This window comes from Ranitomeya variabilis, chromosome 4 (assembly GCF_051348905.1).
Source record: "Ranitomeya variabilis isolate aRanVar5 chromosome 4, aRanVar5.hap1, whole genome shotgun sequence".
NCBI lineage: Eukaryota > Metazoa > Chordata > Amphibia > Anura > Dendrobatidae > Ranitomeya > Ranitomeya variabilis.
Window position 1 is genome coordinate 331,843,337 of NC_135235.1, and position 55,778 is coordinate 331,899,114.

Consider the following 55,778-nt stretch of genomic DNA (forward strand, 5'->3'; position numbering starts at 1 on the left):
CTCAGGCTTTCAAGGAGACATACATCTACAACATGTCTTGGCTTCACCCTTAAATAAGGGCCACCTGATTCAATCCTGTTCCTTCACAGAATCATTGACCTCACTAATTGAACTCCACACTGCTATTATTGTGATCACCCTCTTTCAATTAATTATTCTAATGCACAGACTCAAAATCCTGCAGATCAGCTGATGCAGGTCGTGACCACTCCCACCATCCTTTAAAAGGTCAACTGATGCATCAGTTAACGGTTGGTGATACAGTTTCCTTCTGGAGACCAGCCTATTAGGAACAGCTATCTGGTGTCAGCCATGTCTGGTGATTGGAGTCCAGTTGCTGTTGTTTTCTGCAGTGTGGAGCTTAGCAGCGGTGTTCATAAGCTAAGTGTGGTGTTTTTTTACCTTGTCCCTTTGTTTTTGTCACTTTCCCCTGTGTATTATCTACAGAGGTGAGGCTAGTGCTCCTTGCCATCCAGTGCACAAGCCAGGACAGTAATAGGTGACTAATAGGGATAAGGTATCCTGACGGTGGTGGGGGGAAGGACCCGCATAAGGCGTTAGGTGAGTGCAGGGACAGGCTCAGGATTGAGCTCAGGTGGTGACCATCCCCCATTCCCTACAGGTAGGGCCTTCATCCCATCTTTTCCATCCGTTGTTTGTGAGTTGTGCCATCCGTTGACTGACCATCCATTGGGTCGGGTCACACCGTGACACTTACACTGAAGCTACAGAAGCTAAGACTGGGGGAAACTATATGCAGATGGGTAAGGAATTGGCTAAATGACAGGAAACAATGAGTTGTCATAAATGGTACGTTCTTTAAATGCGATATAGTCAGCAGTGGGGACCGCAGGGAACTGTACTGGGAGCAGTGGGGACCACAAGGTCTGTATTGGGAGTAGTGGGGACTGCAGTGAACTGTACTGGGAGTAGTGGGGACTGCAGGGATCTGTACTGGGAGCAATGGGGACCGCATTGATCTGTACAGGATGCAATGGGGACTGCAGGGATCTGTACAAGAAGCAGTGGGGACCACAGCGATCCGTACTGGGAGCAGTGGGGGGACTGCAGCGATCTGTGCTAGGACCGATTTCTTTTAATCTCTTTATTAATGACCTTGTGGATGGGATTGAGAATAAAGTGTCAGTCTTTGCTGACATTGATTAAAGGAAGGATAGGCGTATATCAGGCACCAATAGTCCAAAGTAAAACAATATAAGCTAGGATGTCAAAAAAATGAAAAAGATACTTTATTGATACCAAAACATACACAAGAATGAGTATTAAAAGCAAAACAGACAAGAAAGTAGGGGAATACATTTTTGCAACAAAGCACAATCACCATGTCATAATAAGCAAGGTAAAAAAGACTGACTTCCAAAATAGCAATAGTGCATGCAAAAATGTTACTACAATAAACAAGTGTTCCCCAAAGGCCCAGATAAGGAATATTTGTTTTCCTTTCTTGGTTTGCTCCTCATCAATTGTTTCTAATTTTTATTTTCCCTATCACATTCTGGGCTGGATTTTATATGTTCCCCCTTCCCATTGCTGCACTTCCTGTTATGATCTGGTGGCCTAGGAGCGGCATGAGACGTACTCTGGAGAATGTGGTAACTGTACTGACCGCAGACCCTGAACTTAACACCGCAACTAGAAGCAGCCGTGGGATGTACCTACCAATCCTAGACACCTCGACACAGCCGGAGGACTAATTAACCCTATAGATAGAAAAGGGAAAACTATCTTGCCTCAGAGAAAATTCCCAAAGGATAGGCAGCCCCCCACAAATATTGACTGTGAGAGGAGAGGAAAAAACATACACAGGCTGAAAACAGAATTTAGCAAAGGAGGCCAATCTAGCTAGATAGAAAAGATAGGACAGAGAACTATGCGGTCAGTATTAAAATACTATGAAATGTCCACCACAGATAATACAAAAAAACCCTCCACATCTAACTAAAGACATGGAGGGTAAATCTGCCTCTCCAGAGATTCCAGCTTGGCTGCATAAATCCTTACACAGATAAAGCTGGACAAGAAAAAACATGCAATGCACTGAACAATGAGGCCCACAACATGTGGGCAGAAAAACAAGCAGAACTTATCTTGTAGAAATGAACTGCAAGCAGGAGCGACCAGGAAGGGATGTGAATCCTCCAGAAACAATGAACTGGCACTCACTAAAGGGTGAAGCCAGACTAAATAGCCCCGTCCGAAGTGGACGCACCTGATGACTGCTGTGAAGGACAAACAGCAGCACTACCACTTATAACCACCGGAGGGAGCCCAAGAGCAGAACCCACAACAGAATTCACAACAGTACCCCCCCCTTGAGGAGGGGTCACCGAACCCTCACCAGAGCCCCCAGGCCGATCAGGACGAGCCAAATGGAAGGCACGAACCAAATCGTCAGCATGAACATCGGAGGCAAAAACCCAAGAATTATCCTCCTGGCCATAACCCTTCCACTTGACAAGATACTGAAGCCTCCGTCTTGAAAAACAAGAATCCAAGATCTTCTCCACAACATACTCCAACTCCCCATCAATCAACACCGGGGCAGGAGGATCAACAGAGGGAACCACGGGCACCACATATTTCCGCAACAAAGATCTATGAAAAACATTATGGATGGAAAAAGAGGCTGGAAGGGCCAAACGAAAAGACACTGGATTGATAATCTCAGAAATCCTATAAGGACCAATAAACCGAGGCTTGAACTTCAGGAAGAAACCTTCATAGGAACATGACGAGAAGACAACCAGACCAAATCCCCAACCCGAAGCCGGGAACCCACACGCCGACGACGGTTGGCAAAATGCTGAGCCTCCTCCTGAGACAACACCAAATTGTCCACAACATGAGCCCAAATTTGCTGCAACCTGTCAACCACAGAGTCCACCCCAGGACAATCAGAAGACACAACCTGCCCTGAAGAATAACGAGGATGAAACCCAGAATTACAAAAGAATGGTGAAACCAAGGTAGCAGAACTAGCCCGATTATTAAGGGCAAACTCGGCCAATGACAAGAAAGCCGCCCAATCATCCTGATCGGCAGACACAAAGCATCTCAAATAAGTTTCCAAAGTCTGGATAGTTCGCTCGGTTTGGCCGTTTGTCTGAGGATGAAATGCGGAAGAAAAAGACAAATCAATGCCCAGCTTAGCACAAAAGGACCGCCAAAACCTAGAAACAAACTGGGAACCTCTATCGGACACAATATTCTCCGGAATGCCATGCAAATGAACCACATGCTGAAAAAACAACGGAACCAACTCAGAAGAGGAAGGCAATTTAGGCAAAGGTACCAAATGAACCATCTTAGAAAACCGGTCACAGACCACCCAGATAACCGACATCCTCTGGGAAACAGGAAGATCCGAAATAAAATCCATAGAAATATGCATCCAAGGCCTCTCAGGGAGCGGCAAAGGCAAAAGCAACCCACTGGCGCGGGAGCAGCAAGGTTTGGCCCACGCACAAGTCCCACAGGACTGCACAAAAGAACGCACATCCCGTGACAAAGAAGGCCACCAAAAGGACCTACTAACCAAATCTCTGGTACCAAAAATCCCAGGATGGCCAACCAACACAGAACAGTAAACCTCAGAAATCACTTTACTAGTCCATCTGTCAGGAACAAACAGTTTCCCCGCTGGACAGCGATCAGGTTTATCAGCCTGAAACTCCTGAAGAACCCGTCGCAAATCAGGGGAGAAGGCAGAAAGAATCACCCCCTCCTTCAGAATACCAACCGGCTCAAGAACCCCAGGGGAATCAGGCAAAAATCTCCTAGAGAGGGCATCAGCCTTAACATTCTTAGAAGCCGGAAGATACGAGACAACAAAATCAAAGCGGGAGAAAAACAGGGACCATCGGGCCTGTCTAGGATTCAGCCGTTTGGCAGACTCGAGGTAAATCAGATTCTTATGATCGGTCAAGACCACAATACGGTGCTTGGCCCCTCAAGCCAATGTCGCCACTCCTCAAATGCCCACTTCATAGCCAACAACTCATGACTGCCGACATCATAATTGCGTTCCGCAGGCGAAAACTTTCGAAAAAAGAAGGCACACGGTTTCATCAAGGAACCATCAGAATTCCTCTGAGACAAAAGGCCCCTGCCCCAATCTCAGAAGCATCAACCTCAACCTGAAAAGGAAGAGAAACATCCGGCTGACGCAACACAGGGGCAGAAGTAAATCGGCGCTTAAGCTCCTGAAAGGCAGAAACAGCCTCAGAGGACCAATTCGTTACATCAGCGCCCTTCCTCGTCAAATCGGTCAGGGGTTTAACCACACTGGAGAAGTTGGCAATGAAACGGCGATAAAAATTAGCAAAGCCCAAAAATTTCTGAAGGCTCTTCACGGATGTGGGCTGGATCCAATCATGAATGGCCTGAACCTTAACCGGATCCATTTCTATAGATGATGGAGAAAAAATGAAGCCCAAAAAAGAAACCTTCTGTACTCCAAAGAGACACTTAGACCCCTTCACAAACAAGGCATTATCACGAAGGATCTGAAATACCATCCTGACTTGTTTCACATGAGACTCTCAATCATCTGAAAAAATCAAAATATCATCCAAATATACAATCATGAATTTATCAAGATAATTCCGAAAAATATCATGCATGAAGGACTGAAACACAGATGGGGCATTAGAGAGTCCGAATGGCATCACAAGATATTCAAAATGGCCCTCGGGCGTATTAAACGCAGTTTTCCATTCGTCACCCTGCTTAATACGAACAAGATTATACGCCCCTCGAAGGTCAATCTTAGTAAACCAACTAGCCCCCTTAATCCTGGCAAACAAATCAGAAGGCAAAGGGTATTGGAATTTGACCGTGATATTATTCAAGAGGCGATAATCAATACAGGGTCTCAAGGAGCCATCCTTCTTGGCAACAAAAAAAAAAACCTGCTCCCAATGGAGAAGAAGATGGCCGAATATGCCCCTTCTCCAAAGACTCCTTAACATAACTCCGCATGGCGGCATGTTCAGGCACAGACAGGTTGAAAAGTCGGCCCTTAGGGAACTTACAGCCTGGAATCAAATCAATAGCACAATCACAGTCCCTATGCGGTGGAAGGGAACTGGACTTGGGCTCATCGAAAACATCCTGGAAATCTGACAGAAACTCAGGAATTTCAGAAGATGGGGAGGAGGAAATTGACATCAGAGGAACGTCATCATGAACCCCCTGACAACCCCAACTAGTCACAGACATAGATTTCCAATCCAACACCGGATTATGCACCTGTAACCATGGAAACCCCAGCACAATAGCATCATGCAAATTATGCAACACCAGGAAACGACAATCTTCCTGATGGGCTGGCGCCATGCACATGGTTAACTGTGTCCAAAACGGAGTTTTATTTTTAGCCAATGGTGTAGCATCAATGCCCCTCAAAGGGATAGGACTCCGCAAAGGCTGTAAGGGAAAACCACAACGTCTGGCAAATTCTAAGTCCATCAAATTTAAAGCGGCGCCTGAATCCACAAATGCCATGACAGAAAATGACGATAATGAGCAGATCAGGGTCACAGATAACAGAAATTTAGGTTGTACAGTACTGATGGTAACAGAATTAGCGATTCTCTTGGCACGCTTAGGGCAATCAGAAATAACATGAGCAGAATCGCCGCAGTAAAAGCACAACCTATTCTGACGTCTGAATCCTTGGCGTTCAGCTCTAGACACAATCCTATCACACTGCATAGGCTCAGGACTCCGCTCGGAAGACAACGCCATAGTGTGCACAACTCTGCGCTCACGCAAGCGCCGATCAATTTGAATGGCCAGAGACATAGAATCACTCAGACCTGCAGGCGTGGGGAACCCCACCATAACATCTTTAACAGATTCAGAAAGACCCTTTCTGAAAATTGCCACCAAAGCATCCTCATTCCACTTAGCTTACTAAGCACAGACCATTTTCTAAATTTCTGGCAATATGATTCTGCCGCTTCTTGACCCTGACACAGGGCCAACAAGGTTTTCTCAGCATGATCCACAGAATTAGGTTCATCATACAATAACCCAAGCGCCTGAAAAAAGGTGTCTACATTAAGCAAGGCCGGATTCCCAGATTCCAGGGAAAATGCCCAATCCTGAGGGTCGCCACGCAACAGAGATATGACAATTTTTACCTGCTGGATGGGATCACCAGAGGAACGGGGCTTCAGAGCAAAAAACAGTTTACAGTTATTTTTAAAGCTCAGAAATTTGGACCTGTCCCCAAAAAACAGATCGGGGGTAGGAATTCTAGGCTCTAAAACAGAAGTCTGCACAATGTAATCAGTAATACCCTGTACTCTAGCAGCAAGTTGATCCACACGAGAAGCAAGTCCCTGAACATCCATGCCAGCGCCTAACTCTTGAGCCACCGAGAGGTGAAGAGGGAAAAAAAACACAACAGAGTACAGAAAAAAAAATGGCTCAGCACTTTCTTTCCCTTCTTTTGAGATGCGGTTAACTCATTGTTGGCCAGTTGTACTGTTATGATCTGGTGGCCTAGGAGCGGCATGAGACGTACTCTGGAGAATGTGGTAACTGTACTGACCGCAGACCCTGAACTTAACACCGCAACTAGAAGCAGCTGTGGGATGTACCTACCAATCCTAGACACCTCGACACAGCCGGAGGACTAATTAACCCTATAGATAGAAAAGGGAAAACTATGTTGCCTCAGAGAAAATTCCCAAAGGATAGGCAGCCCCCCACAAATATTGACTGTGAGAGGAGAGGAAAAAACATACACAGACTGAAAACAGAATTTAGCAAAGGAGGCCAATCTAGCTAGATAGAAAAGATAGGACAGAGAACTATGCGGTCAGTATTAAAATACTATGAAATGTCCACCACAGATAATACAAAAAAAAAACTCCACATCTAACTAAAGACATGGAGGGTAAATCTGCCTCTCCAGAGATTCCAGCTTGGCTGCATAAATCCTTACACAGATAAAGCTGGACAAGAAAAAACATGCAATGCACTGAACAATGAGGCCCACAACATGTGGGCAGAAAAACAAGCAGAACTTATCTTGTAGAAATGAACTGCAAGCAGGAGCGACCAGGAAGGGATGTGAATCCTCCAGAAACAATGAACAACTGGCACTCACTAAAGGGTGAAGCCAGACTAAATAGCTCCGTCCGAAGTGGACGCACGTGATGACTGCTGTGAAGGACAAACAGCAGCACTACCACTTATAACCACCGGAGGGAGCCCAAGAGCAGAACCCACAACAGAATTCACAACAACTTCCTTGCTGGCTATACCTTTTGCTGAATGTATTTTTAGGAGTTCCAGGCCTTCAGCTAAGGGTAAAGGCTAAGGCCTTGCTTGGTAAATCCAGTTGTATTCTTGCAGTGAGTCTGTTTGTTTTCCCTCCAGTACTTTTTTCTTCTAGCACTCTTTAGTTTTCCTACTTTGCCCTATATGAATGTGTTTTAGCATCTCATCCAGGGTTTTCGTATCTTACTTCACACTTTCCTTTCCCCTTGTTGACAGCATGTTGCTGCTTCCTCAGGAGGTATGAGAAACCCCTCAACAACCTATTAGGGAGTTAGGCCAGAGGTGGTATTTTAGTTGTGCAGCTAAGGCATTTCTAGTTTGTACAGAGACCAGTTGAGTAGTTGTGGCGTTCTCCCATGTGTGGGTTCTCCGGTGGCTATCAAGATGCGATTTCTGGTTAAAACATTTCCCACATTCTGAACATGAAAAAGGCCCTGTGTGAAGTCTTTGCTGTCTTAATAAGGTGTGATTTCAGTGCAAAACATTTTCCATTCTGAACATGAAAAGGGTTTCTCCACTGTGTGAGTTCTCTGATGTGTATTAAAATGTGATTTCTGTACAAAACATTTCCCACAATCTGAACATGAAAAAGGCTTCTCCCCTGTGTGCATTCTCTGATGTGTATTAAGATGTGATTTCTGTTTAAAACTTTTTCCACATTCTAAACATGAAAAAGGTTTCTCCCCTGTGTGAGTTCTCTGATGTGTGATAAGCTGTGATTTCTTTGTAAAACATTTCCCACATTCGGAACATAAAAATGGCTTCTCCCCTGTGTGGGTTCTTTGGTGTATAACAACATCTGATTTCTGGCTAAAACATTTCCCACATTCTGAACATGAAAAAGGCTTCTCCCCTGTGTGAGTTCTCTGATGTACGATAAGATTATTTTTGTCTGTAAAACATTTCCCACATTCTGAACATGAAAAAGGCTTCTCTCCTCTGTGGGTTCTCTGGTGGCTATCAAGAATCGTTTTCCATTTAAAACATTTTCCACATTCTGAACATGAAAAAGGCTTCTCCCCTGTGTGAGTTATTTGGTGCATAACAAGATTGCATTTCTGTTTAAAATATTTCCCACATTCTAAACAGGAAAAAGGCTTCTCACCTGTGTGGCATCTCTGGTGACTAAGAAGAGATATATTCTTGACAAAACATTTTCCACATTCTGAACATGAAAATGGCTTCTCCCCTGTGTGTGTTCTTTGATGTATAACAACATCTGATTTCTGGTTAAAACGTTTTCCACATTCTGAACATGAAAAAGGTCTCTCCCCTGTGTGAGATCGCTGATGTCTGATAAGACTTGATTTCTCTGTAAAACATTTCCCACAATCTGAACATGAAAATGGCTTCTCCCCTGAGTGAATTCTCTGGTGACTAACAAGATCTGATTTCTGGCTAAAACATTTCCCACACTTGGAACAAAAAAATCTATTTTCTGCTGTACACATTTTTTGATGTTTTAGAAAATATTTTTCGAAGGGAAAACTGTTTCCACATTCTGAATGTGAAAATGGCTTCTTTATTTTAGGATCAATTTGTTTTTTAATGCTTATTTTGTGACTTTGATTTTCTTTAGTAGTCGGTAATGAATCAGAACACAGTAACTGTTTCAATGGATCAAATGGTAGATCTTCGCTGTTAAGGAATGATGATATATCTGGAGTAATGGCATTCACTTCAATTGTATCCTGGGGGATCTCAAGATCATCTAATTTAAAAATTGAAGATATCATTTGTCCCTCTGATCTCCAGTTACAGTCATCTGCCAAGAATAAAAAAAAAAGTTACTAAAATATCATTGAAATTTATATTTCTGAACATTTCTACTTAAACTGTTCGTAAAAATGGCAAGTTATTTAAAAAATACTGAATTATTCACCAAGACAATGACCTTCACAATCTAGTACAAAACTTTATAGGATGAACCAGTAAAGGATGGTGATCAACTGTTTGTTCAATCTGCCTTCCAAATCTGGAATGCAAAACCAACAAACAGTGTAAGGGTACCGTCACACATTGAAATTTCCATCGCTACGACGTTACGATTCGTGACGTTCTAGCGATATCGTTACGATATCGCTGTGTCTGACACGCTACTGCGATCAGACACCCTGCTGAGAATCGTACGTCGTAGCAGATCGTTTGGAACTTTCTTTCGTCGCTTGATCACCCGCTGACATCGCTGGATCGTTGTGTGTGACAGCGATCCAGCGATGTCTTCGCTTGTAACCAGGGTAAACATCGGGTAACTAAGCGCAGGGCCGCGCTTAGTAACCCGATGTTTACCCTGGTTACCAGCGTAAACGTAAAAAAACAAACAGTACATACTCACCCGTCGGTGTCCTTCAGGTCCCTTGCCGTCTGCTTCCTGCTCTGAATGCCGGCCAGAAAGTGAGAGCAGAGCGCAGCGGTGTACTGTTTGGATGAAGGATAATGTTGTGGTGTACAGGCATAATGGTGATCACACGATTGCGATATGGCCAGACTATACCACCGAAAAAGCAGTCACAGCCAGTGATTGAGAAGAATCTGTGACTTCTCAGCATTTAGTGGTCACTACTCACCTGGGTAGTCATATGTAGGAATCTCCCCTTTACATCGCTCATCACCCCTCACATATGTTTCTGTAGTATTAAAATAGGTCAGATCTTCACCCTGAAACAAATATTGTAAAAGTCACAGACAGATGGAGAAGTTACATCTATGGTCAGCTCTATTCCTGCCATCTCATTACAGAAGTGTAAAACATATAATACTGAGCACAAGACCTTCACAGCTGTCTATACATCAAAGGGTGGATCTCACGACACATTCTCTCCATCTACCTGATGATCCAGAGGAACATTGGTATCTTCTTGTTTACAGTCCTGCGGAAGAAGAGAGCGGGCACATCTCTCTGGAGTTGTCCTCTCACTGAATAGATCTGGAGGAAACACATACAAGGACTGAATTAATTCTTTACATGCAGATAACATATAGGCCCTGTGTATTTAGTCTTGTCTATTACCTGGTGATGTGAGGGGCTGGGGAACCTCTATCATGACGTCCTTGTACAGATCTTTGTGTCCTTGTAAATACTCACATTCCTCCATGGAGAAATAGACAGCGACATCCTGACACCTTATAGGAACCTGACACATACAATGACACCATCAGCCCACTGGTCCCTTCATAGCATTACTGTATAATGTCCTAGCATTCCCAGTAGTGTCACCTCTCCAGTCAGCAGCTCAATCATCTTGTAGGTGAGTTCTAGGATCTTCTGGTCATTGATGTCCTCATGTATCAGGTTGTGAGGTGGAGGCCCCGTGATTGGGCTTAGGGGTCTTACCCATCCCTCAGATACGGGGTCCAGACCGAGCACACTAGAGGTCTTCTTCACTACTGTGTAATCCTGGTTATTGAGAGACACATTAATAAATCTCACTACAGACACTTCCAGAGTCCTCACCTCTCCAGTTCTGTCCATCTGTTATTCCAATAGATAAGAATGATGTAATGTGATGTCATCAGAATCTCTCACCTCTCCAGTAAGCCGGAAGAGGATCTCTAGGGTGAGGTGTAATATTTTCTCTGCTATCTGGTCTCTGTCCATATCCATATTTGATGCGAAAATCAGGAAAATGATCTGATATAGAAGATTAAAAGGATCCGATATTGTAGGGACCTGAATGAAAAGATGATGAGCCGATATAATATCATAAATATCCTGTGTAATAATACAATTACTGGAGATAATAAGGGAAACATATGAGTAGATTTATTATTTTACAATATTTAGTTTTCTTCTTTACATCTACTAACAAAACCTATATATTTTAGGCCACAGACAACAAGCAGATTGTTCCTCGGAGACCGAAGCTGAATATGTTTCTCATAGACTCATCTTCCATAACGCTAATTCTCATCTCATTTACACACACTGGAATCGGCCTTAGCAATACTGCAGTAGACATTCATTACACGTGACATGGGAAATAACTACTTCATGATGAGGACGACATCTTCATGTACGGCTCTAGAAACATATTTGGCCAGAGTCCATCACTGACTACATCACCACCGGATCTTTCAGATTTCCGTGCTGTCGCTGAGCAACATTGAGTTTCAGCTCCTTCCAAATATTTTATATTACTTTCATGTCTGGAGATTGGCTAGGCCACACCAGGATCTTGAAATGCTTCTTACAGAGCAACTCTTTAGTAGACTAGCAAGTAGCTTCTTGCATTTTACAGAGCCACTCCTTAGTAGACTAGCCCTGGCAATGTGTTTCGGGTCATTGTCATGCTGGAATACCCAGTCAAGACCTATCTTCAATTCTGTTACTGAGGGAAGAAGGTTGTTGGTCAAAATCGTGTGATACATGAGTATCAAGGCAAACTACCAGGAGAAATCACCAGGTGGCACTTCCCAGCGGTTTATGCTGCCTTGACAGTGAGAACCCGGAGCCTCAGACAACCTGTGACAGCTGTACACACAGCGCCCAAGCTGGGCAAGAAAACACGAATACAGCACAGCTGGAGAGAGCAGAACGCCAGATGGCGAGTGTACTGACAAGACCTGTGGTCAGGTGACAGCAGGGGGCGGGGCTTAGTGTCCTGTGGCTGGAGTATGCAGGACACTACAGGGACAGAGGAGAAGGGAAAGGGAGTAACCGGACACCAGAAAAAGGATGGGGCAACAGAGGGAGACGCAATCCAAGACAAGCCGAGGTCAGTAAACGAGAGAGGTAATGTGGTACACAAGGAGCAAGGTAATCAAGAACAGTCAGGGACGTGGCAGGAGTCAGAAAACCGGAGAAGCAGATACACAGTACAGAATCAAAAAGGCAAAATCACACCGGGGAACAGAGCGGAGTCAGAACCATACAAACAAGCTAGATTGCAGGCACAAGACACAAGGACATAGGGGTCAACACACTGAGCCAATACCAAAAGTATAACTGACAGAGATTGGAGCTTCCCAGGGCTATAAGAAGCTCCCCCGAACCAAAGAGAGGCCAATAATAAGCCCCAGGTGTGCAGGTCAGAGCCTGCACTGTGATCAAAACATTAACCCCTGGCGTGCAGGTCAAACCCTGCACTGGGATCATGACAATGAGCCTATCCATCCTCCCTTCTATAGGGTGCAGTTGTGCTGTCCCTTTTGCAGAAATACACCCCAAAAGTATGATGTTTCCTCCACCATGCTTCATGGATGGGACAGTGTTCTTGGGGTTGTACTCATAATTCTTCTTTCTCCAAACATGGAAAGTGGAGTTTATAACAACAATTTCTATTTTGATCTCATTTGACCACATGACCTTCTTCCATGCCTTCTCTGGATCATCAACTTGGTCATTGGTGATCTTCAAACAAGCCTGGACATGTGCTGGTATGAGCAGGGGATATTGCATACCTGGCAGGATTTTAATCCTGACGGCGTAGTGTGTTACAAACGGTAGTGTTTGAGACTGTGGTTCCAGCTCTCTTCAGGTCATTGACTAGGTCCTCCAGTGTAGTTCTGGGCTGATTCATGACGTTTCTCAGAATCATCCTTACCCACGAGGCGAGATCTTACATGGAATCCTAGACTGAGGAAAATTGGCAGTCACCTTGTGTTTCTTCCATTTTATAATAATTGTGCCAACATTTGTTACCTTATCACCAAGCTGCTTGCATATTGTTCTGTAACCCATCCCAGCATTGTGCAGGGCTATAATTTTGTCCTTGGTGTCCTTAACTCTTTAATCTTGGCCATGGTGGAGAGGTTGGAGTGTGATTGACTGAGTGTGTGGCCAGGTGTCAATTATACAGGTAATGAGTTTAAACAGATGCAATTAATCCAGGTAATGAGTGCAGAGTAGGAGGGCTTCTTAAAGAAAAACTAACAGGTCTTTAAGAGACAGAATTCTTGTTGGTTCGTAGGTGATGAAACACTTATTTCATGCAGGAAAATGCTATTTAATTGCTTAAAGCTAATAATAATAATACAATGTGATTTTATGTTTTTTATATTTAGATTGTCTTTCACAGTTGAAGTATACCTACTATAAAAATGACAGACATCTCCATTCTTTGTAGGTGCGAAAACCTGTAAAACTGGCAGTGTATCAAATACTTATTTTCCCCAATGTATATTTGGCGTCATATCTACGAACTCTGCATGCTGCTGTTGTACTTGAAAGGCCCAGATCAGATGGTATGGAGATGAATGAGGATGACCAAATTACAAAAATAAACTTTTATTTACTTAGCAAGAACTTGATGAGAAATATATACATCAGATAGCAGGCACAACACTTTATGAACACTTCTTTTGCATTGTGCAGAATCAAGAACTTTTCGGTTACATTTGGCGATAAATAAATTTTGTTACAAGCTACAACAGTCCAGCAAACCAATATGGGAAGGCCCATCATCCCCTGTGGGGACCATACAGGTTGAAATGTGTTGCTACAGCCCATTCAGCTACTGTCAGCTCCTAGTTGATTTCTGAGGACCTCACTGGCCGAGGTGCATCAGTACGACTGTACGACTCATCAATCGCACTCTCAAATCCCAATCGATGAGTACCGTACATTATTTGTTGTGGCACTGCATCTTCAGGTCTCCGTAGGAGAACTCGTGTCTCAAGTTTGGCGACACTGTGGCTTCCTCATGGGTAGAGACAATTGTTTGCTTAAATCCTGTTTAAGAAAAAGAATCCTTCCTTAACTTAATCCTCTTTAATTAGGCCTTCTTTTCTAAAAGCATAAAGTTCCGTAAAGGTACGTCACACTCAACGAGAACGACAACGATCCGTGACGTTGCAGTGACGTTGCAGCGTCCTGGATAGCGATCTCGTTGTGTTTGACACGCAGCAGCGATCTGGATCCCGCTGTGATATCGCTGGTCGGAGCTAGAAGTCCAGACCTTTATTTTGTCGCTGCTCACCCGCTGTCATCGCTGGATCGGTGTGTGTGACACCGATCCAGCGATGTGTTCACTTGTAACCAGGGTAAACATCGGGTTACTAAGTGCAGGGCTGCGCTTAGTAACCCGATATTTACCCTGGTTACCATTGTAAAAGTAAAAAAAACCACTACATACTCACCTTCTGAAGTCTGTCACGTCCCCCGGCGTCCACGCGCTGCTGCAGGGAGCTTTCCCTGCACTGACTGTGTGAGCGCCGGCCGGCCGTAAAGCAGAGCACAGCGGTGACGTCACCGCTGTTACTGCCGGCGCCGCTGACACATTCAGTGCAGGGAAAGCTCTCTGCAGCAGCGCGTGGACGCCGGGCGTGGACGTGACAGACATCAGAAGGTGAGTATGTAGTGTTTTTTTTTTACTTTTACAATGGTAACCAGGGTAAATATCAGGTTACTAAGCGCGGCCCTGCACTTAGTAACCCGATGTTTACCCTGGTTACCCGGGTGCTGCAGGGGACTTCGGCATCGTTGAAGACAGTTTCAACGATGCCGAAGTCTTTCCCCTGATAGTTGGTCGCTGGAGAGAGCTGTCTGTGTGACAGCTCCCCAGCGACCACACAACGACTTACCAACGATCACGATCGCTGGTCGTGATCGTTAGTAAGTCGCTTAGTGTAACGGTACCTTAACATTTAAGTAGACCACCTCTCCTGAGCTAAGGGCCTCATCCTGCTGCTCAACTTATTGAAGTTGTATCCCTTTAATTAGGCCTCATTGCCTTCTGTTTTCACTGGGCAAAGTTCTATATAGTTCAAGTAGGCCTCCAGGCCTGAGCTAAACTACCTTGTGTGAAGACAGCATTGTATCTTAATTATGCCAGACATAAATTGTGTAGGCCCAGAATCAAACTATTGTCTGAAGTATAGACTCTTCTTGTAGGATGAATATTTAGCTCTAATATGATCTCCTACAGTTTATTTTCTGTTATCTTTACAAAATAGAAATGCATGGCCACTGAACAATCATGTTTGCTGATATGCTAATTATGCATTGTGTTATGAAGCCAGTTTGTTGACTTTGAAAGCAGAGAGGGAAAAACTATGCAAACAGTTTAAATAATCAAGTAATGCTATTTGATCTCACCACCATTATTCACCTTATCTATGATGCTGGACTGAAGGACACTTATTCAATCTAAAAATAGGTTAAAAGACTCTGTATAAAGAGACTCAGAGACAGAGAGAGGAACAGCCAGAGATTCTGCCACGACATCCATACATCCAAAGGACCAAGACAGGACAGCAGCCAATATCATGGCTCCATCACAAGGGACACGGATCTATTATTCTACAGGAAACAACCTAGGGGTTTCAGCTTCAGTTGGAAGAAAACAGATCTGCTCCATTAACCATCGCTGAACCATGAATATGTTTGGAGAAAGCCAGGATTGGGACACGCCGGTCGCCTGGCTTCATGGAGATATTCATAGAAGCCAGGTTTTGACTCAACTGGCCTTGTACCTGAATGGACTGTCATCCCCCTTCGCGTGTCGTTACCTCTCTGTGTGAGTGCCACAGGTGGGTAAGCCAACTCTAGTAGCTCTGAAGTAACAGATGCCATTATCCTGGCGAGTCAGCAGAAGGGTAATGTGGCACCCCAGGAGTCCGTTTGCCACAGTGGCATTGCCTCTCTCACAGGGAGTAATGTCATGCCTGGAAGCAAGGAGGGGTCCCCTTACCAGGTGTCAGTAGGAGAGAAGTCGAGCAGAACCTGGGGAGTGGAGATGTGATTAAACTAGCTCCAGAGCTGAGCGCTAGGAACCGGATACCGGAGTCCGAGGTTGCGAGGGTACTGAAGTCCCAGCAGCTAAATCCAGAGGGCAGGGGTCTGCAGATCTCCTGGCCCGATCTAATACCCGGCGGCACAGCAGCATACCAGAGCCTGAAGCTGACACAAAGGAACTGCACCTGTGATAGGCTCAAGCTGCCTGCCATGCGGGCAATGGTTTGTTTTTAAAAACAGAGAGATACAGTTAGCAGCAGGAGGGTGAGCTGTAAGGCAGCAAGGAAAAAGGGAGGACAGTGCAGAAGGAAGGCCTCCATACCTACCTGGCCAGGTGTATCCAAATTTGCTTCCAGGCTGCCCGGCTCTCCATTACGATGTTACCAGTGCCCCGATCTGTACTATCAACCATCAAGTAAAGGAAAATAAAACTACAGCCCTTGTATCCTCCAGTGATCCCTTGAACCCTGAGTCCTGCACCACAAGGTACCTGAAGCCTGACAAATGGAACCGGTAGCCCTGGGGCCCAGCTCCACCTGTGGGGACCAGAACCATCCCACCTGTGTCACCATCAGCCCCAGCAGTCTCCTTTAGCCCCGTGACTTCCCCAAAGAACTGTCTGACCCGGTTCCGAGTACCCCATGGCCCTGGTGGGTGTGTCAGTGATACTCTGTAATGTGCACCATCTTGGGGGTATTTTGCTGGGACTGTTCTACATCTTCTCTGCCTGTTCTGTGGTTCAATAACGCATTGCCACACTATTTTACCCTCACCCTGTGTTGTCTGAGTAGCATTATGCCGACGATAAAAGGACAGCAGGCGTTTGGCGGGACGATTCCTGGTCCTTGCGGTTCTGGCTAGTGGACCTAGGCGCCTGCCGACCACCTATGTCTCCACACCTTGTCCTGCTTTTTGTCTCTTCTATGCTCCATGCCTGGAATCCGGATTCCCACTGTCATTATATCTTTGCTTTCCTTCAGAACGTACTATCTGATGTCTCCCTCCTGGAACACAACACCATAACGATAGGTCTGTTTTTCTCTCTTATTTATTCCCATCTGACTCATCACTAGGAGTTAGTTTTCCTGTGCGCCCATGTAGCTCAGAATGAGGTCTCCCACACAGTATGATGTCCCCCATAGACCCCACACAGTATGATGGCCCCACAGCCCCTCATTCTGTATTATGGCCACCACAGCCTGCTACATAAAATGAGAACCCACACTCAGTATGGAGGCCCTTACAGTCCACCACAGCCCTCTACTCAGTATAATGGCCCCTACCAGCTGCCTATTCAGTATAAGAGCCCCCACGGACCTTCAATTAATATGATGCTCCCACTATTCCTGATATTTAAAAAAAAACAAAAACACACTACTCAACCAATCCGTTCCCAATGTGCGCTGCTCTGGTCTATGCAGTGTAAGTACTGACGCTCCATACTACAGTTGTGATGTAGTAATGTCATTTTTCCTGCAGTGCACAGTCACTCACAGGTGAAGGCTGGTGGATCAGGGAGCTTTTAACTTGTCGATCCACTATTCTATTCAATGGTATCACCGTCCAGGAAATCGCAATCACACTCAACCACCTCAATTCACGGGCATTATAGTGGCCGCATGGGCTGCCACAATGGATTACACACCCGGCCTTTCCAACTATCATGTGGTAAATACCTCATAGGTTCAGGATTCATTAGTATCTGCACCAAGACTGAGGCTGTGGAAACAAGCGGAGAAGGGGAAAAGGAGAGTCAGAGCACCGTTGATATAGCCACAATCCTGTTGAGAAGTGCATGGAAAAGTCTGGGATCCAGCTGAGGCAAAAGTAGAGGAAAAATCCAGCGTAGAAGCAGGTAAATAAAATGTCCAATTTTATTAAAGAAATAAATCACATCCATAAAAACATTGTAAGTGTGGTTCTGGTCACAGTGGTTACAACCGACACGTTTCAGCTGCGATGAACCTTATTCATGGTTGTTAAGACAGTGTGAACAAGCATGGCTCTGAGAATAAAAATTTGTCAAGCCACACAGCTATATAATTCCAATTGGTGGGTACATTGATGTTAAATTAAGAGTGCAATTGTATCTTCTGTAGCTTAAACAAAAAGGTATCCACAAGCATAAGCAAAAAAAAAAGGTGAGGCTGATTATTAATTAGCCATTAGGTAGTCAGTGGGGTGGATGGTACCTTATTGTGTGTGTGTGTGTGTGTGTGGGGGGGGGGGGGGGCAGTAGTGTGGAAACATTAGAAAGTTGGATTATGGAAGTAATGTGGGAACATTATAGTGTGAGGGGGATGCTAGTCCTGAGTGAACATTATCCTGTGTGTGGGAGATAACGGTACTCTTGGGAACATTAGTAAGTGGATACAAGCAATTGTTACCATCCACATTTCGTGTCTCTCCTACTTCTTCATAGATTGTAAGCTTGCAAGCAGGGTACTCACTCCTCATGGTGTCTTTTGATTTTATGTGATTATGGTTATTCTGTGATGTCTATTATTGTCTGTACACATCTCTCTAAAATTTAAAGTGCCACGGAATATGTTGGCGCTATAGAAATAAAATTATTACTATTATTAAAGTGGAGAGATGGAAGTACTGTGGGAACATTATACTGGTTGTGGGGGTATGGAAGTACTGTGGGAATATTATGCTGTGTGTGGTGGCATGGTGGTACTGTGGGAACATTATACTGTGTGTGGGGGTATGGAAGTACTGTGGGAACATTATATTGTGTATGGGGGTATGGTAGTACTGTGGGAACATTATACTGTGTGTGGTGGCATGGTGTTACTTTGGGAACATTATACTGTGTGTGGGTTGATAGTATTACTGTGAGAATATTATACTGTGTGTGGGGGATGGCAGTACTGTGGAAACATTATACTGTTTGTGGGAACGAAGAAAGGGGCACCGTACTGCATAAAAAATGAGGATAAGTGAGGATTTATTATATAGTGGTTTGGGTGGTAGCATACTGTATGGAGCATCTTGTACTATCAAAATTAGGGATGAGTGAATATGCTCAGTAATACTCGGTTATCACTTGAGTATCACAATGCTAGGATGTGCATCTTTGACGCCTGTTACGGAGCCAATAAACATGCGGGGATTGCCTGTGAATCACAGCAATTCTGTAGCCATCTTGATTGAGGCATTACTGAGATTGGCTGGCAGTCTTACATTATCAGAGTTTATAAAAAAGAACAGGCTCGGCAAACTGACGCCATTGCACAGCTCTGTGACACTTCATATTGTAGGGAGAGAGTGCTTGAACAGGCCTGTGTGTGCACAGTATGACGATTCAAAGTCATTTACTGTTGATACTGGTACTGAAGCAGAAACATCATACAACAAGCACTTGTCAGGGCTAATCCTTTGCTGCGCTGTTTGTATCACATACATTCTGCATTTAGTGCACGGAAGAGAGAGTTGCAGGAGTAGAAAGAGTAACAAAATACAGTCTGTAGACAGGGATTAGGGTTGTGCAGTCCGTTGGCAAATATATAGCTGCAACTTTTTTTGTGGGGGCTCAAAAAATGTAATATATTCTGATCCATCAAGTGTTATGTTCTTTGCTGTAGTGATGAGTGAGTGTGCTCGTTACTCTGGTTTTACGAGCATGCTCGGGTGGTCTCCGAGTATTTTGGGCATGCTCAGAGCTTATGTTTGAGTCGCCGCAGCTGCATGATTTGCGGCTGCTAGATAACCTGAATACATGTGGGGATTCCCTAACAAACAGGCAACCCCCACATGTACTCAGGTTGTCTAACAGCCGCAAATCATGCAGCTACAGCGACTCAAACATAATCTCCGAGCACGTCCAAAATACTCGGAGACCACCCGAGCATGCTCGTGAAACCCGAGTAACGAGCACACTCGCTCATCACTACTTTGCTATCGTTTTTTTTGTGTTATATACCACAAAACATGAGAAATCCAGCTCAACAAATTCGTGACCAAATTCCTTCTTTATTCTGCTCAGCAGAGGATAAGACAACATCAGCGTTGACAGTTACATGATATGCGACATCGACGCATTTCAGGTGACTATGCACCCTTAATCATGATGGTGATGCTGGGTGACATGCGCTTTCGCCTGTCAACAGAGAATGCAGACAGGCTCACTCTCATAAAAATACCTTTCAGGAGTTTATGATTGACACAGCATTTCTTCTTAATTATGCCAGACGTAAATTGTGTAGGCCCAGAATCATAAACTGTTGTCTGAAGCATTCACTCTTGTAGAACAAATATTTACCTCTAATATCTCCTACAGTTTACTTTCTGTTATCTTTGCAAAACAGAAATGCATAGTCACTGAACAATGATGTCTGCTTAGACCTTGATTACATACATTATCCACGCTAGATAGTTTGTTGGTATTCCCAAACATAGGAGGGAAAACTAATAGATTACATAATCACACAATGCAGGTTGGCCTCATTCACATCTCTCTCTGACCTCTGGATGCTGGTTGATGTCCAGTTGTGAACTGTACAAAGAGACTTTTTCTTCTGGTCCGTGTGACTCTACAGGAGATCAGCTTAGGGGACTAGGCTCCAGCTGGAAGAACCCAGGACTGCTTCATTGACCATCACTGAAATCCCAGAGACATCTTAAATAATCCAGATTGGGACAGTCGGGTCACCTTGTCACATACAGGTGCTTATCACAAAATTAGAAAATCATCAAAAAGTTAATTTATTTCAGGTCTTCAATACAAAAAGTGAAACTCATATTATATAGAGCCATTACAGAGTGATCTATTTCAAATGTTTATTTCTGTTACTGTTGATTATGGCTTACAGCCACTGAAAACCCCAAAGTCATTATCTCAGTAAATTAGAATACTTTGTAACATCAGATGGAAAAATAATTTTAAAATCCAAAATGTTGGCCTACTAAAATGTATGTTCAGTAAATGCACTCAATACTTGGTCGGGTGTTGTGAATTCTGTTTGTGGGCTCCCTCTGGTGGCTACTGGTGGTACTGGCTGACTTCTGTCTTTTATCTCCAGTGCACCTGTTACCATCAGGAAATGGGAGTTTTCTATATAGTCTGGCTTCTCAGTCATTTACTTGCCGGCTATCAATGTTACCAGAGCTCCTCTGTTACTTGCTACCTGCTCCTAGGTCTGCTGATTCAGATAAGTTGGATCATCTGTACCTTTTGTGTATTTTGTCCAGCGTGCTTTATTTTGTATCTTGCTGCTGGAAGCTCTAGTGAACTGAAATGACCACTCCGGTGTCATGAGTTGATACCGGAGTTTAAGTTATTTCAGGATGGTATTTTGTAGGGTTTTGAGTTGACCGCGAAGTCCACTTTTGTATTTTCTGCTTTTTAGTTAGTGGGCCTCTCTTTGCTGAACCTGTATTCATACTACGTATGTGTTTTCTTCTTAACTAACCGTCATTATATGTTGGGGGCTACTATCACTTTGGGGTTTTCTCTGGAGGCAAGCCAGGTCTGTGTTTCCTCTATTAGGGGTAGCTAGATCTCCGGCTGGTGCGAGACGTCTAGGGATAAAACGCAGGCACGTTCCCCGGCTATTGGTAGTTGCGTGTGAGGTTCAGCATCGCGGCCAGCTTAGATTCCATCTTCCTAGAGCTAGTCCTGTTTTTGTTTATGTCCCTGCCATTGGGAACCATGACAGTATAGCCGGCCCTAACTGTGTTAAAAGTATTGGCTGAAGAAGGAGAGAAAAGAAGTTTCTGATACCTTTTTTTTTTTTTACTCTGAAGTCTGTCTAGCCATAATTGCAGTCTGCTGCTTTTCCCTCCTCTTAATCCCTGAATGGTTCAGATCTCAGCTGCTGAGAAATGGATTTCCAGAGTTTAGCTTCACATCTGAATAATCTTGCTTCTAAGGTTCAAAATATACAAGATTTTGTTATACATGCTCCTATGTCTGAACCTAAAATTCCTATACCAGAGTTTTTTTCTGGAGATAGATCTCGTTTTTCGAATTTTAAGCACAATTGTAAATTGTATCTTTCTCTGAGATCTCACTCCGCTGGAAACCCCGCTCAGCAGGTTAAGATTGTTATTTCCTTGCTGCGGGGTGACCCCCAGAATTGGGCATTTGCGTTGGCGCCAGGGGATCCTGCGCTGCTCAATGTGGATGCGTTTTTTCTGGCGCTGGGGTTGCTCTATGAGGAACCTAATTTGGAGATTCAGGCTTAAAAAGCCTTGATAGCCCTCTCAAGGGCATGATGAAGCTGAAATATATTGTCAAAAATTTCGAAAATGGTCTGTGCTTACTCAGTGGAATGAGTGCGCCCTGGCGGCGAATTTCAGAGAGGGCCTCTCTGACGCCGTTAAAGATGTCATGGTGGGGTTTCTGTCATGATCTCCATGGCCAGAGAACTAGCATAAGCCTCTATAGGAACAAGCTCTTGGAAGATGTAACTATACTGACCATGAACTAAACCTACCGCATCATCTAGAAGTAGCCAGGTAGCATGTCCTACTTTTTATCCCTATATGCCCAGCGCCGGCCGGAGAACTAAATAACGCTAGCAGAGGGAAATATAAGACCTGACTCACCTCTAGAGAAATGCCCAAAAAAAGGAGACAGAAGCCCCCCACATATATTGGCGGTGATATGAGATGAAACAACAAACGCAGCAGGAAAATAGTTTTAGCAAATTTGAGGTCCGCTTTCTAGATAGCAGAAGACAGAAAGCATACTTTCATGGTCAGTAGAAAACCCTAACAAAACACATCCAGAAATTACTTTAGGACTCTGGCATTAACTCATAATACCAGAGTGGCAATTCCTGATCAACAAGAGCTTTCCAGACACAGTAACGAAACTGCAGCTGTGAACTGGAACCAAAATACAAAAACAAAACATGGACGAATGTCCAACTTATCTAGTAGATGTCTGGGAGCAGGAACAAGCACAGAGAGGCTTCTGATAACATTGTTGACCGGCAAGCATCTAACAGAGAAGCCAGGTTATATAGCGACACCCAGATCTAATCAGAACAGGTGAACAGGGAAGATGATGTCACAAGTTCAATTCCACCAGTAGCCACCGGGGGAGCCCAGAATCCAAATTCACAACAGTACCCCCCCCTCAAGGAGGGGGCACCGAACCCTCACCAGAACCACCAGGGCGATCAGGATGGGCCCTATGAAAGGCACGAACCAGATCAGAGGCATGAACATCAGATGCAGTGACCCAAGAATTATCCTCCTGGCCATATCCCTTCCACTTGACCAGATACTGGAGTCTCCGTCTGGAAACACGGGAGTCTAGGATTTTTTCCACAACGTACTCCAACTCACCCTCAACCAACACCGGAGCAGGAGGCTCAACGGAAGGCACAACCGGTGCCTCATACCTGCGCAATAACGACCGATGAAAAACGTTATGAATAGAAAAGGATGCAGGGAGGTCCAAACGGAAGGAAACAGGGTTAAGAATCTCCAATATTTTATACGGACCGATGAACCGAGGCTTAAACTTAGGAGATGAGACCCTCATAGGGACAAAACGAGAAGACAACCACACCAAATCTCCAACACAAAGCCGAGGACCAACACGACGGTGACGGTTGGCAAAAAGCTGAGTCTTCTCCTGGGACAACCTTAAATTGTCCACCACCTGCCCCCAGATATGATGCAATCTCTCCACCACCGCATCCACTCCAGGACAATCCGAGGATTCCATCTGACCGGAGGAAAATCGAGGATGGAACCCCGAATTACAGAAAAACGGGGAAACCAAGGTGGCAGAGCTGGCCCGATTATTGAGGGCGAACTCCGCCAATGGCAAAAAAGCAACCCAATCATCCTGGTCAGCAGACACAAAACACCTCAGATATGTCTCCAGGGTCTGATTAGTCCGCTCGGTCTGGCCATTAGTCTGAGGGTGAAAAGCAGACGAAAAAGACAAATCTATGCCCATCCTAGCACAAAATGCCCGCCAAAATCTAGACACAAATTGGGTTCCTCTGTCAGAAACGACATTCTCAGGAATACCATGCAAACGAACAACATTCTGAAAAAACAGGGGCACCAACTCGGAAGAAGAAGGCAATTTGGGCAGGGGAACCAAATGAACCATCTTAGAAAAACGGTCACACACCACCCAGATGACAGACATCTTCTGAGAAACAGGCAGATCTGAAATAAAATCCATCGAGATGTGTGTCCAAGGCCTCTTAGGAATAGGCAAGGGCAACAATAATCCACTAGCCCGAGAACAACAAGGCTTGGCCCGAGCACAAACGTCACAAGACTGCACAAAGCCTCGCACATCTCGTGACAGGGAAGGCCACCAGAAGGATCTTGCCACCAAATCCCTGGTACCAAAAATTCCAGGATGACCTGCCAACGCAGAAGAATGCACCTCAGAGATGACTTTACTGGTCCAATCATCAGGAACAAACAGCCTATCAGGCGGACAACGATCCGGTCTATCCGCCTGAAACTCCTGCAAGGCCCGCCGCAGGTCTGGAGAAACGGCTGACAAGATAACTCCCTCCCTAAGAATACCTGTGGGGTCAGAGTTGCCAGGTGAATCAGGCTCAAAACTCCTAGAAAGGGCATCCGCCTTAACATTCTTAGAACCTGGTAGGTACGATACCACAAAATTAAACCGAGAAAAAAATAATGACCAGCGCGCCTGTCTAGGATTCAGGCGCCTGGCGGTCTCAAGATAAATCAAATTTTTGTGGTCAGTCAATACCACCACCTGATGTCTGGCCCCCTCGAGCCAATGGCGCCACTCCTCAAACGCCCACTTCATGGCCAAAAGCTCCCGATTCCCAACATCATAATTCCGCTCAGCGGGCGAAAATTTACGGGAAAAGAAGGCACAAGGCCTCATCACGGCGCAGTCAGAACTTTTCTGCGACAACACTGCCCCAGCTCCGATCTCAGAAGCGTCGACCTCAACCTGAAAAGGAAGAGTCACATCAGGCTGACGCAACACAGGGGCATAAGAAAAACAGCGCTTAAGCTCCTGAAAGGCCTCCACAGCATCAGGGGACCAATTAGCAACATCAGCACCCTGTCTAGTCAAATCGGTCAATGGCTTAACGACATCCGAAAAACCAGAAATAAATCGACGATAAAAGTTGGCAAAGCCCAAAAATTTCTGAAGACTTTTAAGAGAAGAGGGCTGCGTCCAATCACAAATAGCTTGAACCTTGACAGGATCCATCTCAATGGAAGAGGGAGAAAAAATATATCCCAAAAAGGAAATTCTCTGAACCCCAAAAACGCACTTAGAACCCTTGACACACAGAGAATTAGACCGCAAAACCTGAAAAACCCTCTTAACTTGCCGGACATGAGAGTCCCAGTCATCCGAAAAAATCAGAATATCATCCAGATACACTATCATAAATTTATCCAAAAAATCGCGGAAAATATCATGCATAAAGGACTGGAAGACTGAAGGGGCATTAGAAAGACCAAAAGGCATCACCAAATACTCAAAGTGGCCCTCGGGCGTATTAAATGCGGTTTTCCACTCATCCCCCTGCCTGATCCGCACCAAATTATACGCCCCACGGAGATCAATCTTAGAGAACCACTTGGCCCCCTTTATGCGAGCAAACAAATCAGTCAGCAACGGCAATGGGTATTGATATTTAACCGTGATTTTATTCAAAAGCCGATAATCAATACATGGTCTCAAAGAGCCGTCTTTTTTTGACACAAAGAAAAAACCGGCTCCTAAGGGAGATGACGATGGACGAATATGTCCCTTTTCCAAGGACTCCTTTATATATTCTCGCATAGCAGTATGTTCAGGCACAGACAGATTAAATAAACGACCCTTTGGGTATTTACTACCCGGAATTAAATCTATAGCACAATCGCACTCACGGTGCGGAGGTAGTGAACCAAGCTTGGGTTCTTCAAAGACGTCACGATAGTCAGACAGGAACTCAGGGATTTCAGAGGGGATAGATGATGAAATGGACACCAAAGGTACGTCCCCATGAGTCCCCTTACATCCCCAGCTCAACACAGACATAGCTCTCCAGTCAAGGACTGGGTTGTGAGACTGCAGCCATGGCAATCCCAGCACCAAATCCTCATGTAGATTATACAGCACTAGAAAACGAATAGTCTCCTGGTGATCCGGATTAATACACATAGTCACTTGTGTCCAGTATTGTGGTTTATTATTAGCCAATGGGGTGGAGTCAATCCCCTTCAGAGGAATAAGAGTTTCCAAAGGCTCTAAATCATACCCACAACGATTGGCAAAGGACCAATCCATAAGACTCAAAGCGGCGCCAGAGTCGATATAGGCGTCAGTAGTAATAGATGACAAAGAGCAAATCAGGGTCACAGACAAAATAAATTTAGACTGTAAAGTGCCAATGGAAACAGATTTATCAAGCTTTTTAGTACGTTTAGAGCATGCTGATATAACATGAGTAGAATCCCCACAATAGAAACACAACCCATTTTTCCGTCTAAAATTCTGCCGCTCGCTTCTGGACAGAATTCTATCACACTGCATGCTTTCTGGCGTCTTCTCAGTGGACACCGCCAGATGGTGCACTGGTTTGCGCTCCCGCAGATGCCTATCGATCCGAATGGCCATTGTCATGGACTCATTCAGACCCGCAGGCACAGGGAACCCCACCATAACATCCCTAATGGCATCAGAGAGACCCTCTCTGAAAGTAGCCGCCAAGGCACACTCATTCCACTGAGTAAGCACAGACCATTTACGGAATCTTTGGCAGTAAACTTCAGCTTCATCTTGCCCCTGCGATAGGGACATCAAAGTTTTTTCTGCCTGAAGTTCCAAATGAGGTTCCTCATACAGCAAGCCCAAGGCCAAAAAAAACGCATCCACATTGCGCAACGCAGGATCCCCTGGTGCCAATGCAAAAGCCCAGTCTTGAGGGTCGCCGCGGAGCAAGGAAATCACAATCCCAACCTGCTGTGCAGGGTCTCCAGCAGAACGAGATTTCAGGGACAAAAATAGCTTACAATTATTTCTAAAATTCTGAAAGCTAGATCTATTCCCTGAGAAGAATTCCGGCAAAGGAATTCTCGGCTCAGATACCGGAGCATGAATAATAAAATCTTGCAAATTTTGTACTTTCGTGGTGAGATTATTCAAACCTGCAGTTACACTCTGAAGATCCATTATTAACAGGTGAACACAAAGCCATTCAAAGATTATAAGGAGAGAGAAAAAAAAGAAAGACTGCAGCATAGACAGACTGGCAAGTGATCCAATTAAGAGCACAGAGAAAAAAAAAAAAAAAAAAAAAAAAACTCTCAGCAGACTTCTTATTTCTCTCCTTTCTCAGCCAAGGATTTTAACCCTTTAGTGGGCCGGTCAAACTGTCATGATCTCCATGGCCAGAGAACTAGCATAAGCCTCTATAGGAACAAGCTCTTGGAAGATGTAACTATACTGACCATGAACTAAACCTACCGCATCATCTAGAAGTAGCCAGGTAGCATGTCCTACTTTTTATCCCTATATGCCCAGCGCCGGCCGGAGAACTAAATAACGCTAGCAGAGGGAAATATAAGACCTGACTCACCTCTAGAGAAATGCCCAAAAAAAGGAGACAGAAGCCCCCCACATATATTGGCGGTGATATGAGATGAAACAACAAACGCAGCAGGAAAATAGTTTTAGCAAATTTGAGGTCCGCTTTCTAGATAGCAGAAGACAGAAAGCATACTTTCATGGTCAGTAGAAAACCCTAACAAAACACATCCAGAAATTACTTTAGGACTCTGGCATTAACTCATAATACCAGAGTGGCAATTCCTGATCAACAAGAGCTTTCCAGACACAGTAACGAAACTGCAGCTGTGAACTGGAACCAAAATACAAAAACAAAACATGGACGAATGTCCAACTTATCTAGTAGATGTCTGGGAGCAGGAACAAGCACAGAGAGGCTTCTGATAACATTGTTGACCGGCAAGCATCTAACAGAGAAGCCAGGTTATATAGCGACACCCAGATCTAATCAGAACAGGTGAACAGGGAAGATGATGTCACAAGTTCAATTCCACCAGTAGCCACCGGGGGAGCCCAGAATCCAAATTCACAACAGGTTTCCTACGCCCACAGGTCTGAATGAGTCAATGACAATGGCTATTCAGATTGACCGGCGTTTACGGGAGCGCAAACCTGTGCACCATTTGGCGGTGTCTTCTGAGCAGGCACCGGAGAATATGCAATGTGATAGAATTCTGTCCAGAAGTGAGCGGCAGAATCATAGGCGTAGAAATGGGTTGTGCTTCTATTGTGGCGATTCTGCTCATGTTATATCAGCATGCTCTAAACGCACAAAAAAGGTTGATAAGTCTTTTGCAGTTAGCACTTTGCAGTCTAAGTTTATTTTGTCTGTGACTTTGATTTGTTCGTTATCATCTATTACCGTGAATGCCTATGTGGACTCTGGCGCCGCCCTGAGTCTTATGGATTGGTCCTTTGCCAGGCGCTGTGGGTTTAGTCTAGAGGCTCTGGAAGTCCCCATTCCTTTGAAGGGTATTGATTCCACACCATTGGCTAGGAATAAACCTCAATACTGGACACAAGTGACTATGTGTATGACTCCAGACCATCAGGAGGTGATTCGATTCCTTGTGTTGCATAACTTGCATGATGTTTTAGTGCTTGGATTGCCATGGTTACAAACTCATAACCCAGTTCTTGACTGGAAAACAATGTCCGTATTAAGCTGGGGATGTCAGGGGGCCCATGGGGAAGTACCTTTGGTTTCCATTGCTTCATCTACTCCCTCTGAGGTTCCGGAATTTTTGTCTGACTACTGTGATGTTTTTGAGGAGCCTAAACTTAGTTCGCTCCCTCCTCACAGGGATTGCGATTGTGCTATAGATTTGATTCCTGGCAGCAAATTTCCTAAGGGTCGTTTGTTCAATCTGTCTGTGCCAGAGCATGCTGCTATGCGAGAGTATATTAAGGAGTCCTTGGAAAAGGGACATATCCGTCCATCCTCATCCCCTTTGTGAGCAGGTTTTTTTTTCGTGGGTAAAAAAGATGGTTCCCTGAGGCCTTGTATTGATTATCGGCTGTTGAATAAGATTACTGTCAAATATCAGTATCCTTTGCCACTGTTGACTGATTTGTTTGCTCGTATTAAGGGGGCAAGGTGGTTCTCCAAGATTGATCTTCGGGGTGCGTATAATTTGGTGCGGATAAAGCAAGGAGATGAGTGGAAAACTGCATTTAATACGCCCGAGGGCCATTTTGAGTATTTAGTAATGCCTTTTGGTCTTTCTAATGCCCCTTCAGTCTTTCAGTCCTTTATGCACAATATTTTCCGTGAATATCTGGATAAGTTTATGATTGTGTATTTGGATGATATTTTGATTATTTCTGATGACTGGGAGTCGCATGTTCAACAGATCAGGAAGGTTTTTCAGGTTTTGCGGGCCAATTCTTTGTTTGTGAAGGGTTCAAAGTGTATTTTTGGGGTTCAGAAGATCTCTTTTTTGGGGTACATTTTTTCCCCTTCTTCTATCGAGATGGATCCTGTCAAGGTTCGGGCTATTTGTGATTGGACGCAACCTACTTCTCTTAAGAGTCTTCAGAAGTTCTTGGGCTTTGCTAATTTCTATCGTCGATTTATAACGGGTTTTTCAAGTGTTGTTAAACCTCTAACGGATTTGACTAAGAAGGGTGCTGATGTTGCCAATTGGTCCTCGGCTGCTGTGGAGGCCTTTCGGGAGCTTAAGCGCCGCTTTTCTTCTGCCCCTGTGTTGCGCCAGCCTGATGTTTCACTTCCTTTTCAGGTCGAAGTTGATGCTTCCGAGATCGGAGCGGGGGCGGTTTTGTCGCAGAGAAGTTCCGATTGCTCGGTGATGAGACCATGTGCGTTCTTTTCTCGAAAGTTTTCGGCCGCCGAGCGAAATTATGATGTTGGTAATCGGGAGCTCTTGGCTATGAAGTGGGCCTTTGAGGAGTGGCGTCATTGGCTTGAGGGTGCTAGGCATCAGGTGGTGGTCTTGACTGATCACAAGAATCTGATTTACCTTGAGTCTGCCAGGCGTCTGAATCCTAGACAGGCGCGCTGGTCGTTGTTTTTCTCTCGGTTTAATTTTGTGGTCTCATATCTACCAGGTTCAAAAAATGTAAAGGCAGATGCCCTTTCTAGGAGTTTTGAGCCTGACTCCCCTGGTGATTCTGAGCCTACGGGTATCCTTAAGGATGGGGTGATATTGTCTGCTGTCTCTCCAGACTTGCGACGTGCCTTGCAGGAGTTTCAGGCGGATAGGCCTGATCGTTGTCCGCCTGGGAGACTGTTTGTTCCTGATGAGTGGACCAGTAGAGTCATCTTGGAAGTTCATTCTTCTGCGTTGGCAGGCCACCCTGGAATCTTTGGAACCAGAGATTTGGTGGCCAGGTCCTTCTGGTGGCCTTCCCTGTCTCGGGATGTGCGTACTTTTGTACAGTCTTGTGATGTTTGTGCTCGGGCCAAGCCCTGTTGTTCTCGGGCTAGTGGATTGTTGTTGCCCTTGCCTGTTCCGAAGAGGCCTTGGACGCACATCTCTATGGACTTTATTTCGGATCTCCCAGTTTCTCAGAAAATGTCCGTCATCTGGGTGGTGTGTGACCGTTTTTCTAAAATGGTTCATTTGGTACCCTTGCCCAAGTTGCCTTCTTCATCTGAGTTGGTCCCTCTGTTTTTTCAGAACGTGGTTCGGTTACATGGTATTCCGGAAAACATTGTTTCTGACAGGGGATCCCAATTTGTGTCTAGATTTTGGCGGGCGTTCTGTGCCAGGATGGGCATTGATTTGTCTTTTTCATCTGCATTCCACCCTCAGACGAATGGCCAGACAGAGCGAACTAATCAGACCTTGGAGACTTACTTGAGGTGTTTTGTGTCTGCTGATCAGGATGACTGGGTCGCCTTTTTGCCGTTGGCAGAGTTTGCCCTTAATAATCGGGCTAGTTCTGCCACTCTGGTTTCTCCTTTCTTTTGCAATTCGGGGTTTCACCCTCGTTTTTCATCTGGCCAGGTGGAATCTTCGGATTGCCCTGGAGTGGACACGATGGTGGATAGACTGCACCGGATTTGGAGTCATGTGGTGGACAACTTGAAGTTGTCCCAGGAGAAGACTCAGCAGTTTGCTAATCGTCATCGTCGTGTTGGTCATCGTCTTCGTGTTGGGGACTTGGTGTGGTTATCTTCTCGTTTTGTTCCTATGAAGGTCTCTTCTCCTAAGTTTAAACCTCGGTTCATAGGTCCTTATAAGATTTTGGAGATTCTTAATCCTGTATCATTTCGTTTGGACCTACCAGCATCTTTCACTATTCATAATGTCTTCCATCGGTCGTTGTTGCGGAGGTACGAGGTGCCGGTTGTTCCTTCTGTTGAGCCTCCTGCTCCTGTGCTGGTGCAGGGTGAATTGGAGTATGTTGTGGAGAAGATTTTGGACTCTCGCGTTTCCAGACGGAGACTTCAATATTTGGTTAAATGGAAGGGATACGGTCAGGAAGATAATTCTTGGGTGACTGCCTCTGATGTTCATGCCTCTGATTTGGTTCGCGCCTTTCATAGGGCTCATCCAGATCGCCCTGGTGGTTCTCATGAGGGTTCGGTGCCCCCTCCTCAAGGGGGGGGTACTGTTGTGAATTCTGTTTGTGGGCTCCCTCTGGTGGCTACTGGTGGTACTGGCTGACTTCTGTCTTTTATCTCCAGTGCACCTGTTCCCATCAGGAAATGGGAGTTTTCTATATAGTCTGGCTTCTCAGTCATTTACTTGCCGGCTATCAATGTTACCAGAGCTCCTCTGTTACTTGCTACCTGCTCCTAGGTCTGCTGATTCAGATAAGTTGGATCATCTGTACCTTTTGTGTATTTTGTCTAGCGTGCTTTATTTTGTATCTTGCTGCTGGAAGCTCTAGTGAACTGAAATGACCACTCCGGTGTCATGAGTTGATACCGGAGTTTAAGTTATTTCAGGATGGTATTTTGTAGGGTTTTGAGTTGACCGCGAAGTCCACTTTTGTATTTTCTGCTTTTTAGTTAGTGGGCCTCTCTTTGCTGAACCTGTATTCATACTACGTATGTGTTTTCTTCTTAACTAACCGTCATTATATGTTGGGGGCTACTATCACTTTGGAGTTTTCTCTGGAGGCAAGCCAGGTCTGTGTTTCCTCTATTAGGGGTAGCTAGATCTCCGGCTGGTGCGAGACATCTAGGGATAAAACGCAGGCACGTTCCCCGGCTATTGGTAGTTGCGTGTGAGGTTCAGCATCGCGGTCAGCTTAGATTCCATCTTCCTAGAGCTAGTCCTGTTTTTGTTTATGTCCCTGCCATTGGGAACCATGACAGTCGGGGCTTCTTTTGCATCAATTACTGCATCAATGTGGTGTGGCATGGAGGCGATCAGCCTGTGGCAGTGCAGAGGTGTTATGGAAGCCCAGGTTGCTTTGATAGCAACTGTGATGCAGTGACCCCTGTTACAGGTAGGGGGCACTGCATGGTCTTCCCAGGATACGCACGGAGGCGTATTGAGGCCGTGAGAGTGCATGGCAGTTGCATGCATAAATATGATGGTGAGACAAAGTCCGGCATTATTGTGAATGGCCAGTATCTGTGTCGCAGAGGAAGATACTCTGCACTGTCAGTCTGAAGTAAGGATGTTCTTGGACCTGTAGTCCCACAAGTAATTGTGTTGTTGGTATAATTATGAAGGGAGGCTGGCAAGGCTAGTTATGAGAGATGGGTGGGTCAAAATAGCCGCACACACTCCCACGTGGGGGAGTGGTTACAAGTATATAATGTGACCAGGGTGTGGGTCACATGTCTCTGAGTGTGGACCTGAATGGTTCTGTGCTGGAAGGTCCTGGAGGCATATGTGTTGGGAGTGCTGTCTCACTGAAGATAACGCTGGGGGACGCTGGTAGTGGTGGCCTGGGTGTTGGACGGTCCCAGCCAGAGACGGACGTCCTGAATAGCACCCGTACAGGTCACCTGTGTTGAGAACCTTGGACCGATGAGTAGGGTTGAGCGAAACGGATCGGTCATTTTCATAAGTCGCCGACTTTTGGCAAAGTCGGCGTCTCATGAAACCCGACCCGATCCCTGTGTGGGGTCGGCCATGCGGTACGCGACTTTCGCGCCAAATTCGCGTTTCAATGACGCTAAAAGCGCCATTTCTCAGCCAATGAAGGTGGACGCAGAGTGTGGGCAGCGTGATGACATAGATCTCAGTCCCCACCATCTTAGAGAAGGGCATTGCAGTGATTGGCTTGCTTTCTGCGGCGTCACAGGGGCTATAAAGGGGCGTTCCCGCCGACCGCCATCTTACTGCTGCTGATCTGAGCGTAGGGAGAGGTTGCTGCCGCTTCTTCAGAAGCAGGGATAGTGTTAGGCAGGGTACATAAAGCCCCAAACCGCTTGTGCTGTAGCGATTTCCACTGTCCAGAACCACCTTTTGTTTGCAGGGACAGTGGAAGCTACATTTTTTTTTCCTCAGCGCTGTAGCTCATTGGGCTGCCCTAGAAGGCTCCCTGACCCTGATAGCTGCGTTGCTGTGTGTGTACACCGCTGTGCAAACCAACTGCTTTTTTCAAAGCACAAATCCTGTTGTTCCTTCCTTTCTGCACAGCTATCTTGTTTGTTTGTCCACACTTGTTTTTTTTGTGCAGCTGTCCACTCCTTGTTATTGCTGCATGCCATACCTTGCTGAGATTACTGCAGGGAGATAGTAATTGTAGGACAGTCCCTTTTTTATTTTTTATTTTTTTTACTTCTCCCTGACAAAAAAAAAACATAGTGGGAGATTAAGATTGGCATTTGTGCTTGAGTGCCGGTCTTGTGTGTGCCATCTGTCTCAAATTATTGGGGCACATAAAACCTAGTGTGTCATACTGGGATTTTTTTTTTTTTTTAATTCTCCCTGAAAAAAAAAAACATAGTGGGAGATTAAGATTGGCATTTGTGCTTGAGTGCCGGTTTTGTGTGTGCCATCTGTCTCAAATTATTGGGGCACATAAAACGTAGTGTGTCATACTGGGAATTTTTTTTAATTCTCCCTGAAAAAAAAAACATAGTGGGAGATTAAGATTGGCATTTGTGCTTGAGTGCCGGTCTTGTGTGTGCCATCTGTCTCAAATTATTGGGGCACATAAAACCTAGTGTGTCATACTGGGAATTTTTATTTATTTATTTTTTTTTAATTCTCCCTGAAAAAAAAAAAACATAGTGGGAGATTAAGATTGGCATTTGTGCTTGAGTGCCGGTCTTGTGTGTGCCATCTGTCTCAAATTATTGGGGCACATAAAACCTAGTGTGTCATACTGGGATTTTTTTTTTTTTTTTTTTAATTCTCCCTGAAAAAAAAAAAACATAGTGGGAGATTAAGATTGGCATTTGTGCTTGAGTGCCGGTCTTGTGTGTGCCATCTGTCTCAAATTATTGGGGCACATAAAACCTAGTGTGTCATACTGGGAATTTTTTTTTTTTTTTTTTTAATTCTCCCTGAAAAAAAAAACATAGTGGGAGATTAAGATTGGCATTTGTGCTTGAGTGCCGGTCTTGTGTGTGCCATCTGTCTCAAATTATTGGGGCACATAAAACCTAGTGTGTCATACTGGGAATTTTTTTAATTCTCCATGAAAAAAAAAACATAGTGGGAGATTAAGATTGGCATTTGTGCTTGAGTGCCGGTCTTGTGTGTGCCATCTGTCTCAAATTATTGGGGCCCATAAAACCTAGTGTCATACTGGGACTTTTTTTATTTGTGTTTAAATTCTCCCTGACAAAAAAAACAGTGGGAGATTAAGATTGACATTTGTGCTTCAGTGCCGGTCCTGTGTGTGCCATCTGTCTCAAATTATTGGGGCACATAAAACCTAGTGTGTAACATTGGGCCTGATTTTCCTTTCATTGTCAGCCACCTATAAAGGTATATATAAATCCTACAGAAGTTTGAGTTCACCTTATAAGTTGTTTTACAGTAACAGATACCGTTAATTTGGTTACGTTTTGCAAACAATGAGGAAGTCTGGTGGAAGAGGTCGTGGCCGTGCATTTGCAAGCCTGGACTAACTACCAAACGTCCCTAAAGGTTGCAGCACCCTCGGCCAATGAAGCTAGTCAGCAACGCTACATCCCTTCCCTCACTGTAAGCCCACCATTTCCCGTACCACCTGCAGTATCTGTGCAGCTTTCGTCTCCAGGCCAAAGCAGTCAGGGAATCACCAGGTTCGTAGTAGGAAACACTGCATGTAGGGCACCGGCAAGAATACCATCTCCAACCCTCTCTCAGTCTGCCATGTCCACCGGCACCATCGCTCCACGATCTCCAGCTCTCCAGTCCAGCTCACCCTACATGAGACTCTTGTTAGGAAAAGGAAGTACTCATCCTCGCATCCGCGTACACAGGGTTTGAACGCCCACATTGCTAGACTAATCTCATTAGAGATAATGCCCTACCGGTTAGTTGAAAGCGAAGCTTTCAAAGCGCTGATGGACTACGCTGTACCACGCTACGAGCTACCCAGTCGGCACTTCTTTTCTAGAAAAGCCATCCCAGCCCTCCAACAGCATGTTAAAGACCGCATCGTCCATGCACTCAGGCAATCTGTGACTACAAAGGTGCACCTGACAACAGATGCATGGACCAGTAGGCATGGCCAGGGACGTTACGTGTCCATCACGGCACACTGGGTGAATGTGGTGGATGCAGGGTCCACAGGGAACAGCAATATTGGGACAGTTCTGCCTAGCCCACGGTCTAGGAAACAGTTGGCTGTAGGCGTTCGCCCCCCCTCCTCCTCTTCCTCGTCCTCCTGCAGAAGCGAGAGCTCGTCCACAGACCGCAGTCGCACAACCACTCCATCCGCAGCTGCCACTGTTGCACACCAGGTGTTCCATTATGGGACAGCTAGTGGCAAGCGTCAGCAGGCTGTATTGGCAATGAAGTGTTTGGGCGACAACAGACACACCGCGGAAGTTCTGTCCAAGTTCTTGCAGAAAGAAACTCAGTCATGGCTGGGCACTGTACATCTTGAGGCAGGAAAGGTAGTGAGTGATAATGGAAGGAATTTCATGGCTGCCATAGCCCTTTCCCAACTGAAACACATTCCTTGCCTGGCTCACACCTTAAACCTGGTGGTGCAGTGCTTCCTGAAAAGTTATCCGGGGTTACCCGACCTGCTCCTCAAAGTGTGCAGACTTTGCTCGCATATCCGCCGTTCACCCGTACACTCCAGCCGTATGCAGAACTATCAGCGGTCTTTGAACCTTCCCTAGCATCACCTAATCATCGACGTTGCAACAAGGTGGAACTCCACACTGCACATGCTTCAGAGACTGTGTGAACAGAGGCGTCCTGTTATGTATTTGTGGGAGGATACACGGGCAGGCAGTTGGATGGCAGACATGGAGTTGTCAGGTGTGCAGTGGTCGAAGCTACAAGACCTGTGTCAAGTCCTTCAGTGTTTTGAGGAATGCACACGGCTGGTTAGTGCAGACAACGCCATAATAAGCATGAGCATCCCCCTAATGCGTCTGCTGATGCAAAGTTTGACGCACATAAAGGAGCAGGCGTCTGCAGCCGAGGAAGAGGAAAGCCTTGATGACAGTCAGCCATTGTCTGGTCAGGGCCGTGTAGAGGACGCGGTAGCGGGCCAAGAGGAGGAGGAGGACGAGGAGGATGATGGGGATGAGTACTTTTTTAATGAGGAAGCTTCTCCTGGGCCAACAGAAATTAGTGGCGTTGCAAGGCAGGGTTCTGGTTTTTTAAGGGCGACAAGTGACGTAGATTTGCCTGTAACTGCCCCTCAAACCAGCACAACCGCAGATTTGACAACTGGAACTTTGGCCCACATGGCGGATTATGCCTTACGTATCCTCAAAAGGGACCCACTCATTATTAAAATGATGACCGATGACGATTACTGGTTGGCCTGCATCCTTGACCCTCGCTATAAAGGCAAATTGCAAAATATTATGCCACATGAGAACCTCGAACAAATATTAGCAACCAAACAAGCAACTCTTGTAGACCGTTTGATTCAGGCATTCCCAGCACACAGCGCCGGTGATGGTTCTCACACGAGCTGCAGGGGGCTACAGGGCAGAGGTGTTAGAGGTGCACAAATCAGAAGTGGCGTTGGACAGAGGGGTTTTCTGACCAGGTTGTGGAGTGATTTCGCAATGACCGCAGACAGGACAGGTACTGCAGCATCTATTCAAAGTGACAGGAGACAACATTTGTCCAGTATGGTTACTAACTATTTTTCATCCCTTATCGATGTTCTCCCTCAACCGTCATTCCCATTTAATTACTGGGCATCCAAATTAGACACCTGGCCTGAATTGGCAGAATATGCATTGCAGGAGCTTGCTTGCCCAGCAGCTAGTGTGTTATCAGAAAGAGTATTCAGTGCTGCTGGTTCAATATTAACCGAAAAAAGGACTCGTCTGGCTACCCAAAATGTGGATGATCTAACCTTTATTAAAATGAACCACTCCTGGATTTCAAATTATTTTGCCCCACCTTTCTCGGCTGACACCTAGCTTTCCTATAAAAAGGTCTTGCTTGTGGACTGGTCTTACTGAGTGTTCCAATCTCTTAATTTGCAGCAGCTGTTTGTCCAGCATACGACATGTTTACACCTCCCTCAATGGGAAAACTCCCCCCACGGGGCCGTGGTCTCGCCACTTGGCGCAAGCACCCGTTAGAGTGCCGTTTGTCTGAAGAGGTGGGTGTGCCCGCTTTTGGTCGACGGCACTGCCACTGGGTCCCTCATAGTACAATAAAGTGTCTCTGCCGGTGGTGGCGCGCACCCAATGTCAGACACACCATTGTAACATGAGGGGCCCTGGGACGGTACCGCCGGCCACAAGAAAGTTCACCCCCCCCCCAGCTCAAACTGTGCTCTACCACGTGCAAAATTATCTCTCACAGCTCCACCAATGTTTAGTCTATGCGCTGACATCATTCAATGTCTGGCACTGACAATACCAATTTGTTGACATCTATGATGCTAGTTAAAATAGTCTGGGTCAGTGTCCTATATTGACACCAGTAAATACTTAGTGCCAAATTACTATGTCTGAAACTCAGCAGAGGAGCCCACCCCTGTACCTAAGTATGCCACACTTTTGTTTTTTTGTTTTGTTGTTTTGCGAGACATTAACATCTATTTATTTTTTGGGAGTACTTACTGTGTCAGACACTCCTTGCAATCGTCCTCCGCTGACCACACCAATGCTGCCTGTGTACCCATGTAACCTATTTAAAACTGCATAGAGCCTATTTTTATTTATTTTAGGCCCAGTAAGCCTGTCTGCGGTCCCTCCTTGCAATCGTCCTCCGCTGACCACACCAATGCTGCCCGTGTACCCCTGGAACCTATTTTAAAGTGCATATAGCCACTTTTTTTAATTGTAGGCATACTAAGTCTGTCTGCGGTCCCTCCTTCCAATAGTCCTCCACTGACCACACCAAGCTGCCCGTGTACCCCTGGAACCTATTTAAAAGTTCATAGAGCCTATTTATATATTTTATTTAATATTAATAAAGCCATGATGAACTACGCTGTACCACGCTACAAGCTAACCAGTCGACACTTCTTTTGCGAGAAAAGCCATCCCAACCCTCCATCAGCATGTAAAAGACAGCATTGTCCATGCACTCTGGCAATCGGTGAGTACAAAGGTGCACCTGACAACAGACGCATGGACCTGTAGGCATGGCCACGGAAGGTTACGTGTCCATTACGGCGCAATGGGTTAATGTGGTGGATGCATGGTCCACAGGGGACAGCCTACTAAGTCTGTCTGCAGTCCCTAATTAAAATTGTCCTCAATTCAGGTTTTCGGGCTTTTTTTTAAAAATAGGAAACTGCATTTGGGCTACTAGTTTGGTTGGGGCCTACTAGTGATGTCTGCCGCTCCTGGGTGTTCTCCTCCTCCTTGGTGTTCTCCTCCAGGTTTCCTTGTCTGAGCTTCAACCTTCAGGCTCTCATTAAGTATTTTTAAATGTAACACTACAGTTGCCATACTACTTGGGTTGGGGCCTAGTAATGGTGTTCTCCTCCTCCTTGGTGTTCTCCTCCAGGTTTCCTTGTCTGAGCTTCAACCTTCAGGCTCTCATTAAGTATTTTTAAATGTAACACTACAGTTGCCATACTACTTGGGTTGGGGCCTAGTAACGGTGTTCTCCTCCTCCTTGGTGTTCTCCTCCAGGTTTCCTTGTCTGAGCTTCAACCTTCAGGCTCTCATTAAGTATTTTTAAATGTAACACTACAGTTGCCATACTACTTGGGTTGGGGCCTAGTAATGGTGTTCTCCTCCTCCTTGGTGTTCTCCTCCAGGTTTCCTTGTCTGAGCTTCAACCTTCAGGCTCTCATTAAGTATTTTTAAATGTAGCACTACAGTTGCCATACTACTTGGGTTGGGGCCTAGTAACGGTGTTCTCCTCCTCCTTGGTGTTCTCCTCCTCCTTGGTGTTCTCCTCCAGGTTTCCTTGTCTGAGCTTCAACCTTCAGGCTCTCATTAAGTATTTTTAAATGTAACACTACAGTTGCCATACTACTTGGGTTGGGGCCTAGTAACGGTGTTCTCCTCCTCCTTGGTGTTCTCCTCCAGGTTTCCTTGTCTGAGCTTCAACCTTCAGGCTCTCATTAAGTATTTTTAAATGTAACACTACAGTTGCCATACTACTTGGGTCGGGGCCTAGTAACGGTGTTCTCCTCCTCCTTGGTGTTCTCCTCCAGGTTTCCTTGTCTGAGCTTCAACCTTCAGGCTCTCATTAAGTATTTTTAAATGTAACACTACAGTTGCCATACTACTTGGGTTGGGGCCTAGTAACGGTGTTCTCCTCCTCCTTGGTGTTCTTCTCCAGGTTTCCTTGTCTGAGCTTCAACCTTCAGGCTCTCATTAAGTATTTTTAAATGTAACACTACAGTTGCCATACTACTTGGGTTGGGGCCTAGTAACGGTGTTCTCCTCCTCCTTGGTGTTCTCCTCCAGGTTTCCTTGTCTGAGCTTCAACCTTCAGGCTCTCATTAAGTATTTTTAAATGTAACACTACAGTTGCCATACTACTTGGGTTGGGGCCTAGTAACGGTGTTCTCCTCCTCCTTGGTGTTCTCCTCCAGGTTTCCTTGTCTGAGCTTCAACCTTCAGGCTCTCATTAAGTATTTGTTGGGAAAAATTGGTGGTTGGGGCCTACTAACGGTGTCTGCCGCTCCCTGGTGTTGTCCTCCACTGTATAAAGCTGAGCTTCAACCTTCTGGCTCTCATTAAGTATTTGTTGGTAAAAATTGGTGGTTGGGGCCTACTAACGGTGTCTGCCGCTCCCTGGTGTTGTCCTCCACTGTATAAAGCTGAGCTTCAACCTTTTGGCCTATAGTAGCAGATATTAAACTGCATTTGGCCTTCAACTTTGGTTGGGCCCTACTAACAGTGTGTGCCGCTCCCTGGTGTTGTCCTCCACTGTATAAAGCTGAGCTTCAACCTTCAGGCTCTCATTAAGTATTTTTAAATGTAACACTACAGTTGCCATACTACTTGGGTTGGGGCCTAGTAACGGTGTTCTCCTCCTCCTTGGTGTTCTCCTCCAGGTTTCCTTGTCTGAGCTTCAACCTTCAGGCTCTCATTAAGTATTTTTAAATGTAACACTACAGTTGCCATACTACTTGGGTTGGGGCCTAGTAACGGTGTTCTCCTCCTCCTTGGTGTTCTCCTCCTCCTTGGTGTTCTCCTCCAGGTTTCCTTGTCTGAGCTTCAACCTTCAGGCTCTCATTAAGTATTTTTAAATGTAACACTACAGTTGCCATACTACTTGGGTTGGGGCCTAGTAACGGTGTTCTCCTCCTCCTTGGTGTTCTCCTCCAGGTTTCCTTGTCTGAGCTTCAACCTTCAGGCTCTCATTAAGTATTTTTAAATGTAACACTACAGTTGCCATACTACTTGGGTTGGGGCCTAGTAACGGTGTTCTCCTCCTCCTTGGTGTTCTCCTCCAGGTTTCCTTGTCTGAGCTTCAACCTTCAAGCTCTCATTAAGTATTTTTAAATGTAACACTACAGTTGCCATACTACTTGGGTTGGGGCCTAGTAACGGTGTTCTCCTCCTCCTTGGTGTTCTCCTCCAGGTTTCCTTGTCTGAGCTTCAACCTTCAGGCTCTCATTAAGTATTTGTTGGTAAAAATTGGTGGTTGGGGCCTACTAATGGTGTCTGCCGCTCCCTGGTGTTGTCCTCCACTGTATAAAGCTGAGCTTCAACCTTCTGGCTCTCATTAAGTATTTGTTGGTAAAAATTGGTGGTTGGGGCCTACTAACGGTGTCTGCCGCTCCCTGGTGTTGTCCTCCACTGTATAAAGCTGAGCTTCAACCTTTTGGCTTTTGGCCTATAGTAGCAGATATTAAACTGCATTTGGCCTTCAACTTTGGTTGGGCCCTACTAACAGTGTGTGCCGCTCCCTGGTGTTGTCCTCCACTGTATAAAGCTGAGCTTCAACCTTCTGGCTCTCATTAAGTATTTGTTGGTAAAAATTGGTGGTTGGGGCCTACTAACGGTGTGTGCCGCTCCCTGGTGTTGTCCTCCATTGTATAAATCTGAGCTTCAACCTTCAGGCTCTCATTAAGTAGTTGTTTTTAAAAATTGGTGGTTAGGGCCTACTAACGGTGTGTGCCGCTCCATGGTGTTGTCCTCCACTGTATAAAGCTGAGCTTCAATCTTAAAGCTCTCGTTAAGTAGTAGTTTTTAAAATGTGTGGTTGGGCCCTTAAAACGGTGTCTGACGCTACTGGGTTTTCTCCTGTTTTGTTGTCCCGACCTTCAATGTTCAGGCTTTCGGCTTACATTTTAAATAATTAAACTGCAGTTGGCCTACTACTTTGGTTGGGCCTAGTAACGGTGTGTGCCGCACCTTGGTGTTGTCCTGTGTTATTTTCCTGACCTTTAATCTTCAGGCTTTCGGCCTTCATTTGTAATATTAAACTGCATAGGGCCTACTAGTGTGGTTCGGCCCTACTAATGGTGTCTGTCTGCCGCTCCTGGGTTTTCTACTCCACTGAACTAAGCAATGCCACCTGGTTAGTCCCGTTACCAATTTTGACCTGCATTTTACCCACTTTATTATTTGGGCCTATATCAGTGTTTCCGCCTCATCCTGCCCATTGCCCAGCCGGTGCTAGATGAGTCTTGTGGTACTTTGACCCAGACCACTACATTCCCCTTGCACGCTACACAGCCACAATCTGACCCTGCTGAAAGTCAGGTTCCCCTTCCCGCATACTATACCACCTTACACAGGGACAAAGAGGAAGGTGCAGATGAAAGTGCAGGTTTCTTCAACAGGTAGGGGGGCATACTCGTTGGCGACGTCACAGGCACAGGGCCCCTCAGAGTACGCAAAAGTGTCGCTGCCGGTGGGAGGCGCCCCCACCGTGCAAACACACCACCGTACTTTGAGGGGCCCTGTGCCAGTGCCAATGCGAACGAGTGGGCCTCCCTGCTTGCTCAGGATCACAGCACTTGCAAAGTTGAAATACTTACCTCTCACTGCTCCACCGCCGTGACGTAGTCCACGTTTCCTGGGCCCACTAAAACCTTGAACCAGCCCTACCCCCCACAACTTTTGCCAAATGACCCCCAATTTCCAATACCCAACTATTATTATAAAGTTAATTAAGATTGACAAGCTTCAGAAACAAGAATGGATGTTTTTGGCATTAAAATGGGCACTGTAGGTGTTTTCCTGGCCTCCACTCACTGCCGACTATGCTTCTCCATTGACTTGCATTGGGTTTCATGTTTCGGTCGATCCCCGACTTTTCGCGATAATCGTCCGACTTCACTCGACTCGACTTTGGACAAAGTCGGGTTTAGCAAAACCCGACTCGATCTTAAAAAAATGAAAGTCGCTCAACCCTACCGATGAGGAGTCAGCATGTGGAGCAGGAGCTCCACATGCTGACTATGGCCCTGATAAAGGACAGTTACTGAACTGTGCAGTCACCCAGTGACTGGAGAGGTACAGGCGTGACTATGTGTAAACTAATGATGTGAATCCTGCAACGCTGACAAGCAGGTAATCCAGACTGTGTGTTTGACTCCAGAGCGAGCCTGAATATTGGACTCTACCAAGTGTACACATACATATATAATATATATAAATAATATACAATATACATTGTTACAGACCTGATCGAGCAGAGCCATGCTATGAACAATGTTACTTTGTGTTTTGTGCTACTGGAGTTTATGGAGTAATAAAACCCAGTTGAACTTTTTGAAGAAAATACGGTCTGGCTGTGTGTTAAAAACTGTACCCGTGTGCACTTATATCACTGCCAAGCGAGTGTCCCCCAACACATGCAGTAAGCGAAATACCACACAACCTTCAGCTTGTCTGCATTGTTGGGTCTGGTGTTTCATCTTCTCTTGATAATACCCCATAGATTCTCTATGGGGTTCAGGTCAGGCGAGTTTGCTGGCCAATCAAGCACAATGATACTGTTGTTTTTAAATCAGGTATTGTTACTTTTGGCAGTGTGGACAGGTGCAAAGTCCTGCTGGAGAATGACATTTCCATCTCCAAAAAGCTTGTCGGCAGAGGGAAGCAAGAAGTGCTCAAAAATTTTCTGATAGACGGCTGCGCAGACTTTGGTCTTGATAAAACACACTGGACCTACACCAGCAGATGACATGGCTTCCCAAACCATCACCAATTATGGAAACTACACACTAGACCTAAAGCAGCTTGGATTGAGTCCTCCAGACTCTGGGACCTTGATTTCCAGATGAAATGCAAAATTTACTTTCATCTGAAAACAACACCTTGGACCACAGAGCAACAGTCCAATTCTTTTTCTCCTTGGCCCAGGTAACACGCTTCTGGCATTGTCTATTGGTCATGAGTGACTTGACACAAGGAATGCGACATTTGTAGCCCATGTCCTGGATACGTCTGTGTGTGATGGCTCTTGAAGCAATGACTCCAGCAACAGTCCACTCCTTGTGAATCTCCCCAAAATGTTTGAATGGCCTTTTCCTAACAATCCTTTCAAGGCTGCGGTTATCCGGGTTACTTGTGCACCTTTTTCTACCACACTTTTTCCTTCCACTCAACTTCCATTAATATGCTTGGATACAGCACTCTGTGAACAGACAGCTTCTTTAGCAATGACCTTTTCTTGCTTACCTTCCTTGTAGAGTGTGTCAATGACTGCCTTCTGAACATCAGTCAAGTCAGCAGTCTTCCCCATGATTGTGGAGCCTACTAAAACAAACTAAATGACCTTTTTAAATGCTTAGGAAGCCTTTGCAGGTGTGTTTTTTGTTATTTATTCTAATTTCCTGAGATAATGACTTTGGTGTTTTCATTGAATGTAAGCCATAATCATCAACATTAACAGAGATAAACACTTGAAATAGATAACTTGCTTGTAATGACTCTATATAATATATGAGTTTCACTTTTTGTATTGAAGAACCGAAATAAATTAACTTTTCAATGATATTCTAATTTTGTGAGAAGCACCTGTACCTCACTGCTCTTGGTTAGCTTCCTAAGCTTGTTGTTACCTCCTCGCTGTTGGGGCCCGCAAAAAGCCACTGGTGGAGGTATTCGGCACCTGAAGCAGCTCTGATCCCAGTCAGCAGAAGGGTGAGACTCTGTAATTTGCACAATCTTGGGTATTTTCTGGGACTGTTCTGTATGCTATTGTGTGTTGATGGTTCAATAAAATATTGCCACACTATTTTACCCTCACCTTGTGTTGTCTGAGTAGTGTTCTGCCCTCGGGGAGAGAGAGGATTCAGTGGCATGAGCCCTGGTCCATGCAGTCTTTTTAAAGACAGCCGGGCCAGCGGACTAGAGCACCCACTGACCCACGTGTCTCCACACCGTCTCATAATTTTGGTCTGGCTTTGCACTTTCTGCATTTCCTTTATGGTTGAAAAGTATATCAACTATGCTTTCAAAATATTTATGTTAAAATTTTTTGTATGAATTCAATGACTCATCCATACAGTTTAACATGGTTATTGTGGCATTACAATGGTATGTAAAACTCACAAAAAGCATAAAAAAATAATTCTAGATTAGATTACTCATCCATAGAGTATCACATAATTTCTGTCACATTTTGGTGGTATATAACATTACAAAAAAAGAGTTTGAAATTTTGTTTGTTTACATTTTTTACCCATACAATATTCCATGTTCTGGGGTAAAATTTTGTGATGTGTAACACTCAGAAAAAGCATACAAACTTTTTCTGGGGTTTAATTTCTCATCCATACACTATTCTTTCATCTGAAGTACATTTCCTTGGAATATAACTCTTTAAAAAAATGTATCACAAATTTTTTGTTAATTTTCGTTATTATTTTGTTCAACAAAAGAGTGTTACGTGTTCTGGGGTACATTTAGTTGGTATATAACCCTTCAAAAACTTGTTAAAAAATGTATAGGTATTATTTTGCTCATCCATAGACATTTACATATTCTTGGGTAGATTTTAAATGTGTTAAAATTTTATCAGTATTATATTGCTTACCCATAGACAGCAGATAGCAGAGCTTTGTATACAGCTCTGGCAAAAATTAAGAGACCACTGCACAGATTTATAAAAATCAGCTTTTCTACATGTCTGACAGCCATTCCATTCCTGTGTCAGTTGAATTCCAACCAGAGTACACCTCTTTCTACTTAATGTGCTTGTGATTAGGTGATCACCTGAACCAAATCTTATTTAACGAAGGAAAATATAAAAAACACTGCTGTGGTGTTCACAATCCTCTTGCAATAGGACAAGCTGGATGGCAAAACAAGTGCTAGTAATATCCCAAAAGTAATAGGAATAAAAAAATAACTTTTAACCATGCTAAATGGGTTGAAGAGAAAAGTCATGAGTGAGGAAAAGAGGGGCTTAATTATAGCTTTACTAGCAGAGGGACACAGTGAGCGTCATGTTGCCTCCATCCTTAAAGGTTCTAAGATGGCAGTCCATTACAACAAGGTCAAGCAGCAGACATTGGGGGCAACAAAGCTACAGACCTGCAGAGGGTGAAAACGACTCTCCACTGACAGGGATGAACGTCATCTTATTCGAATGTCACTCAGGAATCGCAGGATGACATCAAGTGACCAACAAATGAAATGGCAAATGGCAGTTGGGGTGACGTGCACGGCAAGAACAGTTCGTAACAGGCTCCTAGAGGCAGGCCTCAAGTCATGTAAAGCTAGAAAAAAGCCTTTCATCAATGTGAAGCAAAGGAGAGTCAGGCTGGTTTGCCCAATACCATAAGGATTGGACCATAGAGGACTTGAGTAAGGTAATCTTCTCTGATGAGTCTAATTTTCAGCTTTGCCCAACACCTGGTCGTCTAATGGTTAGACAGAGACCTAGAGAGGCGTACAAGCCACAGTGTCTTGAACCCACTGTGAAATTTGTTGGAGGATCGGTGATGATCAGGGGATGCTTCAGCAAGGCTGAAATTGGGCAGGTTAATCTGTGCGAAGGACGTATGAATCAAGCCGCATACAAGGTTATCCTGGAAAAACAGTTGATTCCTTGTACTCAGGCAATGTTCCCCAACTCCGAGGATTGTTTTTTCCAGCAGGACAATGCGCCATGCCACACAGCTAGGTCAATCAAGGTGTGGATGAAGGACCACCACATCAAATCTATGTCATGGCCAGCCCAAACTCCAGACCTGAACCCCATTGAAAACCCCTGTAATGTAATCAAGAGGAAGATGAATAGTCACAAGGCATAAAACAAAGAAGAACTGCTTAAATTTTTGTACCAGGAGTGACATAAGGTCGCCCAAAAGCAGTGTGAAAGACTGGTGGAAAGCATGCCAAGATGCATGAAAGCTGTGATTAAAAATCATGGTTATTCCACAAAATATTGATTTCTGAACTCTTCCTGGAGTTAAAACATTAGTATTGTAAATGATTATGAACTTGTTTTTTTTTATTATTTGAGGTCAGCAATGCATTTTTTTGTTATTTTGACCATTTCTCATTTTCAGAAAATAAATACAAAATTTATTGCTTGGAGCTTCGGAGACATGTTGTCATTAGTTTATAAAATAAAAGAACAATTTACATTTTACTCAAAAATATACCTATAAAGAGAAAAATCAGACAAATTTTGCAGTGGTCTCTTAATTTTTGCAAGAGCTGTATATCTTAGAAAAAAACCTGCAGGCAGGCGCCAGCCTTGGCACCTGCGCTGCAGCATAATCGCATATGTGCTGTATATATAATTAACCCCTTCATGACCTTGGGATTTTCTGTTTTTCCGTGTTCGTTTTTCGCTCCCCTCCTTCCCAGAGCCATAACTTTTTTATTTTTCCGTCAATATGGCCATGTGAGGGCTTCTTTTTTGCGAAACAAGTTGTACTTTTGAACGACATCATTGGTTTTACCATGTTGTGTACTAGAAAACGGAAAGAAATTCCAAGTGGGGTGAAATTGCAAAAAAAGTGCAATCCCACACTTGTTTTTTCTTTGGCTTTTTTGTTAGGTTCACTACATGCTAAAACTGACCTACCATTATGATTCTCCAGGTCATTATGAGTTCATAGACACCTAAGATGACTAAGTTATTTTTTATCTAAGTGGTGAAAAAAAATTCCAAACTTTGCTAAAAAAAAAAAAAAAAAAAAAATTGTGCTATTTTCCGATACCCGTAGCGTCTCCATTTTTCATGATCTGGGGTCGGTTGAGGGCTTATTTCTTGCGTGCCGAGCTGGCAGATACGTTCTTTTGATCGCCCGTTATTGCATTCTAATTCAATGTCGCGGCGACCAAAAAAACGTAATTCTGGCGTTTCAAATTTTTTTGTCGCTACGCTGTTTAGCGATGAGGTTAATGCTTTTTTTTATTGATAGATCGGGCGATTCTGAACGCGGCAATACCAAGTATGTAGGTTTGATTTTTTTTTTTAATTGATTTATTTTGAATGGGGCAAAAGGGGGGTGATTTAAACTTTTATATTTTTTAATTTTTTCACATTTTTTTTTTTTTTTACTTTTGCCATGCTTCAATATCCTCCATGGGAGGCTAGAAGCTGGCACAACTCGATTGCCTCTACTACATAGCAGTGATCATCAGATCGCTGCTATGCAGCAGAAATGCAGGTGTGCTATGAGCGCCGTCCACAGGGTGGCGCTCACAGCAAACCGACATCAGTAACCATAGAGGTCTCAAGGACCTCTATGGTTACTCTGCAGAAGCATCGCTGACCCCCGATCATGTGACAGGGGTCAGCGATGCGCTCATTTCCGGCCGCCCAGCCGGAAACGCCGGTTAAATGCTGCTGCCAGCGTTTGACAATGGCATTTAACTAGTTAATAGCGGAGGGTGAATTGCGATTTCACCCACCGCTATTGCGGGCACATGTCAGCTGTTCAAAACAGCTGACATGTCCCGGCTTTGATGCGGGCTCACCGCCGGAGCCCGCATCAAATCGGGGATTCTGACCTCGAACGTACTATCCCGTCCGAGGTCAGAAAGGAGTTAATATGGTTGAGGTTATCCTGATATTAAAATAAAAATCCATTTGAAAATGGCACCTGCTGCGCCTGCTCAGTAGCAGCTATCGGTGTATATAGAGGTGATCCGATAGCTGCTACTGCACAGGCGCGGTGGGTGCCATTTTCAAATAATTTTTTTTTTTTTAATTATTATCAGGATACCCTCAACCATATTAATTATATACACAGTACATATGCAATTATGCTGCAGAGCAGGTGCAGGAATTTTTTTTTTAATAAAATGGTGGTGCTGCTTATAAACCATGCGCCTTATTGCTTACCGGGGGTGGTGGCTGCGGTGAAGCAGGGTCCCAGCGCTGAGATCTCATCTACTGAGATCTTGGTGCTGAGATCTCCATCTGCGCATGCACTGCCCCCCCCCCCCCCCGGCAGCCATTTTCATGGAGTCCACCGCATAGGAAACCATGTAACTGAGGGGGCGCTGTGATTTCACGAAATATCAGCAGAGCCCCCATAGCACCAAACACCCGCAGCGGCACGCCGTACATCTGAACACCCCCTCATCCCAGCCTGCAGCAACACTCCACTCTTGCCTCCTCCAGCAGCGACTCTGGGACCCTGCTCCCCTGCGGCCGGTAAGATATATCCGCATTATAAGATGCACCCCCATTTCCCCCCCAAACTTGGGGGGAAAAAGTGCATGTTATAATCCGAAAAATACGGTATATATATATGTATAATATTCATTAGGTAAACTAGCGGGCAGGTCACTGAGGGATCAGTGACCTGTCAGAAGCCATACTGGTGAATACCTAAACAGAGCACGACATAAGGGCCGCCCCGGGGCGGGGCATGAGCATATCATTAACTCAAAACTGAATATAAAGATTAAACAACAATCACAAGACAGATTTCATCAACCAAGGTATCATTTTAATCAGTATAACGGCGCCGACCTCACACTGTCTGTAGGTTGCTGAGCACAATCCTGCTGACAGGTTCCCTTTAAAAAACTTTCAGTTTTGTGGTACTGAAAGGGTAAATTGTTCATCCATAAGGGGAGACCGCAGAAGAGCATTGCTGAGCCATGAAGCTCACCTGATCCTCCGGCTTAATACATCATACAGGAGGGTTTACGCAGAGGACGGATCTGATCCCACATTACACAGAGTACAGATCTGACATCACATTACACAGAGGAGGGATCTGATCTAACATTACACAGAGAACGGATTTGATCTCACATTACACAGAGGACGGATCTGATCTCACATTACAGAGAGGACGGATCTGATCTCACATTACACAGAGGACGGATCTGATCTCACATTACACAGAGGACAGATCTTATCTCACATTACACAGAGGACGGATCTGATCTCACATTACACAGAGGACAGATCTTATCTCACATTACACAGAGGACGGATCTGATCCCACATTACACAGAGGACGGATCTGATCTCACATTACACAGAGGACGGATCTGATCTCACATTACACAGAGGAGGGATCTGATCTAACATTACACAGAGAACGGATCTGATCTCACATTACACAGAGGACGGATCTGATCTCACATTACAGAGAGGACGGATCTGATCTCACATTACACAGAGGACGGATCTGATCTCACATTACACAGAGGACGGATCTGATCTCACATTACACAGAGGACGGATCCGATTTCACATTGCACAGAGGAGGGATCTGATCTCACATTATACAGAGGAAAGGATACGATCTCACATTACACAGAGGACAGATCTGACCTCACATTACACAGAGGATGGATCCGACCTCACATTACACAAAGGACGGATCAGATCTCACATTACATCGAGGACAGATCGGATCACACATTACGGATCTGATCTCACATTACACAGAGGACAGATCTGATCTCACATTACAGAGGACGGATCTGTTCTCACATTACACAGAAGCCGGATCTGATCTCACATTACACAGAGGACGGATCGGATCTCACATGACACAAACGACGGATCTGATATCACATTACACAGAGGACGGGTCCAATCTCACATTACACAGATGGATCCGATTTTGCATTACACAGAGGATGGACCTGATCTCGTATTACACAGACGACAGATCCGATCTCGCATTACACAGAAGACGGATCTGATCTCACGTTACACAGAGGACGGGTCTGATCTAATATTACACAGAGGACAGATCTTATCTCACATTACACAGAGGATGGATCTGATCTCACATTACACAGAGGACGGGTCTGATCTAACATTACACAGAGGACAGATCTTATCTCACATTACACAGAGGATGGATCTGATCTCATATTACACAGAGGACGGATCTAATCTAAGATTACACAGAGGACAGATCTTATCTCACATTACACAGAGGATGGATCTGATCTCACATTACACAGAGGACAGATCTTATCTCACATTACACAGAGGATGGATCTGATCTCATATTACACAGAGGACGGATCTAATCTAAGATTACACAGAGGACAGATCTTATCTCACATTACACAGAGGATGGATCTGATCTCACATTACACAGAGGACAGATCTTATCTCACATTACACAGAGAACGGATCTGATCTCACATTACAGAGGACGGGTCTGATCTAATATTACACAGAGGACAGATTTTATCTCACATTACACAGAGGACAGATCTTATCTCACATTACTAGACTGGTGAAGGACGATATTGTGATGGTTGTAGATGGTTTTGTTTTCAGCATGGTCTTTCTTTGTATAACATCTATTATATCTATTACTGAAGCCGTTCATCACATGTGTAAAGGTGCAGCTTCTCCAGAGATGTTTATATCGGGTTCGGATCTCATTCTTACCTGAGGTTATGAGTAAGAAGTATCACTTCACAGCTCGGCACCCTGGACCTTCATTCTCTCTAGGATTTTTGCCTCAAATGATGTTGTCAATGTTCTGATGGTGAAAAATCATTTTTGTAACACAAGTTTTTTAAAATGAAGGAATAAAAGTTAATAAAAAGATAATTGAAGTCCCGGATCATCGTCTATTTGTTGAGTCATCAATTGTATCTACATTACTGTGTTGGAATGGAACTCGAAGAGAATTAATTACATTTTGTGAGAACTTATTTTGGCTTCTGTCCTCTCATCCTGCAGTTGTCTTTATGGATCAAATGTGTACTTGGGAACCAGCTAAGCCACATTCTGTCCACAAATGTAACGTCACAGTTCACACCACAGAGACCTCAAAATAGTCTCACTGATGAAGAGGTTAATGTCCCATGCTCCCAGGGATGGCATTAGGGGCAGGCACACTAGTCATCTACCTAGGGCCCCCCACTACCGTAGAGGCTGCCAGCCAGTGGCGTGCCACTTATAGCGGCACACTGCGTGGTCATTTAGGGGCCCGTGAGTAAGAGGAGCCGGATCGTGATGGAGCTGCTGAGGTGAGGCGGTGCACTGCAGCAGTGAACGAGAAGGAGAGAATTGTAGTTATTTATTTTTCAAATCAGTGAGTACGTGGTGGCCATAATACTGAAGAACTATAGGGGCTGAATTATACTCCGGGGGGGGGGGGGGGGGGCTGGGGGCTGCAATATGCTCTATGGTACCGCATTATATGCCTATGGGGCTGTATTACACTCTATGCGGGGCTGCATTATACTCTATGGGGCTGATTTATACTCTTATGGGACTGCATTATACTCCTATGGGGAGTCTCTCTTATACTCCTATGGGGGCTGCATTATATTCCTATGAGGCTGCATCATACTCCAATGTGGGATGCATTATACTCCTATGGAGGGCTGCATTATACTCCTGTGGGGGCTGCATTGTAAGGGTATGTGCACACGTAGAATGGTCCTCTGCGGACCGCAGCGGATTTGATAAATCTGCAGGGCAAAAATACTGCATTTTGGCTGCAGATTTATCGCGGATTTACAGCGGTTTTCACTGTGGTTTTCTATTGGAGCAGGTGTAAAACCGCTGCGGAATCCACAGAAAGAAGTGACATGCTGCGGAATGTAAACAGCTGCGTTTCCGCGCGTTTTTTTCCGCAACATGGGCACAGCGTTTTCTGTTTCCCATAGGTTTACATTGTACGGTAAACTCATGGGAAACTGCTGCGGACCCGCAGCAAAATCCGCATTGTGTGCACATAAATCAGCAAGCATGTGCGCCTGTATCTCCGGCCACGAGAGGACGGTACTGATGTAATTTACTCCTGTGGGAGATGATGTAAAAGAAGCAGAAAGTGAGTAAGGCTACGTTCACATTTGCGGTCCTTGCCGCAGCGTCGGGCGCCGCAGCGGCGCCGCATGCGTCATGCGCCCCTATATTTAACATGGGGGCGCATGGACATGCGGCGCACTTGCGTTTTGCGCCGCATGCGTCGCTGCGGCGCCCGCGTCGGGGCGCAGAGGATGCAGCAAGTTGCATTTTTGCTGCGTCCAAATTCAATGAAAAAAACGACGCATGCGGCGCAAAACGCAGCGTTGTGCATGCGTTTTGCTGCGTTTTTATTTGCGTTGTGCGTTGCGGCGCTGACGCTGCGGCGCACAACGCAAATGTGAACGTAGCCTAAATCCATTGTGTGCACATAGCCTAAAATATCAAGGACTAGTGTGTGCACTGTACTGTGTGGAGCACTATATGGAGGACTATGGGGAATGTATTTTACTATATATAGAGAACTATGGGGTGCATTATACTATGTGGAGAACTATGGGGTGCACTATGCTATGTGGAGGACTATGGGGTGCATTATACTATGTGGAGAACTATGGGGTGCACTATGCAATGTGGAGGACTATGGGGTGCATTATACTATGTGGAGAACTATGGGGTGCACTATGCAATGTGGAGGACTATGGGGTGCATTATACTATGTGGAGAACTATGGGGTGCACTATGCTATGTGGAGGACTATGGGGTGCATTATACTATGTGGAGAACTATGGGGTGCACTATGCAATGTGGAGGACTATGGGGTGCATTATACTATGTGGAGAACTATGGGGTGCACTATGCAATGTGGAGGACTATGGGGTGCATTATACTATGTGGAGAACTATGGGGTGCACTATGCTATGTGGAGGACTATGGGGTGCATTATACTATGTGGAGAACTATGGGGTGCACTATGCAATGTGGAGGACTATGGGGTGCATTATACTATGTGGAGAACTATGGGGTGCACTATGCAATGTGGAGGACTATGGGGTGCATTATACTATGTGGAGAACTATGGGGTGCACTATGCTATGTGGAGGACTATGGGGTGCATTATACTATGTGGAGAACTATGGGGTGCACTATGCAATGTGGAGGACTATGGTTGCATTATACTATGTGGAGGACTATGTGGTGTATTATACTAAACAAGCAAAATGCTGCCTATTCATCGAGTGATTGGATTGTTTATGTGGGGACATAAATCCTTGTTCTCCGCAGCACATCGCCGATGTAAACTGTAGTTGTGCTGCTGATAACATGATACTGTATGGGGACAGATAGATCTAATAGTGATTGTTCTGTTCCCATCATTGTTCCTCAGTCGGTGTAAAGAGGCCGGGAAACAAGAGATGAACGACTTTAATACACTCGGCTAACGGCCTGAACTCAGTGCATGTATCTACAACCGACATGTCTGTGTGATGCGAAATGCGTGAGCATTTGTGGCCCCGCTTTAAACGTTTTCCCATGGCCCCTCTTTGTGTAAAACCGGCTCTACCTGCACCCAGTAATGAGGAATCTCCACCTACCTCCACCTGCAGAGCCGCACACCACATATATGGTTGTGCAGGACCTGTGATGAGGTCACAGGAGGGGAGGAGTCAGGGGTCACATGATTGGGGCCGGCTCATATCCGGAGTGAGTGAAGACGCTACGTGGAAACTTCCTTCTCCTCAGTCAGTGACATTTCCGGCATTATTCCCCCCTCACTACTGGCACAATTACCCCGCGCCGCCTTTTCTACACAGTTTTATGTGTGGAATGTAACGTGTGATTTCTCTGCCTGGAGACAAATAGACCCCACACATGAGGGAATTATCACCAGTTACCGGATGGCTACTATATGGCAGCATACGATTGTGCTATCGGCTCCATACCAGGAGCTAAAATGCCGAAATCTTGTCTGTCTAACCCCTTCCAAGGAGGGCGGCCTTCACAGACTATAGTCAGAGTCCGGCTAAGGGCGCGATCACATCAGCGTATGATAAATCGCTCCGATGTTCATCCCGGAGAGTTGGACGAGTGTCGTGTGAGTGTGCGATGTTTTCTCTCCTACCATCCATATAAAATGTGTTTCTATGTAACATAAAGCTGTTTACAGAACTAAGAAAGCAATCGTACATACAGGGAGAGATGATGGAAGGGTATTACATATATAATACATAGATAATAGAATACAAAGGGAAAATAAACTAGCAGCGAATGTGGCGCTAATCACCTTAGGATTTTTTAATACATCCACTTCCAGTGAAAAACTGTTAATAAAAGTTAATTTATTTTCTAAAAATAAACAAAACATATTTTATTTTAAAAATATATATATATTTTTTGAGAAAATTAACTTTTACTAACATTTTTTCACTGGAAGTGGATGTATTAAAAAATCCTAAGGTGATTAGCGCCACATTTGCTTGGAGTTTGTTTTCCATTTCAATTCACCACCTATGTGGATCTGAAGCAGGATCAACACATAGTTCTCCAAAGTGCGCTGCACACCTTATAGGATTATACAAAACATGGAAGAGAGTTGCCTAAAGAATTGATTCCTTGATTATCTCAACGTGCATTTCTTACTGATTGAAGGTGAGAATAACCACAACTAAAAGATTTTGTTACTGTTGATAAAAACGTATTACGCTCAGAGGAAGCGCCACACTTTTTTTTCCCTCTTTCCCTAAAACAGGGTATTTCTAAAGGCTAATTGATAATAGAATAGACCAATGTCCTGCAGATATATAATGTCACATTCCCCTACATACTATAAATTTGCACCCTTTAGATCCTTTCATGTGGTCCTGGTTATTGGGCCCCTCCCAGCCTATAAATACCAGCCTGTAGCCGCCCCAGAAGGAGGGCATCGCATGAGATGCACAAATTATGACATTTTACCCTGATGCATTGACAATTGGTGGAAAGGGTCTTGGGGTTGATGTCAGCTGTAGTGTTGAGCGATACCTTCTGATATCCAGAAGTATCGGATTGGATTGGCCAATATTCAAAAAATATCGGATATTGCCGATCCCGATACCAATGCATGTCAATGGGACAAAAATATCAGAATTAAAATAAACCCTTTCTTTCCTTATAGGTT

At 44.9% G+C, this 55,778-nt stretch overlaps 1 protein-coding gene across 5 annotated transcripts; it reads right to left on the bottom strand.

Annotated features, from left to right (window-relative positions):
• Positions 1-1,228: 1,228 nt before the first annotated feature.
• On the bottom strand, positions 1,229-54,270 carry LOC143764696 (uncharacterized). 5 transcript variants are annotated; one of them, XM_077250540.1, is made up of 9 exons: positions 54,217-54,270; positions 51,311-51,404; positions 12,715-12,889; positions 10,841-10,984; positions 10,532-10,711; positions 10,325-10,448; positions 10,143-10,240; positions 9,882-9,972; positions 1,229-9,079 (listed from the first exon to the last, which is right to left on the bottom strand). In XM_077250540.1, exons 4-9 carry the CDS (start codon positions 10,916-10,918, stop codon positions 7,770-7,772), a joined length of 1,881 nt encoding a protein of 626 aa, XP_077106655.1. In that variant the 5' UTR covers positions 10,919-10,984; positions 12,715-12,889; positions 51,311-51,404; positions 54,217-54,270; the 3' UTR covers positions 1,229-7,769. The 5 variants fall into 5 exon arrangements, with proteins under 5 accessions (XP_077106655.1, XP_077106656.1, XP_077106658.1 ...); XM_077250541.1 differs by lacking the exon at positions 12,715-12,889 and adding an exon at positions 17,665-17,707; XM_077250543.1 differs by lacking the exon at positions 12,715-12,889 and having other exon boundaries at positions 10,841-10,945.
• Between the last annotated feature and the right edge of the window lie 1,508 nt (positions 54,271-55,778).

What these genes read in the sequence shown, in the direction of transcription:
- LOC143764696 (XM_077250543.1), bottom strand. Translation starts at nt 10,918, where the DNA reads ATGGATATGGACAGAGACCAGATAGCAGAGAAAATATTACACCTCACC. An exon ending in TCTTCCGGCTTACTGGAGAG is followed by an intron (nt 10,712 to 10,840) that starts GTGAGAGATTCT and finishes CTCAATAACCAG; the next exon opens with GATTACACAGTAGTGAAGAA. An exon ending in TCCTACATATGACTACCCAG is followed by an intron (nt 9,080 to 9,881) that starts GTGAGTAGTGAC and finishes TATTCTTGGCAG; the next exon opens with ATGACTGTAACTGGAGATCA.